The 72089-nt window shown below is 39.4% G+C and overlaps 1 non-coding gene and 2 pseudogenes across 1 annotated transcript; all 3 read left to right on the top strand.

Moving 5' to 3' along the window:
- Positions 1–23846: 23846 nt before the first annotated feature.
- Positions 23847–24334, top strand: LOC106973739 (60S ribosomal protein L27a-like; annotated as a pseudogene).
- Positions 24335–35834: 11500 nt separating this feature from the next.
- Positions 35835–36190, top strand: LOC128311055 (40S ribosomal protein S21-like; annotated as a pseudogene).
- Positions 36191–42017: 5827 nt separating this feature from the next.
- Positions 42018–42148, top strand: LOC113602915 (small nucleolar RNA SNORA18). Its single transcript, XR_003424443.1, has one exon. It is a non-coding gene; the product is annotated as a small nucleolar RNA SNORA18 (small nucleolar RNA).
- Positions 42149–72089: the final 29941 nt, after the last annotated feature.

Raw genomic sequence — 72089 nt, forward strand, 5'->3', positions numbered from 1 at the left:
CAGGGGAGGGGCAGAGAGAGAGGGAGACACAGAATCTGAAGCAGGCTCCAGGCTCCAAGCTGTCAGCACAGAGCCCAACGTGGGGCTCAAACTCATGGACCGTGAGATCATGACCTGAGCCGAAGTCATATGCTTAACCAACTGAGCCACCCAGGTGCCACTTTTTAAAGTTTTCTTAACCTTGACTTTATGTAAACTCGAAATTAAAACCAATAAAATCCATTTTATGTTCATGGTCACTCTAACCTGGCTCTGTTCCTTCCCAACCACATGACCTTGACAAATCACTTAACCCATCTGAGGTTTCATTTGCTTACCTTTCAAATAGGATAAAAATCAAGCTAAGGTTTAAGGACAGTTTTAAAGCAAAAAGTGAGGCTATCAGACCTGTGTTTCTGAGCAACACTGGGAATGCTCTGAATTTTCCAGAACCTTGGTACATTAGTCTCTAGCACACTTGATTCCCATTGCACTGAAAAATGAGCCATGCTTTTCATTGCTTTGGTGCTTCTGCACCCCTCCATCTGAAATTCCCCAACTTCTATATCCCGGGTTGATCACTCCCTACTCTGTGTTTTCATGATCTTTCCACGGCTTATCTCACCATATTATAATTATTTATTTATGTCACTGGCTCTCTCAACTAGGCAGTTTGTTCCTTAGGGCAACAAGAATGTGTTATTCATCTCTATATCCTTAGCCCCCATCAGATTTCCTGGCATAAAATATTCATTCACTGAATAAATGAATGCACAACGATATGTAGTAAGTCTAGCTGAAACATGTAAGTTACAGGAAAACTAAGAATTATAATACTATATATCAAGTTTACTAATTACTGGTTTATCTCTGTTCAAACATCAGCAATTCTACTTGATGGCAGAAACTCCTAGAGTGAAATCTGCCTTTAACCAAATCCACTCGGTCTAAAGTTACCCTCTGCCTCTTATTCTTTCTTGCCCTTTGTTTATTTCCATCCCCAAAATAATCACAATTTATAACAATCACCTCTAGTTGTTGCTAGTTTTTCCCCACTGGAAGTTCTCAATGGCAGGGGTTTTCTCTGTCTTGCTCATTGCTGAAGCACAACTCATAACACACAGTAGGTACTCAAAAAAGTTTCTTCAGGAAATGAGTGAAACCAGCAAGTATGGAATAAACTTTTATAGAATCTCTGCATTTTGTCAGCTACTTGTATTACATTTTCAACATGATTAAGGGAAGTCATGATTCCAGCCTTGTTGGAGCCTAAAGGGGGGCCCATTAAATAGCACTCTTTTCCCCTTTCTTTTTTTTTTTTAAGTTTATTTATTTATTTTGAGAGATAGCACAAGACAGGGCAGGGCAGAGAGAAAGAGAGAGAGAGAATCCCAAGCAAGGATTGGGAGCTGGCAGCACGGAGCCCAATGCTGGGCTCCATCTCATGACAGTGAGATCATGACCTGAGCCAAGATCAGGAGTCAGATGCTTAACTTACTGAGCCAGCCAGGTGCCCCTTTTTCCCCTTTCTGAACCAGTTGAGCATTGAAACAAAAAAGTTGGTAGTTAGAAAATCAAAATTTTACTTTTATTAACAGTCAAGCTAAAATCAAAGAGTTTGGCAAATGAGTCCATGGTACTAAACCTCAGAACCCTATAAAGCCAAACCCTAATCTCTGGGCAGTCTCTGCTTCCCTTAAAAAAATATGGCACATGCTACAACATGGATGAACCTTGAGTACATTACTAAGGAAATAAGCCAGTTAAAAATTATAAATGGTATATGATTCCACTTATATTATGTACCTAAAATAGTCAAAAAACATAGAGACAGAATGTAGAATTGAGGTTGCCAGGGACTAGGGAGAAAAGTGAATGGGGAGTTATTAGAAAGGATGGAATTTTAGTTGTACAAGGTGAAAAGAGCTCTACAAATGGATGGTGATAATGACTGTATACCATTATGAATGCATTTAATATCATTGAACTGTACTCTTAAAAATGGCTAAGATGGTAAATTTTATGTTATATGTATTTTACCACACTTTCTTAAATGGGTGGGGGAGATAAAAAATTATATTATGGCAGAGAAGAGCAGAGGAAAACAGTTTCCCCACAGACAACTCAATCCTAAGAGCAAGTGTGGAAGGGTTTGGGTCCCAAATGCACAGCTTCTTTGTCCACACTCACTGATAAGAGACAACACTCCATCTCCCTCAGGCAGAGGGAAGGAGGAAGAGGTCAGTAAACAAAAATGGTTCCCAGTTCCTCCTGTGGAGGAAAATAACAGGAGTGAAGGAGACGTTTCCCCTCACCCGTCCCCAACTAGCCTGCACTGCAAATACACCTATTTTCAGACTCTCTCTGTCAAGGTTCTGAATATAGCCACATGCACAAAGTCCACTTGGTCAACGTTAATGATTAGAAGAGAGAGCAGATAACATCACTGTCATCCACGAAATAACCAGAGGCCCAGGCAACCTAGTTAATTTAGTCATTTTCTATCAGTTTGGAGATCCACGATACTACTGGCCAGTAATATAACTTAGAAAAAATAATAATAATACTTTCTAACACCTTTCATGGGTCCAGCTTTGATCACATGACTTAATCTACAACCTCCCAGCAACTCTGTGCCCTGATTTGGCCCAAAGCACTCCCGCCCACTGAGCTGCCAGGGAGAGTAAGATCCTTGCCTTTGTCAGTTGAAGCCACATAGGATATTCTTAAATATTCAAGATCCTTTCTATTGAAATCATTCTTTTCCTGGATGGTCAGTGGGCCTAAGGAAGTCTCCGGAAGCAGTGGTCTCTGGATGGCAAAGCTAGACAGTGTAAGGCAGGTGAAGAGCAAGGAAGAGACCCTTAACTTCATCAAAAATACTTCTCCAGGATGCCAAAAAGGAGAAACTCTGAAAGGCATTTTCCCCAGATCTCTCAGGCTACTGGGAGCAGATCTGTGGAGGGGTTAAAGAGAATTTATCACTTGGCCAAAACAGAGAGAAAAACACAAATATAAATGTTTGAAGATTTGGTCTTTTCAGGTGCCTGCCTTTTGAGCTCAAAGAGGAAAAAGTAAAGGGTTGGAGGGGGGAGGCCCTTAAAACTACTAAGTAATTTTTTTTTTCTGCTTTGCTTTTCCCCTGTGTAGAGCAAACTCTTATGTTACATCCCAACCTGGAATAAATCTTCTGGGCTGAATGATAAATCAGGGATTGTAATGGAAATCACTATTGACCTTTAAAAGGGCACTGTCTTTATATTTTCACACTGTGCTATTTGAAATGTCGACTCAGAATCGGGAAAATAATATGCCATCGATTTCTCTCCATACCTCTTACAACAGAGTTTGAGATTGACCTGGAAAGCATCGGTATGGGTTTTCTCATTATGGTTTCAACATCATCAGAAATGGTGATTAATGATTCAGTCCTGGGAACAGCATTGTTAGACCTTGTAATTACTTTGTGAATCGTGTCCAAACGGCAACTAGTTTACCCTGTCTGCCACCCCCAAGAAGTGGGTGCATTTTCACCCTCATGTGGTAAAACCCTGTGGTTCTTGATTACAAACCCATGCAGGATGGAGATACTATTTCCTCATATTATTATTTATCTTGTTTATTGTCTTCCCCTTGTCCAATTATTCCTTTTTTATTTTTCCTTCCTTTTCCTCCTATACCAGGGCTCTCTAGCAATTGGTTAGTTGTAGTTTTTCATTCTTCATTCTTTTTATTTCTAATTTCTCTCTTTATTTATCCTCTAATTTCATAATCTCTTTAATTCACTGGTCTTTTTCATACCTCCTATTTCTTTTTCTGACTGACTTATCCATTCCATCTCTCATTCACTTTAGAAGAACCTTTTAAAAACCATCTAGATTCTCTTAGCCTTGCCAATTTTGACAGAGAGTATGGTATGTCTTCCCTCACCTGCCTTAATCTTCGCATGTCCTGGCCCATGCAGAGTGGCTGAACAGCCCACAGCTGTCCTGTGCAGGCAGCTCTCCCAGCAAACTGCTGTAGAGAGATGGCTGTAGACTTTCATTTAAACATGGAAGCTGATGAGCATGACCTCTCTTCATTTTAAAAGTAGCTAGACAGAAATGATGAATATTTTTCTGTTAAAACATTTTTAAATAGCTTCTAGTTGATGTAGCTCATCTGAGCTGCTCTGAGGTGTCTGTTGTAGCTATTCTGCAGAAGCAGGAGGAACTTCCACTCAAAATTTTTTTTGGATGTCAAGACTGATGATGCCATACTTATGCCAAAAGACTATGGAAAGGTTTATTATTTATGTAATTGAGGCTTTTCTGGGGAGGATGGGGCAGCCCCCCCCTCCCCCCCGCAACTAGGTCCAAAATAGCTTGAGAACACAAGGAAAGTAGGTTTGGTTGGGTTAGATGTTGTGGAGAGGGCCAGAGTGAGGGTTCCCACATGCTGGCTGGGGCTGGCATGCTTTCAATATCCCACCAGTGCCAAGGGAGAGAGCTTCCTGGCTTTCTTATCAGGTTGGCCAGATATGGGGCAGAGAAGGAGAGGAAGAAATGAAGCTTAAAAGCCATCAACAGTTGAGCATCAGAAAATGGCGCCAGACTCCTTGAAAGATCTTTGACCAAGACAACTAAAAGTAGCCTGACAGTCTGAGACCTAAACCACAAGTGGAGAAAGCCAGAGAGAGAGAGAAAGAGAGTTCTTCATAGAATTTCTGGGGCTTGGAAAACAGAAATGTCACACACACAGGGTGAGCTCATTCACACAATCTCTTTGGCCAAAGGACACACAGGAACCTAAAGTCTTACCCAAGTTAAAAAGTGAAGAAGAAAAGCTCACCCTGCATTTAGATGAAGTACTTGGCCACACAGAAGACATGATTTGAACTTCACAAAAAATGTTCCCTTTGCCCAAACATCTTCTGTCTCGTGGACGCCCTAGAGTCAGATACACTCAATCAGCCCTCCATTAAATTCAGGGGTCAAAGACTCCCTTAACACTCACAGAGTTGGGGCTGCTCCCTGCTATGGGGACCTCACATCATGAGGAATCATGAAAAGTGTCTCAGAAAGAGGGTATCAGGAAGGGCCTGCTCTAGAAGTTGGGCCTGTGTTCATTGATTTGGGGGAGGGCTCAAGAAGGTGAATTGGGACCTTTCAGAAAGTAGGGAGATTTAATGATTATTTTTATCTAATGGACAAGAGGAAAGCAGCAAGGCTTGAGTAGTCATTGAAGAAGAAAGAGTTGTCACTCCTGTTAGCCAGGAGAGGGGGTTGTTTGGTCATTTTTGCAGTTGCATGGTGTCTGTTTTTATCCTGGTTCAAGCATAATTATGGACTTGTCTTGTTTTTATCTTATTCCAGCATATCCATGAGAGTCCTCATCTGATGTTGATAGTCTCTGAAACTACTTATGGTCACCAAGGGAGTGGCATGACCTAACTGGTGGCAAGTAAGCCAGCTACTAGCTATCAGCTGTGGGTGATCAACTTTGCCTGGGTCTGAGGAAGCCCCAGACTGAGTGACTGGGACACAGGGCTTTCAGTACTAAAATGGAGACAGTCACCAGCAAACAGGGACACATTGGTCACCCTAGCTATCAGGGCTGACGTTTTGTTTCTCTGGCCTTCATCCATTTTGATAACATAACCTGTGAATTACGTAATTTACACTTTTTGATTGACTCATTTGTCTACATATGAGGAAATGCTTTGGAGACAAAGTCACAGCTGTATCATCTACTATCCACATGGCCTTAAACAAATTATTCAATGTCTCTGAATCTGTTTCCACTGCTCTAAAATAAGATCGGTAGGCTTGAGATAACGACATCTTCACCAATGTCTTGCACATCATGGGCCGCCACTGATGTTTCTCCTCTTTCCGCCTCCACCCCTACCCCATTCCATATCAGCAATGTGCCATTTCATGCAATGGCCTTGGATTAACAATTATATCTTGATAACCTTATTTGCATAGCTCTTAGCATGGTTCCAGGTGCCTATAAACACTTAAAAAAATATTTTAATAGTATTATCACTGTTCCTTTTTCTTTTCTACAGTACCTCCACCTGTTTCTTATGCTTCTCAATTCCCTTTTCCTGCAGGAAACTTAGACCTGTAAGTAATGAAAATAATAACAAACTCTGAATTGCTGGAACACTTTATAGTTTACAAAATGCATTTCATGAAAACAAACAAAAACCACACACAAAAAAATCTGGGAGGCAAGTATTATTACTCTCTTGTTCACAGATTAGCAAACTGAGGCTTGCAAAAGCCATATGCCTGATTCAAGATTACATGGCTAGTAAAGAAATAGAACCAGCCTTCTGAGTCTCCCCTGTGCCCTAAAACAACTTTCCCCAGGGGTTCAAAACCTGGACACCAAAGCATCCCCATTCCTCGCAAAGCAGAGACCCTGGATAGGGCCTTTGGACCAGATGTGGCTATTGAGGTAAGCAGCTGTCATCTGTAATTTCCTGTGCTGTCCCCTGAGTCCACAGCTTAATTTCACTTTAAATCCAGCATGGCTCCTGCCAGACCCATGAGACAAGTCCATTTGAAGTGGAACCATTGAAATCTGATTCAGAGCTTTCTGCTGAGTCTTCCTCTGACTATCAATTCAGCTTCAGCTTGGCAGCTGGGCTCAGCTGGGGCTGGATAATTCCAATTCCCTTTGACTTGCCATTCCCTTCCTTATTGCCCCAAGAAGAAATGCGAAATGGACTCACAATTGTCGCACTTTGGAATCCTTTAAGTGCCACAGCATAAGCAGAAAGTACAAAATAGGGTTTGGTATTTAACTCAGATAAGTCTGGAGTTCTTCCGTGGAAAAAAGCATTTGCAGTATGCAGATGGAGGGTGTGGGCCTGGGAGGGGACCCAGGAATGCAAGATTAAGAGCCTTGAGTCCTACTAGCTGAAGGTGTGTGAACACAGGATACCTTTTCAGGGTATTCAAAGCCAGTGGGACTTGCGGTGAGGCAGAAAGAGGCTAAGGTTTGGGGTCAGCTGACCCAGGTTCAAATACCAGTTCCCATGCTCCTCACTCAGTCTCTCCAAGTTTGTGCTCTTCTTTGTAACAAGAAAACAATAATGCCTGCCCAGCTTTTCTCTTTAGGGTGGTCCTGGGCTAACAGACATAAAAGCACTTTAGAAACTGGAAATCACTAGACAAGCATAGGCTATTAATATTACAGTGCAGCTGTCTAAAGTGTGCAATGCATTTTCCAGACAGAGGTTCACTATGCATTCCAATTCTCTTTAGTCTTTGTTTTTCCTTCCAGTTCCTTTGATCTCCCTACACAAGCTCAAAGTAGCCAAAGAACAGGTCTGCATTTGTTTCAAAATTCACACAGTAATTCAAGCCAATATGTGGTATTCCAACCCAAAAAGTCCCAGAAAGCTTAAGTGACTGAAAGGAGGGGAAGACACTTTTCACTCAAAATATGCTTTTTGGTTTTCATTCCTCTAATCTATTAGGAAATTTTATATTTTGATTCAGAGGAGAAAAAAAAACAGGAAAATAAGAGAACTTGAGCACTGGAAAGGAAAATTACATCTCACACACTTAAGGATGCCTGAAAAGAGATTACATTTATAAAGTTAATTGGTAATGTAAAGTAGGAGTTGTGAATACACAGCCATAGAGAAATAAAATCATTAGAGTTCCACGTCTTTGCAAATCTTTGCTAAGCAGAGATGAATTTGCTTATCAAAACTCAAGTCACAATTCTAGTAGATTCTTATCTTTTCCTAGGAAAAGAGTCAGAAAATACGACTCACCTGTTCTTTACATCTTAATAATATTTCTCTTTCAGGGTTACTGGACGGGTTATGGGAGGCGGATGGACTAAATGGGTAAGGGGCATTAAGGAATCTACCCCTGAAATCATTGTTGTACTATATGCTAACTTGGATGTAAATTTTAAAAAAAATAAAATAATAATAATAATATTTCTCCTTCACCCACATAGGGGTGAATATGTTTTCTAGGAACAGACTATACTGTTTACAAGCAATCCACAAAGGACTGGGACTCAGAAAGTCCAGAAATATCTTTCTCTGTGTGTGTGTTGTCCTTCCAACCTGGCCCTGCTTCTGTTCACAGTAGCCCCCTGTTATATGTTTCCAGCAGAATCCTTATGTTTCAAGTCTTGCCATTTCAACAAGATGATTGATAAGTTGAGCCTATCTGGGAACAGGTGACAGGCAGGACATGTGCATACATACCAACCACATCGCATGAAATCCTCCTACAACACCAACCAGCCCACAGACAATGGAATTTGGATTTGGCGGTTGAATCTTGGACTCATTCCAGAAGATTAAGTTCAGGAAATACCAAAGGTCCTCCCCACTATTGCTTCACTTTCAAGGCTATGCCTCAGCGTGAAGGGGGTGCAGTGTAGGCAAGCTTCCAATGCTGGGTGTCAGAAACTGGAAACTTTCCTAATTGGCCACAAGATGGCCTCACTGTTCAGACCCCACCCCCCCACCCCCATTATATGTTTAGGTTGCCGTTTTAGTCCTCAGAGCAGGCACCAAGGTGTAATTTTTTTGTTCCTTCTTTTTTAATTATTATTATTCTCAAGTTAGTTAACATACTGTATAGTCTTGGCTTAAGGAGTAGAACCCAGTGATTCACCACTTACATATGACACCCAGTGTTAATCCCAACAGGTGTCCACAGAGGTGTATTTTAAAGATTGCCATCTAAATCATTTTGGAAGTGACAGCTTTTCTGTTGTTGTCTAGATTTCTCATCTAGCTAACAAATCCCAATGTGGGTGTAGAGTCTGGAGGGGAAGAAAAGAGAATATTGTGCATTTTTAACTCTGCAGAAAAGCCAAAATCTTTTCTGTTCAGCATTATATACTTGTGTTGAATTTCCCTGGTATCTCAATGCATAACGATGGATCCACTACTTAATAATTATATTCCCATATTTTTAAAATATTTATATACTGAAGACTAAACACATCATAAATTGCTTTTGCAAAAGGTCATAACTACCTTCTATCAAGTATATCATTTTTTTTTAATATTTCTTTTGTGGAAGATGTTCCCTTCTAGGTCTCCCCATGTGGTACACCAGGGTTTGGGTAAAATTTCACACCATGTGCCATGGGCCAAGGAATAAGCCTAATTGGATAAAGAAAAAATTCCGAGGCCAGGGTCAGCATGACAAGGGCCCATCATTGCCCCCCTCGCCCCATGAGAGGCCTGCCAGGGCTGCTGGAGTCAGCTCCTATTCCTTCTTCTATGACGAGCATGAGAGAGCAGCCATTATCAGCTTGCCAAGCCATCTGGTCTGGAGTGCCAGCTATTTATAGGAGTTATCTTACAATGTCAACGTCCCAGCCCCTGTAGACTCTGGTGCCTCAAGGATATTTCAGTTCAGTCTTTCCCAGGGCAGGGAGAGGAAGCTCAAGTTCCATGAGAAGGTGAGCTTGGCACTGCCCCTCCAACTGGGAGAAGAGCAAGGCCCCGGACCCTAGGTAGCCTCTGGCCCAGAAAGCCCAGGTTTATTAATCTGCCAGAGTTGCCCAAACAAAATACTACAGTCTGTGTGGCGCTAACAAGAGAAATGTATGTCTCACAGTTTTTCAACTGTGGAGTTTTCAACACAGTTTTTCAACTGGAAGTCCAAGATCAAGGTGTTGGCAGGTTTTGTTTCTCCTAGGCCTGCCTCCTTAGCTTGCAGGTGGTGGCCTTCTCACTAGGTCATTAAGTCCTCAATGTGGTCGTTTCTCTGTGCACCTACACTTCCGCTGTGTCCTCCTCTTTTTATAAGGACATCAGTCCTATTGGATTAGGGCCCCACCTTATGAGTTCATTTAACCTTAATTATCTCCTTCTGGCCTTATCTCCCAATACTGTCACATTAGGAGTTAGGGCTTCAACCTGTGACCCTTGGTGGGGGATACAATTTAGTCCATAATGCCAAGTAAGCACACAGGGTTATTTGGGATGATCCTGCTCCTTGTATAATACTGAGTCAACTGATTAAGCAAAATGTGGTCTGACAAAATGGTTTTAATTCCCATTTCTTTGATTACTAGTGAAATTACATGCCTTTTCACATACTTATTGATCAGTTGCATTCCTTCTATGATCTATTTCTGCACTTTGCTCATTTTTTTCTTTACTCTTTAGTATATACTCTTTGTCAAATATTTTTATACAGAATGCCTTTTACTCCATTAAGTTTATTATGTGTTTTCTATTAATTGGATATGTTGATGACATATTTTGCATTAATATAAAAAATATTTGTTGGTTATTTCTCCAATATCCACCTACACCCCTTTCCTGTAGCCTCCTAATACTTGTCAGAGGATCCAAGTTGTTCCAGAAAAGCTGACTCTACTCCCCACTCCAGGTGAGGCAGAGAACTTGACCAAGCCAACCAGCACAAGCCATGCCCCATGACTGGTACAGGCCTGGGATGTGACCTAAATCAGTCTAATCAAGATGAATCTCAAAGGCCTTGCTCTAAATGCTAACACAAAGTATCCCTTATTTCTTGCCAAACAAGAACACTGAAACACACAACCTCAGGAGCTGCTGTCAACCATCTTGGGGAATCTGTTTAGGATGAAGCTTACAGCCAAAGAAAGCAGACCAGAAAAGAGATCAACTGAGTGTATTTGGTATATTGTTCAACCACCATATCAAGCCTCACCTGAAGGAAGCCTGCCTTAGGGTTTTTTAATTCCATGAACCCAGGCATATATATTCACTTGTACACACTGGAATAGCCATTCTGTTGTATGTGACTGGCCATCCATTCCTATTAGTTGGTTATCCTTTATAACTGGTCAGTACCCATGCTGCACTGGTTGTTAAATATTTTTAATATCATCCTTATATGTGCCAATAATTGTCTTTTATTATTAAATTGGTTTGAGTAAGATTTGATTTTGTTTAATGTGTTAGCTAGGGTTTGTCTAGTATAGCAGCTAGTGCTGCCTTAACCAGTATATAGGGAAAGGTCTTTCTTTGAATATCAGTTTGCTAATTAGAATTCTGTACTGGAGCACCTGGGTGGCTCAGTCAGTTGAGCATTCCACTCTTGATTTTGGCTCTCAGGGCATGATCCCAAGGTTGTGAGATCAAACCCCACATCAGGCTCTGTGCTGAGTGTGGAGCCTGCTTACGATTCTCTCTCTCTCCCTCTGCCCCTCTCCCCTACTTGTGCTTTCTCTCTCTCTAAAATAAAAATAAATAAAAATGTTTAAAAAGAATTCTGTACTCTCTTTTTTATATAAATCAAATCCTTAATGCATTGCTATTTTCCCATTCAGTTTCTTTAAAGAAGAGAATTTTAAGTTGTGCATAAAGCAGTATGCGTGAAGATTTCTTCTAGACTTTTGTATCTTTTTCCCAAATTTTATAATTGTCTCATCCTCACCTAACTTAATTTTTTAGTGACTCACTTGTACTGGGTTCTTCCAATACATTCAATTTAGCTTTCACAGGAACAATTCTTTGTCCATACTCATATTTCATCAGTGTACATAAATATTTAATTAGATTACATAAGTACAGTTGACATAAACTGGATTGAAAGCCTATTACTATCAGAGCAAAATTGCAAGAACACACCAGAGCAAACTGGTCATAAGCATTCATTCTCTGTGGACATCAGTCAGTGCATTTTACAGAGGAAATGATAAATTTTTCTTACTTGATGAATTGATTAAGTGGAGATAGATCAACTGGATGCAACTGAGTTCAATTTCCTTACTATTTCATTTCAAAGTTTTCCATATATTTGCATATAAAACTGCTCTGTGCTTTGATATTTTCATTGTTTACATATCAGGTCATAGTGGTAATGTGCTAGCTTTATAGAATAAATTTGATGATATCATTTAGATCTATATAATTTATAGAACATAAGAATTATGTGTGCCTTCGGATACCTAGGTGGTTCAGTTGGTTGGGTGTCTGACTCTTGATCTTGGCTCAGGTCATGATCTCACAAGCATAGGATTGAGCCCTGCATCAGGCTCTGTGCTGACAAAATGGAGCCTACTTGGAATTCTATCTCTCTCCTTCTCTGTCTGCCCTTCCCCTGTTCATGCTCCCTCTCTCTCAAAATAAATTATGTGTTTCCCGAAGGAATTCATGAATAAAATGGTCAAATTTGAGAATCTCTTTTGGAGGTATTCTTTTATAATTTCTTCCAGGATTGTTATTCTAATCAGATTTTCCACTTCTTGAATCAGTTTTAGAAATGTGTTTTCTCAAAAAACCATCTACTTCATTAGGGAGATTTCCAAACATATTAGCATAGAGTCAGGTATAACATTCTCCTTTTAACTCTTAATTATGGAAAATGTTAAGCATACATAAAGGGAGGAAAACCGGGTATAATGAACCCCCGTGTACCCATTACCCAGTTTAAACCATAATCAACATTTTTGCCAATATTCTTTCACCTATTCCCCTACCACTGTTTTAAATGCAGCACTGTATTTTAAAACAAATCCCAGATTTCCCATCATCCCAGCTATATAAATTTGTGTGATTCTTCTTACAGAAAGGAACTTTTTTATTTTATTTTTTTTAATTTTGTTAATGTTTATTTATTTTTCAGACAGAGACAGAGTGAGAGCAGGGGAGGGGCAGAGAGTAGGGAGACACAGAATCTGAAGCGGGCTCCAGGCTCTGAGCTGTTTAGCACAGAGCCTGATGCAGGGCCCAAACTCATGACCCGTGAGATCATGCCCTGAGCTAACGTCGGACGCATAACCCACTGAGCCACCCAGATGCCCCAAAAGGAATTTCTTTATATAAAATTTTAACCTCTTCTATGTCTACCATTTTATGTCATTTCTCATTTTTATATATTTTTCTCTTTTCTTCTCTATTTTCCCAAGGTTTTCTTAAAGATATTGGTGTTCCTGTGAATTGGCTCTCAGATTAATGCATCAATTTTACAGTGTTTCTGTTTTCTAATTCAAAGATGTCTATGAATAGTTTATTTAACTATTTATTTAATAGTTTCATTCTTCCTACTCCTTTCCTTACATTGGTTCAATTTGTCTTTCTTAGACTGAATGCTTGCTTTGTTGGATAATGAGGTCCCTTGAGAATATCAGTTTGCTTTTGAATACAACTTTGGCCTCATCCTTCATGGTGTTATCGTTTTCCACACATTCTATCTAAATAGTCTATAATTGTGGTTTTTAAGGTCTATCTTAAATCATGAGTTATTTGAGTAGTTTCTTCTCGTTTTCCCATTCTAAGTGTAGGTGAGTTTATTATTTAAAATGCATAGATTAATTTTGTAACATTTGTTTCCTCTCACCCACCTCCATGTTTTAGTGTTTACTGCTATATCACTTATTGTAATAACACTACATTCCCAGAAAATTTCTTATTTTTAAATTTTATATATATGTATATATATATTTATCCATTTTAAAGAATTTTAACACATTCAGCTTTGTAAGTATCTATAATTAGTTAATTAGTTAGGCTTTAATAAATTTTGGCACTCTTCACCAACTCTGTAATAACTTTCATTCTAACACATGTCCTGGTCATCCGGTCATTTGGACTACATCTTTAAGACACTTCTCGTCAAAACACCACAGTAAGTATACATTTTGAGGTCCTCTCCTCTGCTCTTTTCCGTAATAGATGAAATATAGAAGAAAATAAAAGTCATAGTTTTCGTGAACTAGATTTAACATGGTGATCATTTCACAACACATACAAATATTGAGTCATGGCATACACCTGAAGGTAATATAATGTTATATGTCAATTATATCTCCATAAAAAAACTTTTTTAATTAAAAAAAAAAAGTCACGGCCATGTTCAAAAACAAATGAATGTATGTATGTCCAGAACTGGAACAGAAATCCAAATCAGTAAATGGGCCGCCTGGGCCCCAGGTCAGAAGCAATCAGAGGTGGCCAGAAATTCAGCTTCCATGGGGTGAGAGTCCAGATGATATTGATAATATTAATAAGTAGCACAGCACAGGCAGCAACCAGAGAAAATGGATGCGACAACCAATTAGAACAAACTATGGCTGGAAATAAACAATAGGGCCACTCCAGAGCTTACTTACTGCTCACTACCTTACAAACAAGAATAATAATACCCTACAGGAGGCTGAGCCCTCATGGCTTGAGACCCAGGGGTAAAGGTGAGGCTCCCCAGCTCAAGAAAGGAGTCTGGAAACAGCTACTAAGATAGCTGCCTGTGAACATGGCAGTTTGCAAGTTTGGGAAGGCAAGCCTCAGTCTCTCCACTTGGCTTCCAGGCAAGTCATTGATGGGCTCAGTGACTGTATCTGTGATTCCCCGACATCACTGTGGGGCAAGGGCACCAAAGAGCTCATATAAGACCTGGGGACTCCACAGACCAGGTGGAAACAAACCTCAAAACTGTAAGAATGGTGGGGAATCAGAGAGAAAACAGAAAGAATAATAAAGAAACAAAATCTTCCATTCAAGAAGGGCCTGCAAACTAAAATCCAGACAGAACAACAAGAAAAAAACTAATGTTAAGAAATTTAACCAACTATAAGTAATGTAAATGAAAAGTGCAGCGTAGAGAGTATACTCAATAATATTGTAATAGCATCCTCCAGCCATACCTACACAGTACAAGTAAGGTCATACTCTGCATTTTGAACCAGGGTACAGACAGTTGAAGACTGATAAAACATGTTTTGAGAATTATTTTTTTTAATGTTTACTTAGTTATTTTTGAAAGAGAGAGAGCACACATGAGCAGAGGAAGGGAAGAGAGGGGGAGAGAGAGAGAATCCATGCTGTCAGTGTAGACCCCGATGCAGGGCTCAAACTCAGAAACCATGAGATCATGTCCTGAGCCGAAATCAAGAGCCAGATGCTTAATCGATGGAGCCACCCAGGTGCCCTGAGAATTATTTTTAGGTAAAAAATACTTGCTCTGTTTCAGGCCACACTGTATTTCTCAATGCATTCCCATTAGCTGTTCAGTAAATGGAAATTCTCCCAGATCTGCCAATACATTGAGAGTTTATTCTAGTTTTTCAAAAATGTATTGCCTTTTTTTTTTTTAAAAGATATACCAGCAGCTTCTTGCCAGGTACCATTTCCAATTTCGATATAAGCCAACCCAAGCTTAATTGAAAGCATACTTACTTGTCTAGCCTTCCACCCCAGAAGTTATCTCAAAGAAAAATGCCAAATTTCTCTTAGCAACTCACACAGGAGCCTAGATTACTCACTTACGTTCACTGAAAATGGCTATTTAATTAGCATGTTTAACTAGGACTTGACCACCTTTATAAAAATGAACCAATTGTTAATGTAATCTTGACCATCAGAGATAGGATAGAGAATGTGGAGAACGATACCTATTTTTTTTTTCTCTGTTCAGGCATCATAGATAGACCCACATATACATTTATATATATAACTGGTGCTTGTTCAGGGTACAGTGACCCATGTGTAATATGACTTAAAATCATGTCATACAAGGAACAATGAATAGAACTAAAGATGTTCATCCTAAAGAAGAAAGGATTTGGTGGCAGGCTTCAGAGAGAATAGAAATATAATGGTCTTCCAATATTTGAAGGCTGACATGTAGAAGGGAAAATGGCCTTGTTCTAAAAGGCAAAAATAAAGAAAGAACCAGAATCAATAGATGAAAACTTTAAGAAAGCAAATCATGGTTGTGGACTTCTTTATAGTGCTGGGCCCAATTTAGAACAGACTGTCACCAGAGATGACTTCATGCAGAAAAAATTATTCATGGGAATTTTAATAGAGGAGATTCAAGAATCCACAGGGCCATTCATCTAGAAGATGTTTACTGTCCTTTCCAATCCTAAAATGTAATGATACAGGGAAAGATGATGGAGAAAACTATGAAGACGTGATGAATGAATGTACTATGAGATCTTGGGTTGGATCCTGGCCAGAAAAAGAACATTCATGAGAAAGCTGGCAAATTACTGTAAGGCTTGTGGAATAGTTAATAGTACTGTATCAATGTTAATTTCCTGATTTTGATCATTACACTACAGTTATATAAGACGTTAACATGAGGGGAAGCTGGGGAAAGATATATGGGAGCTTTCAGCACTATTTTTGCAACTTCTCTGTAGTTGTAACATTATTTCAAAGTAAAACCTTTTAAAAAATTAAACAGCAATATTGGGGTACCTCCAACTTTGGCTCAGGTCATGATCTCATGGTTCATGGTTTCAAGCTCTGCATCAGGCTGTCTGCTGTCAGCACAGAGCCCACTTTGGATCTTCTGTCCCCCTCTCTCTCTGAGCCTCTCCAATGCTCTTGCTCTCTCTTGCTCTCTCTCTCTCTCTCTCTCTCTCTCTCAAAAATAAATAAACATTTTTTTAATTAAACAAAAATATCAAAAGCTTCCAAGGGAAAAAGTGTCCATAATACCAAAGTTCTAGGGCATAGTCTGTCGCTCACCTATCCCTTGGGGCTGGCTCCCTGGAATCCATCAAGCAAGCTAATTCAATTGTGTACAAACCAAAAATGGTGTTATTTTTCTCTAATCACTCCCTCCCAAAATGCTCTATCAAATCACCTTTCTCCCCAGCCCTGGACAACATCTCCGGCATATCTTGTACTCAGAGATTTTTAAGTTACTTTCAAGAGTTAAAACTCATTAAAAAGTCCTACTTAAAACTTCAATCCCATACCCTATTCAGAGTCCCTCAGCACCACCACCCCCCCCCCCCTGCCCCGAGCTCTACCCCAACCTATGGCAGGGAGACCACAGCCCTACAGTGGTCCTATTGTCTGTTTTTCTTCCATCCCCTTCATTCTCCCCTCAGCCACCGATTCTGATTTTGCCAGGGTCAAGGCAGAGAGCAGGAGAATTAGAGGAAAAGAAGCAAATATATCTCTCATGGTAGGTGCTGTTAAAATATGGTAGACCATGGCCTTGATGTAAGAGGGGCCCATATGCTTGCTCTCTCCAATGGGATGCATTTGTCAGCTTTCAAAGGCTCCCTGTAGAAACCACTTGGTTGAAAAACCCCCTAAAAGCAAGTGTACTCTCCCACTTCTCACAGAAGTTTCTCACATGCTTCTCAGCTCCTGCCCAGAAATACACCATGCAGCAGCTTATTCCTGGGGTCCCTTCGCCCCACAAGTAACCCTCCTGGTCGAAGGCCAGCTATCTTCCATCATGGCCCTTGGGAGACACATATGCTCAGCATTACAAATTCTGGTAGCGCAGACAGCTCTCACTGTTACCCTCCTCACTTGCTTAGAATACTATCATTGGTCCAACAAGCCTCCCACATTCCACAGTCATCAGGCAGGAAGCAAGCATCAGTTGCCATTAACTTATGTCCCTAAAATGTCCAGAAGACACATACCCACTTCTCCATGAATTTTCTCACCCTGCTCTATTCCAATCATGGGGCACTGATAGAGCCTCCAATTTTCTTGAGGGCTCCCCTCATAAGAAGAGAAAGGGAAATTCCACAACACTGTCCACTACCTCCAGAAACTCCTTTTAATTCCCGTTCTCCCGCAGCAGCTGGAGGTGTATGATGAAGGTTGATACCAATTTTGCTGTTTTTTCATACTTTCTGCCTGAATATATCTAGTGCTAGCATCCCATTCATAAACGTGGGGATACTTATCACCTTTCATTCTAAGCTTTGGGACTTCAGATGAAATTTCAAGACACCATGAAAAGTCCCATTCAATATCCTGCTGCACATAAACACACCATGACGCCTTCCCTATGAACCGTCAGTCCTTTTTCGAGGCTATCTGCAGCATGCACAGTTGGAAACAGAGAAGCTGTGATTTTTGGCAGAGTCCTGTGTCTGGGCTGCTGAGATAAAACTTTTATAAAGATTCAAACCACAGACTTTTGCAATAGTTACACAATCACTTCCGGCCCACCCTCATGCTAAATGCATTCCAGAAAACTGAACATTCCTTAGGCGGCTATTATACAACTGTAGTAGAAAGGGTTGTAATTTGATATGTAGGACTATCCTTTGGGGGCTGAAAATATATCAGATGAGAAGGAAAGATGTAATTAGGACAAGATGGCTTCTCTACCATTCTGCAGAGAAGGGATTAAATCATTCTAAATCATTCCAAGGACATTTTATGGAAACCATAAGGAAGCCAGTTGGGGCCCAATAATATTCATTCATTCGCTAATTCATTCCCTTGTTCATTCGCTGAGTTTCTGCTATGCTTCAGGCTCTGAGTTGGGGTTGGTTTTGTCACAATGCATAAGATTTGGTCCTCGCCCTCAAGAAGCTAAAAAAAAAAAAAAAATTCTCCATGTTTGAGCAAGCTGCCAAAAGAAGTGGGGAGATTCCCAATGGATCACTCACATGCATATCTTTTTTTTTAATGTTTATTTTTGAGAGAAAGAGTGAGACAGAGCATGAGCAGGGGAGGGCCACAGAGAGGGAGACACAGAATTGGAAGCAGGCTCCAGGCTCTGAGCCTGACATGGGGCTTGAACCCATGAACCATGAGAAGATGACCTGAGCCGAAGTCAGATGCCTAACCAACTGAGCCACCCAGGCACCCCTCAAATGCATATCTTGGATGACACTGAAGAGGGATGATTCAAGACTGAGGAGGGGAAGAAAAGAAACAGTGGAACAGCTGAGCCTTCCAGTCCCTTCAACCCTTCCAAACCCGAAGTTCTATTTATGCGTGGTAAGGCACAGAACAGACATGATGTCCTGCTGGCAATTTCCATAAAATAGAATGAGTGAGGAAACTGACTTGGTTGCAGAAATTAATTTCAGACACATAATAGGACCAAAAGTGTACAGAGTCCAATGTGAAAGATGTGTTCCTCAAAACACAGAGGACAATCAGTATTAGGATTTCCATCAAGGAGATTTAGTCTGGCAGAGGAATTCAGGCAGCTAGAGAGTAATGGAAATATTTAGAAATGGTCTATATGCACTTTCACTGAAATGCAGAACCAAGGAACAAAGATTTATGATTGTTATTGTCCAACAATGTTAAATGGGACTTTTCCTGCCTCTACACTGTGACTAGGGCAAGCGTGCTTAAATAAAATGCTGACTACACCAAGACATCCACTTCCAGCCTATGCTTAGGAAAGAGTACCAGCAAAGTTGTCAGTCCAGTGGTTTTAGAAAAGTATACCATTGTCTTCCCAAACTATGTGGGAGAAGCTTTAAGAAATGCAGTGGGAGAGAATGAAGGTAGAGATTCCCTGCCAAGGGAAGGACACAGTCTCACCTCCTACTTACCCCATGTTTACCAAGAAGCAGACTCAGGGAGAAAATCTGGGGGAGAGTATATTAGTTTTCTATTGTTACCATAACAAATTACTCAAAATTGGTGGCTTACAACACAAACTTATTATCTTATAGTCTATAAGGCAGAAGTCTATTAGAAGTCTCAGTGACTAAAACAAAGTTAGCAGCAAGCTCATATTTTGGAGGATCTAGGGAATAATCCATTTCCTGCTCACTTAGGCTACTGGCAAAATTTAGTTCCCTGTAGTTGTAGAATTTGGGTCTTCATTTTCTTGCTGGCTATACCTGAGAGTCATTCCCAGCTTCCAGAAGTCACCACATTCCTTGGCTTATGGCTCTCTTCCTCCATCTTCAAGCTAGCAATGATGAAGAGTGTCCCTCTAGTGTCACAACTCTCTGCCCTTCTTCTGTAGTCACATCTCTCTCCCTGACTACAGCTGGGATAGGTTCTCCACTTACAAGGACTCATGTAGTTGGGTGATTAGATTGGGCCTACCTGGATTACATGGGATAATCCCCCCATCTCAAGGTCCATGACCTCAATCACATCTGCGAAGTCCTTTTTGCCATGTAAAGTAACACATTCCACTGGAAGCCCTAGTCAGAGCAATCAGACAACAAAAAGAAATAAAAAGCTTCTAAATTGGCAAGGAAGAAGTAAAACTTTCACTGTTTGCAAATGAAATGATACTATACATAGAATACCCTGAAGACTCCACCAAAATAACACTAAAACTAATAAATGAATTCAGTAAGGTCACAGGATACAAAATCAATATGTAGAAATCCATTGCATTTGTATACACTAAAAACAAAGTAGCTGAAAGAGAAATTAAGAAAACAATCCCATTTACAATTACACCAAAAATAAGAAAATACCTAGGAATAGACTTAACCAAGGAAGTAAAAGACCTGTACCCTGAAAACTATAAAACATTGATGAAAGAAGTTGAGCAACACAAACAAATAAAAAGATATTCTATGCTCATGGATGGGAGAACAAATATTGTTAAACTGTCCATCCTACCCAAAGCAATCTACAGATTTAATGCAATCCCTATCAAAATACCAATGGCATTTTTCACAGAACTAGAACAATCCTAAAATTTGTATGAAGCCACAAAAGACCCCAAATAGCCAAAGCAGTTTTGAAAAAGAAGGACAAAACTGGAGGTATCACAATCCCAGATTTCAAGATATACTACAAAGCTGTAGTAATCAAAACAGTATGGTACTGGCACAAAAAGTTGACACACAGACCAGCAGAACAGATTACAGAGCCCAGAAGAAAAACCATAATTATATGGTCAATTAATCTTCAACAAATGAGACAAGAATATGCAACAGGAAAAAGACAGTCTCTTCAACATATGGTCCTGGGAAAACTGGACAGCTACATGCAAAACACTGAAACAGTGTTTCTTACATACACAAAAATAAACTCAAAAGGGATTAAGGACCTAAATGTGAGACCTATAGGCATAAAAATCTAGAAGACAGCACAAGTAGTAATTTCTCTGACACCAGCCACAGCAACATTTTTCTAGATAGGTCTCCTGAGGCAAGAGAAACAAAAGCAAAAATAAACTATTGGGACTATATTAAAATAAAAAGCTTCTGCACAGGGGCACCTGGGTGGCTAAGTTGGTTAAGTATTTTGACTCTTGATTTCAGCTCAGGTCATGATCTCACGGGTTCATGAGTTCGAGCCCTACACTTCAGTGCAGAGCCTGCTTGGGATTCTCTCTCTTTCTCTTTCTTGCTCTATCTGCCCCTTCACCACTTGTGCTATCTATCTTTCAAAATAAATAAATAAACTTTAAAAAATGCTTCTGCACATCAAAGGAAATAATCAACAAAACTAAAATATAACCTACTGAATAGGAGAAGATATTTGCAAATGACATCTCTGATAAAGGGTTAGTATAAAAAATAAATAAAGAATTTATACAACTCAATATGAAAAAAAACAATCCAATTAAAAATGGGCAGAAGACATGAAAAGACATCTCTCCAAAGAAAACATACAGTTGGGCAACAGACACATGAATAGATACTCAACATCACTCCTCCTCATAGAAATGCAAATCAAAACCACAATTAAGGGGTGCCTGGGTGGTTTAGTTGGTTAAGCATCCAACTCTTGATTTCAGCTCAAGTCATGATTCCAGGGTTTTGGGATGGAGCCCAGCATAGGGCTCCGCACTAAGTATGGAGCCTGCTTAAGATTCTCTCCTTCTCTCCCTCTATCCCTCTCCCTGGCAAGCTCGCTCTCTCTCTCTCTCTCAAAATACATACATACATACAAATTTAAAAACCACAATGAGATATCACCTCACACCTGTCAGAATGCTTAAAATCAAAAATTCAAGAAACAAGTGCTGGCAAGGATATGGAAAAAAAGGAACCTTCATGCACTGCTGGTGGGAATATAAATTGGTGTAGCCACTGTGGAAAACAGCATGGATGTTCCTCAAAAAATTAAAAATAGAACTACCCTATGATCCAGTAATCACACTACTGAGTATTTACCCAAAGAATATGAAAACACTAGTTTGAAAAGACACATGCACCTCTATGTTTATTGCAGCATTATTTACAATAGCCAAGATATGGAAGCAGGGGTGCCTGGGTGGCTCAGTCAGTTAAGTGTCTGGCTTTGCTCAGGTCATGATCTCACAGTTTGTGAGTTTGAGCCCCACATTGGGCTCTGTGCTGACAGCTCAGAACCTGGATCCTGCTTCAGATGCTGTGTCTCCCTCTCTCTCTCTGCCCCTCCCCTGTGCTCACTCTTGCTCTCTCTCTCTCAAAAGTAAATAAAAACATTTTTAAAAAATTTTAAATAGCCAAGATATGGAAGCAGCATGAGTGTCCATCAATAAATGAATGAATAAAAATGATGTGGTATATATATACAATAAAATATTACATGAATAGGAAAAGGATGAATAGGAAAGACTAAAATCTTTCCATCTATAACAATATGGATGGATCTAGAGAGTATCATGTTAAGCAAAATAAAGCAGTCAGAAAAAGACAAATACTATATGATTTCTCTCCTATGTGGAATTTAAGAACCAAAACAAACGAACAAAGGAAAAAAAGAAACAATCCAAAAAACAGACTCTTAACTATAGAGAACAAACTGATGGTTACCAGAGGGGAGGTGAGTGGGGGATGGGTGAAATAGGTGATGGGGATTAAAGGATACACTTGTCATGATGAGCACTGAGTAATGTATAGAATTGTTGAATCACTTATACACTGTATGTTAGGCAACTTGACAATAAATTATATTAAATAAATAAACAAACATTGAAAAAAAAATTTAAATAATTAAATCATTTCACATAAAAATCCATATCACTAGCCTCTGTTGAATAAATCATATTTCATCATTGGCAAAAAAAAAAGAATTGTTCATTCACTACATTAAAACACTGCATGTTAACTATAATTTTAACTAAAATTAAAAATATACATAATAAAATGTTTGACTAAAAAATTATAGTATAATAACTTTATATGGTAATAGATGGTAACCATAATTATTATAGTGAGCATTTTGTAATGTACATAATTGTTGAATCGCTATGTTATACATTTGAAACCAATGTAGTATTGTATGTCAACTATACTTCAATTAAAAGAAATTTAAAAAATGGGTGCCTGACTGGCTCAGTCAGTGCAGCATGCAACTCTTGATCTCAGGGGTTGTAAATTCGAACTCCACATTGGGTGTAGAGATTACTTAAAAATAATATTTTTTTTAAGTAAAAAAATAAAAATAATGCTGCTATGGAAAAATACATACATACATACATACATACATACATACATACATACATAATAAAGTAACAGATTCACAGGTTCCAGGGATTAAGGCGTGCACATCTACGGGGACAAGGGGGGGCGGTCATTTTCTGACTATCACAGAGAGTTTGACCTGTGTTCCCTGGAGTTTGGGAAGCACAGAGAATGGTGCCTGATTCTCACCTAGAAAAGTCCAAAGAGAAGAGGCTGGCTGGAGCAGTGTGTTATAGACAGCAAAGTGGGAATACTGCATTTCCAAAGTTTAGAGAGTCACCATGTCTCTGTGGGCCAAATGGATGCTATAAAGGATAACCAGGTCAGAGATCTCTTGAAAGGACCCCACCCAAGAACACTCCCTGCCAAAGTCCAGGCCATCCCAGCAGAAAGAGGCTACAAGGTATGAACTGCTGGAGTAGGATTGAGGGGCGTATCAAAAAATGGCAGCAAGGGAGTGACTCAGCAAATGGTGCAATGCCAGAGGTCTCCAACAGAGAGTTCCCAAAGAACCCACAAAAGCTCCCTATTTGAAAATGGTCCGTTTTGGGGTGTTTGCTATGCAGAGGGTTTTCACAAACTAGCACCACTAGGTTTCAAAAAAATACCCCTCTTTCCCCTGCCTAACCCCGGAGCATCTAGCAAATAAAGGCAAGAGGTGGAAAGAGTAAGAAGAAAAAACAGATATTGCCTCCCCACCCCACCTCCCTTGGGAAAACATTTCAAGTATCTTGGAGAACATGCAAGGAGAAGCTTTCAATTAGATATGTGACTGCTCTTTCTTCTGGGCTATGCACATGCCATCCAGACTGAGGAAGAGCTGGAAACTTTGGGGCCATGTGAGCTGGAGCCTGGTGAGCCAGGGCCACGGTACCTTGGCAAACACCAGAAGCACCCAGAAGGCCAGGGGAATTCTGGTGACATGCATCACCACAAATATCACCCAGTTTACTCTGGAAAAGTTGGTATGAAGCATTATAACTTAAAGAGGAACCAGAGTTTCTGCCCAACTGTCAACGCTGATAAAGTGTGGACCTTGGCAATGAGCAGACACAGGTAAATGCTACCCCCCCCCCAAAAAAAAACTGGAATTGTTCCTATCATTGATGTGATGCAATGGGGCTACTACAAAGTTTGGGGGAAGGGAAAGCTCCCAAAACAGCCTGCTATCATGAAGGCCAAATTCTTCAGTAGAAGAGCTAAAGAGAAGATTAAGGGTATTGGGGGAGCCTGCGTCCTGGTAGCTTGAAGTCACGTGGAAGGAGGTTCATTAAATGCTAACAAGTGCTCTGGGGTACCTGGGTGGCTCAGCTGGTTAAGCATCCAACTTCAGCTCAGGTCATGATCTCATGGTTTGTGGGTTCGAGCCCCATGTCAGGCTCTGTACTGTCAGTTCAGAGCCTGGATATTGAAGCCTGCTTGGGATTCTGTGTCTCCTTCTCTTGTGGCCCCTCCCCTGCTCACGCTCTGTCTCTCTCTCAAAAATAAATAAACATTAAAAAAATATTTTTAAAAAAACAAAATAAATGTTTAAAATGCTAACAAGTGCTCTTCTAAAAACAATTTAAAAATTAAAAAATCAGATATGTGACAAGTCTTGATTTAAACTGGGCTGGAATTGTTAATGGCTCAAATTGTTCTAATCTCCAGTGTCTAGAAAAACAAAAGCCTTAGACACCATCCCGGAGCTTGGCATGGAGGTTAGTTAAGGTTTTATTTAAAGGCAGTGGTGAGAAAGAATAAAGTGGTTTCCTCTTTGCACAGCACAGCCACTACATTCAATATACAGATCACATTTGTGGGGCACCATCTAGAGTTCCTTAAGAACCAGAATGCTGCCCAACAGATTTACCTGCTCAACAAACACATAAAGAGAACCACCCAGGGAAAACAATCTCTGAGAGGCTGGAGCAGACTTTGAATGATAAGATTCTGCCCAGAGACTTAACCTGTGCAGTGGCACCAAGACTCCCTGGGACAGTGAGCTCTATCTGTGCTTTGTTTTGTTCAATGCCAGGCATGAGCTGGGATTTGACAAGTGAGTCCGGTTTTATGTGAGGAAAGGAGGGAAATCATCCCAGGAGGGAAGCATTAGGCTAGAAGGGGCTATACACCGAATGTTCGTGTCACCCCAGAATTTATATGTTGAAACCTAATCCTCAATGTGATGGTATCTAGAGGTGATTAGGTCATGAGGGTGGAGCCCTCCTGAATGATTAGTGCCCTTATAAAGAGACTCTAGAAAGCTCCCTTGCCCCTTCCAACATGTGAGGACACATCTATGAATTGGGAAGCAGGACTTCAGCAGAATCTTAATCTTCAGAACTGAATCTGTAGGTTCTTTAATCTTAGTCTGCCTAACCTCCAGAACTCTGAGAAAAGAATTTGTTGTTGATAAGCCACACAGTCTATCACATTCTGTTTTGGCAGACCAAATGGATAAAGAAGGGAAGCAAAGGCTTAATAGGTGGGAATAGGGCAGTTGCAAAGAAACCAGAAGGACTTGGCTAGAGCAAAAGGTGAACATTGCAGCAGCAGGAGAAAGAGTGTTACCTAAGTAGGGCAGAGTCATTAAAGTTGGAAAAAGAGGGGCACCTGGGTGGCTCAGTCTGTTAAGCATCCCACTTTGGCTCAAATCATGATCTCACAGTTCTTGAGTTCCAGCCCCTTATCAAGCTGAGTTCGGGCCCCACGCTGGGCTATCTGCTGTCCACAGAGTCCACTTCAGATCCTCTGTCACGTCCCCTCTTTGCCCTTCCCCCACTTGCATGCTATCTCTCTCAAAAATAAATAAACTTTTTTTTTTAGTTGGAAAAAGAAGTTTGGGCTTGCTACAATGTATTACAGAGAACCATTAGAGTTTCTGAAACTAAGCATTGGCACATAAATGTGCTCTTTTTATTTTAAATGAAGATAAACAAAATGGAGAAGAATGAGGTTGAGAACCCCAGCTAGAAATCCATTGCGAAATTCCTATGGTGACTCTACTTTTTGAACAGAAGTTACAACCTGTGATCTGACAAGTTAGGAGTGAACATAGATCAACAAAATAGAATACCTGAATTAAGGATGTTCCAGAAAGTCTTTAGTTATTGCCATTGCCAGGCATGTGGCAATGAGGTGGCATGATTTTTTAACCCCTCCTTGTTTGTTGGAACATGTTGTAAGACAAGATCTCCCCGATCCTTCTGAAATTGGTCAATTTGGGGGCAAGCAGGAAATTATTTAGCAACAGTTGCACCATTATGAGATTTCATTCTTTCCCAGAGCTATGTTTTAGTTAGACTTCTATTTACAACGAATTCATCTCGAACAACCAACACAAAAAAAAAAAAAAAAAAAAGTTACTCTGAACATGAATCAATTTGTTGGCTACCTCCCTGAAGCTAAATTTCCCGAAAAGTACCACACTCCACAGTCAGGTTTCCTGGGTGCCAGCCAAACTGAAGGTATTAATACTTCTTAGAAAGGACAGTATAATTCTTCTGTGGGAAAATGTTTCACACACACACACACACACACACCATTTAACAATACAACTATCATAAAACCTTAGCTCTATCTGTCCTGATTTCCTTACTCAACTTCCACTCCCACTAACTTCTCAGCATGCCAGAGCGCTAGGACCTCAGGGGGTTTAACACTGAGCTCAGCTCAAATGTCTGGAGTAATAACTTTCTAAGTTTTGAAGCAACAAAAGAAACTACAAATGAAATGATCAATAATTACATCATTAAAAAATTCAAAAGTTGTGCTAAACAAAAACTATACTGGAAAGACATACAGTATAGACATAAATAATATTTACGGTAGTTAAAGAAGGAAAGGGTTAAAATCTACATTAAAATGAGCTTGTAAAAATTGTTAAGAATATTATTCAGGCTCTCTGGACATATGAGAATATATGAAATAACCAGACAATCTGCATAAAAAATAGAAATTATAACTAGTAATCACAAATATGAGGAAATGTGCAATCACTCTAATAGTCAAAGAAATACTTATTAAAATGATAACAAGACACCATTTTATACCAATTTGATTTCAAAATCAAATACTCAGGAATGGTGAGGTGGTGTACTTACACCTGCATAGAATAAATGGGTATGATAATGCTTTTTCAAAGAAGAGTTAACATAGTAAAGAGCTATTAAAATGTTATGTACCTTGATTCAGAAATCCTATTTCCATGGATTTATTCTGAGGAAATAATCCAAAAGTATTTTCTAAACTTGCATATAGATTTCCATAGCAATATTACAATATCAAAACAAAACAAAGCAAAAAAACCTGGGTCTGTGTGCCTTACAGTTTAGAAATGGTGAATAAACAGTATTCTGCCTAATTAATGGAACAAAAGAATCCTAAAAAGAGGGGCACCTGGGTGGCTCAGTCGGTTGAGCATCCAACTTAGGCTCAGGTCATGATCTCACGGTGCCTGAGTTCGAGCCCTGCGTCAGGGCTCTGTGCTGACAGCTCAGAGTCTGGAGCCTGCTTCAGATTCTGTGTCTCCCTCTTTCTCTCTCCTCCCCCGCTCATGCTCTGTCTCTCTCTTCTCAAAAATAAATAAACGTTAAAAAAAATTTTTTTAAGAATCCTAAAAAGAAATGAAAAATGAGAACAGATGGATTTTCAGTGAGTAGGAATGTGAGAGTATTGGGTTTTTACTTTCATTTTAAGTTCTGTTGATGTTGTTATAACAATGTTTGTATAAATTCTTTCTTTTTTTTAAGTTTTATTTATTTATTTTGAGAGAGAGTCAGAGAGAAAGACAGAGAGAGACCGAGCATGAGTGGGGGAGGGGCAGAGAGGAGGAGAGAGAGAGAATCCCAAACAGGTTCCACGTTGTCAGTGCAGAGCCCAACGCAGGGCTGGAATGCATGAACTGTGAGATCATAATTTGAGCTGGAAATCAGGAGTCGGACACTTGACCAACTGAGCCACCCAGGCACCCCGGTTAAATTCTTTCTTAATCAGTGAGCTAGTACTCATAATAAAGAACCTTCATTTTTTTCTTTCCTTTTTCCTTTTTCTGTAACACTGGCAATTCATAACAATCATAAGGAATCCTCAGTTTACACTGTAAATGCTCCATGCAATTCTATCAAGTAATTTGTCCTCAGATTTCTACTCTCCAGACCAGCCTATTTGGAGCTTCCTCTGAGGCTTTGTTTTTTTGTTTTGTTTTGTTTTGTTTTATTATTATCTGTCAATTTATTTCATTTTGCTTTGGGAAACTATCACCCTGAAGTAGCCTGTCTGTATTTTACTTCTAAACACAATGAGAAAGACATCTGTGAAAAGTAGAGATATTTTCCTGGAATCATCAACACTTTACTTACACAATTCATTACTTTTTAGACTGAAGGGGACATTCTGAACCAAGTCCAAAGAACATGATACACAGTAAGTTAATAGGTCCCATAACATATAAAGCTGCTTTAAAAGGCATTCCTTGCAAATGAAATCAAAAGTACTAAACCACAGTTTGTTTTGTGAATCACGGTCTAAAAGTAGCTCAGAATTTCTCAAGAAAGTTGTGCCATCTAAAACCAAATCATCTTAATCCTAACAGAATTTATTCAACCAATAAAGAGAGGTAGCATCCTTGGGAAATTCAACAGACTTAACCAAAAATATCTTTGCAAGCACCTCTATATACTTAATATTGAAAAGAAATAGTAGAGCTGAGGTTTTTATAGGAGAACACTAAATGTCTTGAATTAGAGTTTCTAGAAGCCTAAGACAGAATTACAGTCCTCTTACTTGCATACGTTTTGAGAAATTCATGCAAGACATTACATTTTAAAAATCTATTTACATCTCAAAGTCTTATTAGTTTCATACTAGTTCATACAATATCATGAGAGTTACCACTAATTTTATCATATTACTGATTCTTTCTCATCAACAAAATGGCCTCTTGGTCAGTAAGAACCCAGGTCCATTTCATAAGCACCATGTTTCCATAAGGGAATTTGGACTAGAACAGTGGTTCTCAATCTTTGCTATATATTAGAATCAGCTGGGGCCCTTTAAAAAATATATAAGGTTTCACCAAAAACCTATTAATTCTGAGGGAGGGGCTGGGAACTAGCATCAAACTTTATAAAAGCTTCCTATGAAATTCTAATGATCATCCAGAGGTGTGAGTCACTGTAATAAAGTGATATTTCTATCCTTTCTCCTCTTACCTTGCTGACTCATCCCCAAGTGGGGAATTTACCTGCCTTGGGAGTGTTTAGAGTATAACATACATTGCTTCATGTCCCTCTGTTGGTTGGAATTACTGTTTTAAAAAGCAGCATACCATTTCTTACAAAGTCAAACATATACTTACTATGTGATCCAACAATCACACTCCTGGAAATGTACTCAAGAAAACAAAAATGTAAGTCCACACAAATACCTATAGAAAAATGTGTACAGCAGCATTATTCATAATAGCCAAAGACTGGAAACCCAAATGTCCAGCAACCGGTGAATGGATAAACAAAATGTGATCCGTGCAATATAATATGACTCAACAATAAGAAGAAACAAACTAATACGTGCAACAACATGGATGCTATATACTGTACAATTCCATTTATATAACATTCTCAAAGCAAAACAACAGGGACAGAAATCTGATCAGGATTGCTAGGGTCCGCAGATAAGGCTGAAAATGAAAGGAGATTAACTACAAAGGCATAGAAGGGAACCTCTTGCAGTAAAGGAAATAGTCTATATCTTGATTTTGATGGTGGTTATATGATTCTATATATTTACCCAAATTCATCCAACTATACATTGAAAATCATTAATCTTGCTGTATTTATATTTACTTTCAATTTTTTAAAAAAAGTACACAACTTAAAGGGCTTTTCCTTTTTCTGCTCACACTATTGGTGTTCACAGAGTGTGAAGCAGCAATTCTGGGTATGTGAGTTGCTCTAAACACTCAAACTCTCTCTCAGGTGAATTAACCCAAGTTCTAGAACTTGGGGAAAGGAAGCCCAACAGTGGATCCAACTGCATTTTCCAATCCACTTTACAATAACAATGCTGGTATGTCCATCTCCTGAATGACCCCTAAATCACTTCTTAAATAGTTCTAAAAGGAATGAGTGAGGAGGTTAAATTAATCATCATGCCAGCTGCACCCTGATGGCCATATGCATTAGGAAATCTTGTAAGATCAATACTACACTAGATTAGGACAACTGAAATAAAACATGGAAGATGGAGGAAGATAGGAGGCCTTTAACTTCAGTACTTTTATGAGTGTTGACCATTGTGGGCTACAACACATTATATTTTGGCTGGCATTTACAGACACAAGGCAATTTTCACTGGCCTTAGTAAGAAGTTTTTTCTGGCAGACTTAGATCCAAGCAGGTTGACTGAATCAAACATCAGCATTGCAGAAAAAAGTATTTTCATACCATGTAAGACATACAAAACTTTGTTGTACAAGATTATTATGTATTGGTGGAATAATTTTTGCTCTCTATAACCTGTTTCTTAGAAAGGATAGCAGACTAAGGCTCAAAATTACAAAAGACAGTTAAGTGTACATAGGCCATAGACAGCTGGCCTTTTAATTGTAGCATCTGGGCATTAATAGGTGACAACAGATCAGTAGACCCAGGTTCTATTCCTATCCATCTTGTTTTGATCTTTTACAGATGTAGGACCAAGGAAGGAACTGAGTATAAATCTCTTGAAGTCATTTGGCTTGTCCACTATAATTTGTTAATGTACATAAGTCCATTATGGCTTTTTTATTTTAAAGACTCAAATTTTGGCTTCAAATACAAACAAGTGAGAAGTATTTTAGTAGATAAATAAAAAGAACTAGAATGCAGTGCATGAACTTTTTCAAAATCTGTTTTAATAACCTATAAGAGACATTTTGGGTAAAATTTGAATATGGACTGAATATTAGGTGATATTAGGAAATTCACTCCTTTTCTTTGGTGTGATAATGCTATTGTGGTTCTGTTAAGAGACTATCCTTATTTTTATGTGATATATGATGAAAAATTAGGGACAAAGTGTCCTGATTTCCATAATTTGTTTTTAGGCAGTACGTAAAATTACATATTTTTCATGTTTATATATTTATATATATATATTCATAAATGTATACATTTGTAAACACAAAAATATGTAAATATATTTACGCACATACATACATACAGATAAAATAAATACAATTAAATAATATTGTTGAATGTAGGTATATGAGTGAACATTATACCTCTCTTTCAACTTTTCTTTAGATCTAAAAATTTTCATATTAAAAATATAGAGAATGTATGGGGCGCCTGGGTGGCTCAGTCAGTTAAGCATCCGACTTCGGCTCAGGTTGTGATCTCACGGTCCGTGAGTTCGAGCCCCGCATCGGGCTCTGTGCTGACAGCTCAGAACCTGGAGCCTGCTTCTGATTCTGTGTCTCCCTCTCTCTCTGACCCTCCCCCATTCATGCTCTGTCTCTCTCTGTCTCAAAAATAAATGTTAAAAAAAAATTTTTTAATAGAATAAAATAAAATAAAATAAATAAATAAAAATATAGAGAATGTAAGTATTCATACTATAGGGGATATGTCATCTTCTTGGCTTAAGGAAGAGAAACAATTCAATGAAATTGTAAATCAAAGGTTAAAAATAATTTAAACACAACAATGTTAAGATACTTTATATATGGAACTATACACTTAAAAATGGTTAAGATAGTTAATTTTATGTGTACTTTACCACACTTGTTTTTCATTTTTCTGATTAAATTTTAAAATGAAGAAAATAATAATTTAAAAGGCCTCTTCCTGGCACACTGTCTCTGGGAATCAGTTTTGCCCAGGAAATAAGAGAAGAAATGCATTGATTTTAAAGGACAGGCATCAGTTTTCCTAGCAGAGTGTGAACAGAGGGGAAAACACAAAAAATAAAAGACCAGTGGTTGGTCAGGTTACACTCTAGAGGAAGAAAGAGAATTCCTTAGGAGAAAGGGAAAGGCCCTAGAGAAAAACCTTAATGGATATAAAAGGAAAATAAGAAATCTTCAAAGCCAAGCTAGAACACCTAAAAAAAAAAAAAAAAAGATATGTATTCTAATCTAACTGCCCATTAAAATTATACTATAAAATGAGAAGATGAATTAACACTAGAAGAGAGAGGATGCCTGGGGTACAAAGAAACCTTATAGAGGAAGGGCCAAGGTATGGGAGAGAAGCTTGAAATGAATTGTGTCCAAAATTACATATGTTGAGGTCCTAACCCCCAATATCTCAGGATGTGACTTTATTTGGAAATAGGGTCCTTGCAGATGCAATTTGTGAAAGTAACATTAGGTCACATTAGATTAGGGTGGAACCCTAATCCAATATGGCCAGTGTCATATTTGGACAAAAAACACAAAGACACAGAGAGAAGATAATGTGAAGAGACACAGGGAGAAGACCTCCATCTACAAGCCAGAGACAGAGAGCTGGAATGGCTCCTTCTCTCACAGCCTCAGAAGGAACCAGCCCTGACAACACTCTGACTTCAGTGAACTCCTAGCCTCCAGAAGTGTGAGAGAATACATTTCTGTTGTTTAAGCCACAGCAGTTCATTATAGAATATGTAGGCAGATTGGAGAGGGAAGATGGAGACTGGCAGGGCAGAATTCTTGAAACCCATTAAGTTTCAAGATGACACAGCTATTTTAGGCATGCCTGGGTGGTTCAGTAGGTTAAGCATCCAACTTTGGCTCAGGTCATGATCTTACAGTTTGTGAGTTCGAGCCCTGCATCAGGCTCTGTGCTGACAGCTTTAATTAAAAAAAAAAAAAAAAATTGTTTTTTAATTAAAAAAAAAAAAAGAAAAAGAATGACATGTCTATTTTAAGAAGAGACACAAGTATTGCTTATATCCCGAGGAAACAAGCCGAGGAGTTTTATAGTTAGGACTTTAAGAGGCAGAAAAAAATGAGACATGCTAAGGGTGAGCCAGGCAAGACAATCATATATTAAGTCCAGGCCTGGACAGATGCTAGTCTCATGGAAGAATATTTCATAGACAGAATTCTATACTTTAACAAGTTGAAGGCAGATGCATGTCACCAATGAATGTTTCAGGCAAAGCAGAACTCCTGGATTTCATCTCTCTCATTATGAAGAAAAGCCACAGTGAAAAATCTAGGGGAATGTGTTAGGAAGAGATGACTGGCTCGGCAGGAGGGGTTAAAAGGTAAAAAGACAGTCAAAGAAGGAAGTGGTTTTTTCCTCTGGAGTATCAGAAGTTAGTCAAACCCAGAAAAAAGTCAAAAACAGACAAAGCAAGGTCCAAGATAGAACCTACTCTAGAACTATTCATTTTCAGTGGGCCCCTAGGAACACATCAGAGACATTAGCAAGAGTTTCAAGTCAAGGATCGGCTGAAGGAGGCAAAACATATGCCTAGGCTAGTAGTCAGCAAACTTTTCCTGTAAAGGGCCAGCTAGCAAATATTTTAGTCTTTGTAGGTCATGCAGTCTTAGTTGCCACTACTCAACTCTGCCTTAGCATGTCCAAGAAGCCATAAGCAATACAGAAATGAATGAACATGGCTGTACCGCAATAAAATTTTATATGTGGACATCAAAATTGGATTTCATGTAATTTTCATGTGTCACAAAATGTTATCCTTTTGCTTTTTTCAACCACCTAAAATGTAAAAAAAAAAAAATTATACTTATTAATGAATGGAATAAATTAATTATGTTTAAATATAAATGTAAATTTGTATTTTACCATATAAAAAACAGGCAGCCGGTTTGGATTCTGCCCAGGTGCCATAGTTTGCAGACCCCTAGCCAAGGCAATTCCAAAGCAAGAGCCCAAGGCAACAGCCATTGTAGTAAAGGACTAGAAGTGCCTCTCATTGAAAAAAGTGGAGGTAATGTCCTACAAAACCCACATTCAGTTCTACCCTAGTGAAACAGAGATGCAGGCCTCAAAAGGCAAATGGGACTAAGCAGGTTTTGAATATGCTGAAGGATACATCAAATAATTGTCTGGGCATGTCACCTTTGCAAATTTCTAAATTTTACAAAAGCTATTCTCTGAGACAGGATGCATTATGCATAGATAAATTTTCCCCAAGATGCAGTAAACACAGGGCATGGTGGCATAGTTAATCCATAATTAATCTCTTGAGGAACATTTTCCTGAGTTTCTATTTATTGGTCATGGTCTCCAAGCAACTGGCACAGACTGACTATATCCTGGTGAGGCTAAGACTAGGATGGTCTCTTTACACATGTGTGTTTCCACTATCTCCATCCTTCCTTCAAATACTACTGAACGGCTGGTCAGGAACCCATCAAGCTTGGGGTTCAGGGAAGATCATTTTGCTTGTAATAACTACTTAAGAGATAAGAGATTTGACTATGTTTTAAATTTTTGACAATTATATTTATGCAACCCACTCATATTTTAGACTTCTTAAAAAGTGGGACTTTTGAAAGACTTTAGGTTGAATTAATTCAGTTTCAGTATCCTGAGAGAGTACATCAGTCATTATGAACTAGGTTATTACACAGAAACAAACAATTCCAAAACACAATTTTGATAACAATGACAATTCATTTTTCAGTCCACACTACATGTCTATTATAAGTCAGCAAGGGGATTCTGCTTATAATAAACCAGAGACCTCATCTGTTGCATGTTCCTTCTCAACCCAATACTTTCACACGTGCCAGGGAAGAAGTATAGAGCTAAGCAAAGTGCACACTGGCTCATAAATTTTCCACCAGGAGGTAACACATCATTTCAACTCACGTTTCACTGGTCAGTGTGAGTCATATGACAAGGCCTAATTTCAAAGGCAGTAGTGAAGTAAAATCCAATCACAGGCCTACTTAGTTTGCCGTGCTGATAACTCTCACAGTGAACAATATCCATTCCAGTGGGAAATGCCAAAGCTGCCAATAGTAAAGAACTTGATTCTACCCAGAGTCTGAGTGAGACCTCTCTGAAACTGAACAGAATGACAAGTTAGTAAGAGCTCTAATTTCTTTGTGCTTAAATTTATATAAAGGAAAGAAAATTTAGTTATTAGACTTTTGATCTGGGGGCTGTTTTTATATTGCTGACATTATATTATTTGGAAATTTTATGTTGTCATCTGTGCTCATTTCTGATATTCTCTAACATAGCTGGGCATAAATTGAAATAAGAAATAGAATGGGGACTCATTTTCAGGCAAGAATGCAGAGCAGCTGTGCTGATCATTTAATTTGTGCTCCTCTTCTGTCCCATTTCAGAGCCTTCTCACAGCAAAAGAAAATCCACATGATTCTCAGGGAAGTTGTGGCTAGAATTAGAAGTCTGCTCTTAAGAAGGAAGAAGCAAGACCATCTGGAGAAACTGACCATCTCCTCTACCAAGGAAATTTGCCACACTGCCCATGGAAAACCCTAAGAATTAATAAAAGGTCAAAAAGCTGAGGACTATCAAGGAAAGGTATTACTCCCTGGGGTGAGTTGTCCTAAAGTTGAGTCTTGGAGGGATGATATTGGAAAACCTGATTGTTGCCATGGATCCAGGCTGCAGTTCCCAGTTGAGCTTTACCAATGATAAAACTGATTTTTTTTTTATCTCCATCAAACTATTGCACTTAGTTCTCAAATGGCTTGAAAGTTGGAAGAATAAAAGATGTGATTAAAACCAGAACAGATACTTAGAAAACCTTCAACCAGAACACTTCTTTCAAATATGTCTTACTTTTCTTTCTGCACCCACTCTCGTGGCAGTGGCAGCAGGTGCGCCCTTGACATGCAGACCTATGCACACAAGCTCATGGACCTGTACCGGCCACGGAAATGCTCCACCAGCAACCACCATCATCACTGCCAAGGACCACATGTCCAGCCAGATGAATGTAGTCACAGGGTTACAGGCAGGTTCAACCATCAGTTTAAAACCTACACTACATGTGGGGCCATTAGTAGGATGGGTGAGTCCGATGACTCTATCCTCTGACTGGCCAAGGTTGATAGCATTGTTTCCTGGAGAAGATCACGGACGTGGAGTATTTGTCATAAATAAATGGCAACACCCCCGTAATATATGTATATATAACCTTAGAATCTGAAAATGTAAAACAGATAAAAGTGGAATTATTTTAGTGAAAGAGGAGAAAATGAAGCTATGAAGCCCATCTACTCAGGTGCCCCTCACTTTCTGTGGGGCCTCTGAGTGCTCCTCAGAGCACAGCTTGAAAACCTCTGCCTTAAAAAAAGAAAGAAAAGACAAGATGAAAAGAAAAGAAAAAAAAAGAAGAAAAGAAAAGAAGAGAAAAGAAGAGAAAAGAAAATCACTGCCTTAAAAAATTAGAATCACCAGCCACTTGATACAGAGGATGAACTGGCCATTTTTAATTATGCTGTGACCACCAGAGGAGCGTAATCTCTACATTACTCCATAAAAAACATTCTGATCTCTCCTTTCAAAGTATCCACAAAAATGAGGACTCTCCTTATCCTCACTGACCATACTGGGTACACTCTCCTGAAGTTTAATATATAAAAAAATCGACTAGGATTCCTGTCTTCAATACAGATTCCTGGGCCCCACTCACAGAGATATCATTCCCTGTTTCTAGGGAGGCTCTTAAGAAACTACTTTCAACAACATCCAAGTACATCTGGGTCAGGTGTCCTGAGGACTACACTTTAAGAAACACAGACTCAAGATGGAAAATGTGAAAAGGAAAATGATTGGAAAACATATTAAAAGCATCCATCGCCCTTCAATGAAGGGCCTTCAATGACAAATGAAGACATTTGAACTTTATTCAATTAATTTCAGGCAGCTATTGAAGTTATTTGAGCAGCAGAGAGACATGATAAAAGATGAACTTTAAGAAAGTTAGTATGGAAGGGGCACCTGGGTGGCTCAGTCAGTTAAGCATTCGACTTCGGCTCAGGTCATGATCTCACAGTTTGTGAGTTCAAGCCCTGTGTTGGGCTCTGTGCAGACAGCTCAGAGCCTGGATCCTGCTTCAGATTCTGTGTCTACCTCTCTCTCTGCCCCTCCCCCATTTGTGCTCTCTCAAAAACAAATAAATGTAAAAAAAAGAAAAAAAAAGAGAACGTATGAAAGCAGGATGTGAAATCAGCAGAAATGGGAAAAATATGTTAAAAGGTTATTTATTGTAAGGGTCTAAGAAAGGCATAAGGAGTTTCTGTATGTGAACAATTACAGTAAGAATTAAGACAAGGGAACAGATAATAGTCCAAGTTATGGACTGAATGTGCCCGCAAATTCAGACATTGAAGCCTACCCCCTGATGGTATTGGGAGAGGAAGAATTAAGTGTTAGATGAGATTATGAGGGTAAGGGCCCTCGTGATGGGATTAGTGCCTCTATAAGAAGAGACACCAGGGGGCGCCTGGGTGGCTCAGTCAATTAAGAGGTTAAGCATTGGACTTTGGCTCAGATCATGATCTCGTGGTGGTTCGTGAGTTCAAGCCGGGCTCTATGCTGACCACTTGGAGCCTGGAGACTGCTTCAGATTCTGTGTCTACCTCTCTCTCTACCTCTCCCCCACTTGCGCTGTCTCTCTCTTTCTCTCAAAAATAAACAAACATAAAAAAAAAAGAGAGAGAGAGACACCAGAAAGCTTGCTCTCTCTTTCTTTCTGCCATGTAAGGATATAGGGAGAAGGTGGCCATCTGCAAGCCAGGAAGAGAGCCTTCATCAGGACCTGACCATCCATGCTGGCATCTTGATCTTTGACTTTCCAGCCTCCAGAACCATTAGAAATGAATTTCTGTTTTTTAAGCCATCCAATCTATGGTATTTTGGTATGGAAGCCTGAGTTGACTGACAGTCTACAAAGAATCAATGTGACTTGGCAGGTACAAATTGGAAATCAAGAGAAAAATGGATTCAAATATGAGACTAGGTTTCCCAACTAACTGGAAAGCAAGACGGTTGTTCCTTTAACCGAAGGGAAAGATTGAGCTTCCCTTTGGGGAAACGCTGGGCCTGTGCTGGTCATTGTGCTTGCCCTGATGAGGGGCTTGCAAAAGGGGTAAAAGGCAGCCCTTGGGGACCACATAACCCCTCCAATCATAACTGGTTAAACTTGTGTTAACATCTGATCCAGACGCAGCCAACCTATAGTGTCATCAGGGACCTATGAGCAGCCCTGCCTCTAAAACCTGAGCACAACCAATCAAATACTTATCTTGGGAATCTGGAGAGAAATACACTCGCAAGGAAATAAGGCTGTTAAATGTAGGTGACCCTGAAAGGATGCCAAGAACGGTCATCAACTTGAGAAGAACCACAAAGCATAAGTAAAATGAAGAAGCGAAAGCCATGAGACGGAGAGAAAACTTACGCCAGCAGTTACAACAGAAGGAAGCAAAACACACAGAAAGTGAGTCCTGTGAAGACTGAATCACTAGAGTAGAAATCTCCCAACAGCTACAGCTGAGGCCCTTCACAGGGTGTTTGGGATTCCTTTCTTGTTCAGCACATAGTAAGCACTCAAGAAACAGGTGCTTTGAAAATTTAAAACAAAAGCCATTCAAGTCTTGTTCCATCCTCCTGTCCCTGCTCTTCTTGAAGCCTTGATATTTGTTTTCACCAGGTTCTCATGTGCATTCTCCTCACAACATACCCCTCATTGCTTGGCAACTTGAATGGAAATTTGTTCACACCATGACAAGAGTGTGGCTGAAGCAGAAATATACTGGATTTAGGGTCTTTCAAGAAAATTGAGGGGTAGGGGATAAAACTGAAATACAGAACTGAATGAAGCTCAGGACAGAGGGCAAAGCAAATGTGGATTTGAAGGTGATGCCTCTGAAAGCATTATATTAAGACTAGATAGCTTGACAAAGCAGATCACATAAAGAAGAGAGACAAGAAAAGTCCTGAGGAAATCCCTCACTTAGACGAGAAAAGTCAGAGGAGGCAAAAGAAACAGAATCCATACTTTCAGAGGTCTCCGCCTGTTTTGCATCAGGCAAAATATGATCATCTACATTGACCATTTGAATAGGGCTGCTTTTATCCTGCTTTTAAAGCCATGTTTAGTGAGAGACCTCTTTCCCTTGGCTTCATGTTTTCATGTAGAGGCACTATAGCAAGAGATAGCAGTCCTGGCTTCTTGCTCACCCCCTTACACCTTCCCAAGAGAGGAGGAATGACTTACCTAAATTGATGAACAGGTAACAGGCACAGCTATAAAGTAGACTTAGTGAGGCACTCTGAGTAAATTCGATTGGGAATGACATATTAGCAAACCCGTTGGGCTCTCAGAAGTAGCCACATTCTCTAGTCTCCATTCTTCAGTGATCACCCTAATGAGATCTCTGTCTTTTGGACCCAGGTGCCAATCTCTCTATTGGTTCTGAAATTTGGACAGGGCAAGAAAATATTTTACTTTAATTTTCACCCTGTTGCAGACTCGTTACCCAGGAAGCAGACTCTGAGACAAAAGTTAGCATGCAGGAAGTTGGTTGGGGAATGCTCTCAGAATCCACACCTGTAGAGTAAGGGAAAGAAACAGGCTTCCAGGACAAGTTAGATTGCAATGCTTCATAGGGCTGCCAAATTTAGTAAATAAACACACAGGATGCCTAGTTAGAATTTCAGATAAACAGCAAAAAGAATTTTAGTAGCAATGTGTCCCATGCAGTATTTAGGACATACTGATTCTAAAAAAGTGTTGTTTATCTAAAATTCAAAGTTAACTGGGCATTTGTATTTATTTTATCTGGCAATCCTAAAGCCTCAGCCACCCAGCAGGGAGCTCGGAAGCTGAGAAAGCCCTTTCACCGTGATCTGAGCCGGACAAGGAAGCTGGGATTTTACATCCCCACACAGGCCAGTCATTGGATGCAGCTGCTCCTGGGAAGGAAGCAGAAGCTTGAGCAAGGTGGTTCTTTTCAGCCACGAGCAATTCCTGAAAGGGTCGGAAGCTGAAGAGTGTCAGCCCACCATCATCCCAGCATCTGGGGGGATAAATCCTTCAGCCCTAAGAGCGGACCTGGATGGTACAATACAGCTAACATGACTCTCTCCTCCCCAAAACCCTCTAACAATGATACATTATTTATTTAGTCCCTTCTCGGTTGGCAGTAGTGTGCTAGGGCCCTGGAGGCACTTCTTTTATTGAAAACTGTCAGTTGATGAAAAGAAAGAGAAGCCAATCTAAATATTTGGTGAATGAGTTCTCAATTCTTTATGTTGAGATTCTCATACTTTTCCTTGGTCTTTTGAGATGGATAGGCCCTGTCACAGTTTTTCTTTCAAAGATAGTTTTTTGAAGACACATATGCTATACCCACCCCAAACAGAAAATTTATAATAAGCTAGGAAAAAAACATACTTCCTTAATTTGAAAAGGGGTTTCCACCAAAAACCTAAAACAATTCTTATTCTTTTTTTTTTCACCTCTATTTTTTCATTTAACCCTTTATTATGGAAATTCAAACATATACAGACAGAAAGAATAGATTAATGAGCTCAGTGTGTCTATCACTCATCTTCAACAATTACCAACATTTTGCCAATTTCCAAGTATCATTCTGAAAAGTAAAATAACTGTAAACTATTCTGTAGAGTAAAATACCACGTCTCCATAAAAGTCAGGAACAAGATATAATGAAACCTCCTTTTACAGTCAATACTTTTGCCCTCAAGTTACTGGTCAATACAAAAAGATCAGGAAAAAGAAATAAATATGAATTATTTATACATAATTAATAAATAGATATATACCCAGAAAATCCAAGGCAATCACATATTTCTAGACTAATTAAATTTTCAGAAAGGTAGAAATAAGATTAACCTATAAAAATCTATAGCCTTTCTATAATTAGCAACAACTAATTTAAAAATGTAATAGAGAAGAGAGTTATAATTCATTTCCAATGAAACCTTGAATTACCTAAAAAAAAACCTTAAAAGTATGAAATTTATTGAAGACAACCATATAATTTTAATGAAAGCCATAAAAGATATTCCTAGATAAAAAGATTCAATATTATACAGATATTAAAGCTCCCTAAGTTAAATAATACATGTGATACGATGTTAATCAAAATTCCAACAGGGTATTTTATAGAATTGGCAAGCTAATTCTGAAGTTCATCTATGAGATGTGCCAAAAAAAATCAAGATTCTTAAGAAAAAGAACAAGAAAAAGGACTTATGTTACCAGATATCAAAATGTACCATAAAGTCACAATATTCGAAATAATGTGGTACTGTGCAAAATAGGCAAATAGATCAATAGAACAGAATTAAAAGCCCAGAAGAAGTCATACATATATATGATCTTAGTATATGATAAATGAGGCATTTAAAACCAGTCAGGAAATGACTGAGTGTTTAATAAATAGTGTTAGGAGGAGTTATCTATTTGGAAAAAATTAAAATTAAATGCTTTCCTCATAGTATGCTTTAAAATAAATTCCAGTTGTTTTTAAAATGTAAATTTTTTGAAAGGATAAAAAATGGGTAAATATATTATAATCTTGGGGGAAGAAAGCTATCTTGATAAAACATAAAACCCAGATACATTATGGTATGACAGAGGACATATAAAGAAGGTCACTTAACTATTGAGAAGAAACTGATGGTTACCAGAGGGGAGGTGGTGGAGGGACGGGTGAATGGGTGATGGAGATTAAGAGCATACTTATCATGATGAGCACTGGGTGATGTATGGAATTATTGAGTCACTATATTCTACACCTAAAACTAATGTAACACTATATGTTAACCATACTGGAATTTAAATAAAATGTCAGAAAGGAAGTAAATTATGTCAGACAATATTTGCAACTGATATGACAAAATTTTATACCTCATTTTTTACGATGCATACATATACATCTCATTTTATCTTAATTATCTAAACATAGATTAATATTTTATATAAACATATATTTATATAAAGAACCTATCAGTCAATAAGAAACAACCCAGTAGATAGTTGAGGTCTATCCCCATGGGTTAGACCTATAGACTCACATTGTTGAAAATGCCTCATAGAGTAACTATGTGGTTTTGCTTTACTCACAGACCCATTTGTTACATCTGTGGGAAAGAACTACAAGACAGAGTTGCTAAATGTATGAAAGACCAAATGATTAAATACTTTGACCTTAGCTATTGGCATATCCCACAGTCTATTCTTGGGTGTGATAGCTGGGAAGGAATATGATTTGAACTCATTTATGTTTGCCAGGTGTCTGAAATAGAGAACTAGGCAGATCCATGTACTCTAAACATGGCCCTAAAGAAAATCACTTGAAGAAATTAGATCTCAAAGATGCTAGGTGGGGAAATGTTTGAAGTATGTCATCAGTAATGTCCATATTCAAGTGGAGATAAAGAATTGTAGACTGAATGCAGGACAACTATGAATTAAGCATAGGTTCTTTTTTTTTAATGTTTATTTATTTATTTTGACAGAGAGACAGAGAACACTATGAATCGGGGAGGATCAGAGACAGAGAGAGAAAGAGAGAGAGAGAATCCCAAGCAGATTCCATGCTATCAGCACAGAGCCCAATGTGGGGCTGGATCTCATGAACCGTGAGATCATGATCTGAGCCAAAATCAAGGGTCAGAGCTTAACCAAGTGGGTGGAGCTTAACCACCCAGATGGCCCAACCATAGTTTCTTTTCAAAAGACCTATCTGGAAGATAAACCCTGACTCAAGCTTTAGAGGAACTACCAAGAACTTCATGGGCAGTGGAAGGAATCACAACATGTAAAATTCCTTAAACAAAAAATGTATTGATTTTAGATAATTTTGTCTAATGTTACACATAATTTTGAAAAACGGTTTACACTGTAGAAAAAGGAAAAACAGTAGAAATCTTCCATCCAGTTAAAAATAACCCAACTGCAGGGCACATGGGTGGCTCAGGTGGTTAGTGACTAACTTTGGCTCAGGGTCATGGTTCATGAGTTCAAGCCCCACCTTGGGATCTGTGCTGACAGCTCAGAGCCTGGAGCCTGCTTCAGATTCTGTGTCTCCCTTTCCCTCTCTGTCTCTCTTCCACTTACACTCTGTCTCTGTCTCTCTTAAAAAATAAACATTAAAAACAATTTTTAAAAAATAACCCAACTGCTTCAGCGAATGGTGTTGGGAAAACTGGACAACAACGTGCAGAATGAACCTGGACCACTTTCTTACACCATACACAAAAATAAACTCAAAATGGATGAAAGACCTAAACATAAGACAGGAAGCCATCAAAATCCTAGAGGAGAAAACAGGCAACAACATTTTTGCCCTCGGCCACAGCAATTTCTTACTTGGCATGTCTCCAGAGGCAAGGGAAACAAGCAAAAATGAACTATTGGGACTTCATCAAGATAAAAAGTTTGTGAACAGCAAAGGAAACAATCAGCAAAACTAAAAGGCAACTGACAGAATGGGAGAAGATACTTGCAAATGACATGTCACATAAAGGGCTAGTATCCAAAATCTATAAAGAACTTATCAAACTCAACACCCAAAAAACAAATAATCCAGTGAAGAAATGGACAAAAGACATGAACAGACACTTCTCCAAAGAAGACATCCAGATGGCTAACAGACACATGAAGAAAGTACTCAACATCACTCATCGTCAGGGAAATGCACATCAAAAGCACAATGAGACACCACCTCACACCCGACAGAATGGCTACAATTAACACCTCAGGCAACAATAGATGTTGGTGAGGATGTGGACAAAGAGGAACCCTTTTGCACTGCTGGTGGGAATGCAAACTGGTGCAGCCACTCTGGAAAACAGTATGGAGGTTCCTCAAAAAATTAAAAATAGAACTACCCTACAACCCAGCAATTGCACTACTAGGTATTTATCCCAAGGATACAGGAATGCTGATTCGAAGGGGCACATGTACCCCAATGTTTACAGCAGCACTATCAACAATAGCCAAAATATGGAGAGAGCCCAAATGTCCATCAACAGATGAATGGATAAAGAAGATATGGTATAGGGGCGCCTGGGTGGTGCAGTCGGTTAAGTGTCCCATCAGCCAGGTTACGATCTCGTGGTCCATGAGTTCGAGCCCCGCGTCGGGCTCTGGGCTGATGGCTCAGAGCCTGGAGCCTGTTTCCAATTCTGTGTCTCCCTCTCTCTCTGCCCCTCCCCCGTTCATGCTCTGTCTCTCTCTGTCCCAAAAATAAACGTTGAAAAAAAGAAAAAAAAATTTTTTTAAATAAATAAATAAAATAAAAAAGAAGATATGGTATATATATACAATGGAATATTATTCAGTGATCAAAAAGAATGAAAATTTTGCCATCTGCAACAATGTGGAACTAGAGCGTATTATGCTAAGTGAAATAAGTCTGTCAGAGAAAGACAAATACCATAGGATTTCACTCATATGTGGAATTTAAGATACAAAACAGATGGGGCATCTGGGTGGCTCAGTCTGATCTCTTAAGTGTCTGACTCTTGATCTCGGCTCAGGTCATGATCTCACAGTTTGTGAGTTTGAGCCCCCCATCCGGCTCTGTGCTGATGGCCTGGAGCCTGCTTGGGATTCTGTCTCTCCTTTTCTCTGCCCCTCCCCAACTTGTGCATGCATGCTCTCCCTCTCTCTCTCTCTCTCTCTTTCTCTCTCTCTCAAAATAAATAAACATTAAAAAAAGTTTTTTAAAAGGATACAAAGCAGATGAATATAGGGGGATCTGGGTGGCTCAGTTGGTTAAGTGTGCAACTTCAGCTCAGGTCATGATCTCACAGTTTGTAGGTTCGAGATCTATGTCCGGCTCCGTGCTGACAGCTCAGAGCCTGGAGCCTGCTTCAGATTCTGTTTCCCTCTCTCTCTGCCCCTCCCCACCTCTCAAAAATAAATAAACATTGAAAAAAAAACAGATGAACATAAGGGAAGGGAAGCAAAAATAATATAAAAAGGGCATTATAAAAAGGGTAAAGAGCATTAAGGAAGACACTTGTTGGGATGAGTACTGGGTGTTATAGGTAAGTGAGGAATCACTAAATTCTATTTCTGAAATTATTATTACACTATATGTTAACTAACTTGGATTTAAATCTTAAAAAAATAAATAAAGTTTAGTTAATAAATAAATAAATAAATAATAAAAATAACCCACCTGATGGGGCACCTGGCTCAGTCGGTTAAGCGTCCGACTTCGGCTCAGGTCATGATTTCACAGTTCATGAATTCAAGCCCTGCGTCAGGCTCTGAACTCACAGGACAAAGCCTGCTTGGATCCTCTGTAACCCTCTCTATCTGCCCCCCTCCCACTCACACACACTCTCTCTCTCAAAAATAAACAAAAATAAAATGTTGAGATACAAATCAAGTTAATAAAACGATGAGACATCAATTTTTGACCATCACCCTAAGTCAGAAAATGCCAAGGGCCTGCAATTTTACCCTACCTGCAAGCTAACAAGTTAGCTTACCAAAGCGTTATACACATTTTGACAGAAGACTATAAAACACCCTAAAAACAAAAAAGTGCTCTGGTGAGCGAATACATGTATAAAATCTGGTTGGTGCTTATGTTCCTAATTGAAAACAATTAATTTGCATTCTGGCATATACATCAGTCTCTTAGAAGTTTGGTTAGTATGAGTCAATTGCCAAGTATATGATCAACTCTGAATATTGATTAACTGACACAGTAAAATCCTTGAACTTGCAAGTCTGGGAACAGAGTCAGGACCCATAGTGATTACACCAAGGTATGGTCAACCTGCTGAACAGTCAGTCCTTCCCAAAGACATCTATCTCTCTGGCCCCTTGCACATCTTCATTAAACCAAAACATTTTCACCTGTTCCTCCCTTGAGATCATTTTCATCCCCTACGATTATCAGTCAATTCCAGTTTGTTAGTACCTGTTAAAAAGTATCATCCAAACTTGAACATACTATTATAGATACAATCTCAACAATACAGAATATATCATACATACTGGACCCTATTTTTGCATGAATGTACCCTAAATATGAACTTTTTCTCCAGCTGTTGTACTTGTAGAACCCTATCACATTTGTATTTAACTCACTAATCCCCAAGTCTTCTTCACAGGTGGAAGGAAGCAGATGAGAGCTTGTGCTGTGAAATCAAACTTCCTAAGTTTGAATTCTTGCTCTGCCATGTGCTGAGTGTAATGCTGGGAAAGTTATGAATGTCTCTAAACCTTAATTTTCCTACCTGTAAAATAAGAGTGATAATAAGAATACTTAATTCCAAGGGTTGTTGTGAGAGGATTAGGTAAGTTACCTCAGGAGAAATACTTGGTACAATTTAGGCTATTTATTTCCCATGCATCCCACTGGATAGACATCATTTTATTTAATTCCCACAGGAATGCTATGGTGTTTACATTACTGCATCCATTTTATAGATGGGTAATCTTGAGGTTCATTGAGTTTAAGTATTAGGTCAAATAGGTGCTAAGTAGCAGAGCCAGGGTTGTAATAAGACCTGCCTGACTCCAAAGACCAAGTTCTGTTTCTTGCACAATTTAGGGGCATTCTTCCCCTTCCTGTATTTCTACATTTTTTAGGCTTTCACACACTATAAAAAGGAGGTTAAGAGTACAGGCTTCCAAGGCAGACTGCCTTGTTGGATGATCTTGAACAAGTTAATCTTTATATGATCTGAGACAAGTTACTTAACTTCTCCAAGCTTTAGTTTCCCCATCTGTAAAATAAAGATTTTAATAGCAATACCTACCTCAGAGATTTCAGGAATAATTAAATGAGATACCATATAACACAATGCCAACCCATTGGCTATTATGTAACAGATGTTAGCTGTACTATTCCCACTCCAATTCACCTTGCTGTTTCCAGCCAAGTCTACTTAAGAAACCTTCTAGAGTGTTCCCAGGGATCTGCATCAAATTTACAAAATATCTCTGAACTTTCCTAAATACATACTTTCCTATATCTAAGATATGTCAGATTACATCTAGAGTTTTTTTCCTCAGTTCTATGAACTCTGGATTATAGGATTGAAAAGATGGAGAAATAAAGGGCATCATAACCCATAAAATGCATTAGATCCAGGAATAACAGAAAGCTGACCAGCTATGACTCATCAAGGGTAAGTTCCATCAGTTCCTACTGCTATACCACAATTCACTTCCCATAGTGCTCAGCCCTATATATTTATCTCTTGCAACTCAGTTTTGAGGGCATTTGATTACAAAATGTTCTTTTGTATATCAACCCAGCTGCCAGGAGCTCCCCCTGGCACCACACTCAACAAAATTCGTTCAAATAACTAAGCTTTCCATATTTCAAGGCTGAAGGAAAAGGAGCTCGTAAGTTTTGTGGGATAGTTATTACTGTCCCCATTTTAGTGGGGCTTCTCAAGGCCATTATTTTGTATTTGTATTTGTAGTTTACCGACAATCACAGAGCTGTTTAGGGGTGGAAATCTTCCACAATGCCACTCCAGATAGAAATAGCCCATGGGCTGTAACAGCAACGCCTCCAAACTGGTCCTCATGCTACCCACCTCAGTTTTACAGTATCTTCTTGTCTCCTAAATTTTACTCTTTTTAATCAATGCACTTTTTGCTACCTAAATAAATTTAGAAAATACTAGTCTAAACAGTAATAGGTGTGAAATTACAGGCTTTAGACACCACGTATATATTATGCATAGGTTGTTTCAAGTGCTATTTCAAGTAGGTAGATGTAGCTTATTCCGTGATTCATTGTTTTCTGAAATTAGTAGCTGTGCACATACAGGTATCTGTGGGATTGTATTCAGAGATTTTATTAAGTCTTCTCTCCATAGAGACAACTGAAGAATCTTAAGGTGGATTTGCAATTTAAAAGAAGCCATTAGCTAACGCCAGGTACTGTGAAACTCCATTTTGTGCAGGAAGACACACAACCTAAGAACATTATAAATAGGAATCTAGAGTAAGCCCAAATTTTCAGTACAGAGAAGGATGGAAAGGAAAATTTATTCTCAGTGGCCTTCATGGGACCTAGACTTCCATGTGAATCACAGACTGAATAAACTTGGGTTTTTCCATTTGAGAAGACCTTACTCTTCTAAATGCACTTTCTATAAAAAGTATGCATTGAACAATAGACATTAAAGGTATCAGGAAAGCCTTTTTTATTAATCATACTTATTTTTAATTTAGATCCTTTTTTTCTCCAAAATAATAAACATTACATTTACCAAAAACATAAGAGGGTAAACTGTCTTTAATGAACAATTATCAGATGGTGAAAATCAATTATTATATGGGCTCCATGCAAAATATTATAAAAGATGCATAAGGGCAGATGCTGTCCCTGAAACACCTAAATAAGCACATTTCCATAAACACATATGGTGTAGGAGCTCTCATACACATACCTCAATGTTTGTACCAAGTTAAATAATTCAAGATGGTGTAACCAGCTTACAGAAATGTGATAAAAACACTTCCAATAAATTGGATTCTTGCCATGACAAATAACCTAAGCAAAAGAAACAACACCAATAAAACCCACTGAGACAAGAGAAGGTGGAGAATGTCCCCAAACTGAAAGGTTCAGTATTTGTTGGCAACAACTCAAATTCCAAGATGTTACTAACCTATACCTTCTGTTTCCACCAACAAATATATCTTAAAGAAACAACATAAATTGTCACGTATAAATGGTTACTGGCCTTCAAACAGTATTTGTCACTATATGACTCAACCTCAGCCAGCACTATCGCCAACACCAAGAGCTTTGTGAAACTTCCTTTGCAGAATTTCCTTAGAGACTGACCACTCACCTCACAAGAACATGTGTTCCTTTACTTTTTAATCACTCCCAGGCTTTCATGAGGTGAATTGCCTAAATGATTAGGAAGGCTTTGGAGAGTCAAGGACAAACATCTCCAAATGAAAATATTGCTTTGTTAGAAATGTACATTTTTTTAAAGTTTAGTTATTTTTTTTAGTAATCTCTACACCCTATGAGAGGCTCAAACTTACAACCGCGAGATTGAATCACATGCTCTTCCAACTGAGCCAGCCAAGACGTGTACATTTTTAACAGGAGACAGGCAGCATTCTGATAAGCCTTTAGAGGGAAAGAAGTGGGGGGGGGGTGGGGGGGGTGGGAGTGGGGGTAGGGAGAGGAGCCCACTGGAGGAAAAATTGGGAATGGGAAGAAGACCTAACAATTGTAAGCATTTATGCGCCAAATGTGGAAGCACCCAAAAATATAAATCAATTAATCACAAACAGAGAATGAGAAAGAAATTGTGGTGTTATTTACTCTACTTCCCTTTCAGGGATTCAAAGCAGGTATCAATGTACTAAAAGTTGTATGGATACACTGCAGGAAAGGAACTTATTTAACTTGGTTTAACATATCCTTTCTCAAACTGACTTGATTGCAAATCCCCTTCTCCATGTAGCAACCTTCAACATCCCAATTCTACAGGATGCGTTTTGGGAATACAGTAGCCTAAGACAGCTGCAAGGTGGTCCCCAGTGATTCTCACCTTCTGGCACTCCCATCTTTGAGTAGTCTCCTCCCACATTTAATAGAGTCAACTTGTATAATGAAAATGATATTGCAGAAATGATAGAGCATAACTTTTGAGGCTGGGCCATTAAAGACATTGCAGCCTTCACCTTGCATTCACTTGGATTGCTCACTCTGGGAAAAACCATCCATCATGTCATGAGGACACACAAGCTGCCTGTGGAGAGGCCCACATGTGGAGGAACTGAGCACCATGTGAGCAAGCCATCTTGGAAGTGAATCCTGCAGTCCCAGTCAAGACCTCAAATGACTCCAGCCCCAACTGACAACTTGACTGCAACCACAGGAGGGACCCTGACCCAGAAGCACCCAGCCAAGCCAGTCCTGAATTTCAAACCACAGAGACTATAAGATATCATAAATAATTTTTGCTGTTTAAGCCACTAAGTTTGGGGATAACTTGTTATGCAGCAATAGATAACTAGTACAGGGAGTATTAACATAAAGCATTTGGTATCAATCATTTTGGTTTGTCATTTAATCAGCATGAAGCTGTAGTGTGGAATATGTTTGTACATTATTCTACCTCTCTAGACATAGTTAATTGCTTAAGGATAGACTCATACCTAAAGCCAAGCCAATCAGAGTCATTCCTTAGGATTTCTGTAACTGAAGCTGAACAAAGAGATTTATTCTCTGGTAGTAAGGCCAAAAGATATGAGACTCAGGAGCTGCCAGTGGCCATATTTCATGCTGTGTAGAGACAGCTTTTCTAAGAGAAAGAATTCGGCAACACAGAGTGAAGTGGCGTTGAGAGATTGAGAAAAAATTACCCACAAGCATTTTGGTCCCTAGTTCCAGTGACCACTGATATTACCTGCCCCTCACCCTTCTCATTGTGAGCCTTCCAGTAAATTCCCTTTTTGCCTAAGTTGATTTAAGTTGATTTTCTAAACTATGCCTCCAAAAGAATCTTTTTTTTTTCCAGAATCTTTCCAAGAATCTTGACTGATATTCCCACATAACTTCATGCTTTACTAACACAGCACTGGTAACACTGGGCTGTAATTGCTATTGCTTATCTACCTTCCTGTCCACAGAGAGTGATGTTCAAGTTCACAGCATTCTGCCCTTCTCTAGAAGCTGCACTCAAAAGACAGGGTAGGAATCTGACAATCACGTCTGTATCTCATAATCTTGGGCCCTGAACCGGAGTTGATTCACTCAGGGTGGACCAATCAGATTCTCCCTCTAGGAATTTGGAACTGCTACCCACAGAGACTGGACATAGAAACCCCTTCACACTAGCAAGAGTACTCTCAGAGGAGGTGGTTAACCAGCAGGTAAAGTGCCCCAAGCAGCCTTAGTCCCCATCTCTTCTGTGAATTCTCTATGAACCTCTAGTATTCTTCCAACAAGCTTACAAAGTCATTTGGCTTCCTAAAGTCAAAAGAAACTTCATGAATACATGCCCTCACCTACTGTAGTCTCCATGTGAGCAGGCACCACTTGTTCACTATCGTATCTCCAAAGCCAGCACAGCCCTACTACACAGTCGGAACTCACTAAATACTGTATTTCATGAATGACTAAATCTCACTGAACTCAGTGGGAGATGTTCTTCTTCCCACCTAGATGGGTAAATATTGTTTTTACTCTCCTGTCTTCAAGGCCCTGAACTCCTCTGTCCTGGCCTTGGTTCCCCTGTGCTGTCAGCTATAGGGACCAATGAGTAGTTTGTAGGCAGTACATCACATCCCTGATCAAGGATGCATTTTAGATACTAGAGATCCCAGACCTCCCATAATACAAGAAGCTTTACCTTTACTTCATCCCCAGGGTCACCAGTCCTATCATCCTGTTTTTACTGTCCATCTCATCTATGCTAAGCTAGAAACATTCTGACCAGATGGTTTCCATGGCCAAAGCTGGTTTTATCCTGACAATGTCATGGTTCCAGCAGGCTCTGATTCTTAGGTCTTATTATTCCTCTGGTCTTTGCTTGTTAGCATCACCTCATTGCTTTGGATGGGAAACAATGAGTTTCAGGGAAATTTCCACCTTTAATAGAACCATCTCTCTGAGAACAGATCTTGTATATGAATAGAAAAAGAAGAGTTGGTGGGGAATGGAAAAGAACATGGGGATTATAAATCAAGTTCAGGAACTTCCAATTACAAGAAGAACCTAAGAAGTTGTGGCTAACAGAGGAAAAAGAAGCAAAGTCAATTGTTGAATTGACTACCTAAAATTCATTCTCCATTTTCTCCTGTTTCTAAAAGAACCCAGAGTTTCCTCTTGGGAGCTGCTGCTCCTCTGTGCTTAGCTATGGATGGAATTGATACCTCTTTAGCTCCAGATCCAAAAAGCCTGAGCCAATCACCTCTTACCTCAGTGATCTATCATCATGTGGCATTTCTCTGTCACAGCAACTGATGAGCACATAACCTAAACTGCTATAATCAGAATGAAGCCCAGCATTTTCTTTGGTATTTGGAGGAGAAAATCTATCTTTCTCTGACATGAAAGAAATATGTACACCCAGAAGCTGTTGGCAGCCATCCTGCACCCCTGAGGGCAGGCAAACTTTGGGTAAAGCTGGCACCATGAAAGGTGGAGTTGAAAATGAAAATGAACTGGGGAAGAGGTGGCTGGCTGGCTCAGTCAGTTGAGCATTCGATTCTTGATCTCAGGGTCCTGAAGTAGGGGCTCCACGCTGGGGGTAGAGTTTACTTAAAAAAAAAGAAAAGAAAAGAAAACTAAAGAAAAAAAAAAAAAAAGAAAGAAAATAAGCTGTCCTGGGTGACATCTTTGAGCTCCTAGCTCAAATTAAACTGGAAGCCCATTCTACCTCTGGACTTTGAGTTTTGTAAGCCAATAAACTCTAAGAGGTTACAGTTTGAGTTCAGTTTTCTGATACTTAAACTCTAAAAAGTATGAACATGAGGGCTAACTAGCAATCACCACATGCTAAGTTCTGGGCAGAACCATAAAGATGGTCTTCTACTAAAGAAAGAATTTTTTTTTCACAGTCTCTCAGCCCTGCTCCTCAGTAGGTAAAAACCCACTGGTTTTAAAAGGGTGGACTTAGAACCCCAGAGTTGACAGAAATTCATAGAATAGCTGAAATGCGTATAATAACTCTAAAGCTTAACAGCAAAAAAATGCCTTGTAATTCGGGCTATATTTAAAGTTGCCACATCTAGTATGCTTTATTTAAAGCAATAAAAATTTACTAGCTGAATTTACTTCCAAATTTAATTGCTGGGAACTAACAGAGGCTACTACCTTCTACTGAACTATAGAGAATTTAGGAGTATCTTGGGTATGTCCAGTTTGGGGAAGGGAGTTTTTGAGGAGTAAAAAAAAAAAAAAAAGAATTTCAGCACTATAGGAAAATAAACAAAGTCATTTGTTTTCCTGAAATCCCAGCAAGCTGGAAGCAAGGTAGAATGCGTGTGTCCTTCTAGTGAACTCTCTCCCACAGACCTGCATTTGATCCCTCTCTGGGTATGTTCCACTTTCCCTGCATCACAGCCTTTGATAAAGTTGGCCTCATGAAAGGTTGTACCTAGTGACCACTTGAGGAGAATGATGCTGCATCAGGCTGTGCAGAGACTGGGCAAGGCTCTCAGAACCCAGGCAGGCCTTTTATCCATCCAGCCCTGGTTCCATTCCCTTCACCAGTGCCCTCCAGCTCATCTTTCCATTCTCTGCTGGGACCTTGATCCAAATAGTATCTGTGATTTCCCCCTTATTTCCAACTTCTTCTTTTCTCCTGACTCTTCCATTTAATCTATAAACATGCTCAAATTGCTCCCCTCCAAAGGAAAGAAAAGAGAGGAGGGGGAAAAGGGAGGGAGAAAAATAGAAAAGATAATCCTCCTAGGGGCGCTTGGGTGGCTCAATGGGTTAAGCATCTGACTCTTGATTTTGGCTCAGGCCATGATCTCGTGGTTCATGAGTCTGAGCTCTGAGTCAGGCTCAGTGCTGACATCATGGAGCCTGCTTGGGACTCTCTCTCTCCCTCTCTCTCTCTGCCCCTCCTCTCCTCGTGCCTTTCCCCCACCTCCAAAATAAATAAATAAACTTTAATATATATTTAAAAAGAAAAGACCCTCCCATACAGATTGAATAGTGCCCCCCCGCCCCCGCAAATTCATGTCTACCTAGAACCTCTACCTAGAACCTCAGAATGTGACCTTATTTGGAAACAGGGTCTTTGCAGATGTAATTAGTTAAATTAAGACGAGGTCATACTGGATCAGAGGAAGCCCTAATCTAATAACTAGTATACTTATAAGAGAAAACAGAGGCCCAGAGGATACACACAGGGAGAATATCATGTGAGACACAGGCAAAAATTGGAGGGATGCTCAAGGAATGTCAAAGATTGCCAGCAACCACTGGAAGCTAGGAAGAAGCGAGAAAGGATCCTCCTCTAGAGCCTTCAGAGAAAGTGTGGCCCCACCAACACCTTGATTTCAGGCTTCTAGCCTCCAGAACTACATGAATAAATTTCTGTTGTTTGAAGACACCCAGTTTGTGGTAATTTGTTATGGTACCCCTAGGAAACCAATACACTTACCATTTGCTTATTTTTCTTCTTGCTCATCTGAATTTTCTAATTTTTCTACAATCAACATGGATTATTTGGACAACAAAAGCTTAAAAATTGATCCTGCACCCCCTTGCTCCTTCCCTTCCCTCAAGGTTGTCTATCTCACTGTCTCTATTTGCTCTCCTCTCAAACACTTCTCAATCTACCCACTGCTCTGGCTTCTGCCCCCACCAGCCCAATGAAACTGCCCCCAGCAAAGTCTCCATGCTGCTAAATCCCCCAATTTTTAACTTTCTTATTGGCTATCTCTGACACACCTGTCAAATATTCTTGCCTTCTTAAAAAGCTCTCCCTCAAATACAAATCAAAACCACACTGAGATACCACCTCACACCAGTCAGAGTGGCTAAAGTGAACAAATCAGGAGACCATAGATGTTGGAGAGGATGTGGAAAAATGGGAACCCTCTTGCACTGTTGGTGGGAATGCAAACTGGTGCAGCCACTCTGGAAAACAGTGTGGAGGTTCCTCACAAAATTAAAAATAGACCTACCCTATGACCCAGCAATAGCACTGCTAGGAATTTACCCAAGAGATACAGGAGTGCTTGATGCATAGGGGCACTTGTACTCCAATGTTTATAGCAGCACTTTCAACAATAGCCAAATTATGGAAAGCGCCTAAATGTCCATCAACTGATGAATGGATAAAGAAATTGTGGTTTATATACACAATGGAATACTACTTGGCAATGAGAAAGAATGAAATATGGCCTTTTGTAACAACGTGGATGGAACTGGAGAGTATTATGCTAAGTGAAATAAATCATACAAAGAAAGACAGATACCATATATTTTCACTCTTTTGTGGATACTGAGAAACTTAACAGAAGACCATGGGGGAGGGGAAGGAAAAAAAAAAGAGAGGGAGAGAACCAAATCATAAGAGACTCTTAAAAACGGAGAATAAACTGAGTGTTAATGGGAGTGGGAGGGAGGGGAGGGTGGGTGATGGGCACTGAGGAGGGAACCTGTTGGGAGGAGCACTGGGTGTTGTATGGAAACCAATTTGACAATAAATTTCGTATTAAAAAAAAAAAAGCTCTCCCTCTTGGGGACCTGGGTGGCTCAGTCTGTACTGCATCCAACTTCCCCTCAGGTCATGATCTCACAGTTTGTGAGTTCAAGCCCCACATGGGGCTCTCTGCTTTCAGCACAGAGCCTGCTTCAGATCCTCAGTCTCTCTGCCCCTCTCCCACTTGTGCACATGCACATGCATGCTCTCTCTCTCTCTCTCTGTCTGTCATAAATAAATAAACTTTTAAAAAAAAGCTCTCCTTCTAACAATACACATCATGGAGTGTTTACAGCAATTAAGAACTATTGGCTATATATATATATATATATATATACACACACATATATATCACAGCAGACATGGGTGGATTATGAAACCTAATGTTCAGTGAGAAAAGTAAGAAATGAAAAGAGATCTCTAACACATTATTTACATAAACTAAAAATATATACACAAAGTATCAATATACATTTTTTCAAAAAAATTAGAATGGTTCCCCTGTGGTGATGGGGACAAAAGGAATAAATAGAGCAAGGTCTTACTCAGACCAATTAACTGTTCACAGTGTGCCATGAACTGGAGAGTACAGTTAGTTCAACCCTTTATACCTGGGCTCACCTCCCCTACCTCCCAAGAATAATCCATCTCTTCTCGGGGCTTTCATGATGTCACACTCACCTGGTTTTTTTCTTCCCTTTTTACTTTTGTTCCCATAAATATTGTAGCTCCTCAGGATTCCTTACGGTTCCTTCTGTTCTTGCTCAGTCTCCCTGGATGATACTACCCACAATTAGGCCTTCATATATCATCAAAGGATGATGACTCTCATATCGATATTTCTAAATTCAGGTCCATAAATCTAACCTACTTATGTACCAGGAATACACATTCAATGAATTTACCAGAGCTAGAATGAGCTTCATGATCAAAATGTAGCAGCTGAGATTAAAGCCTAGAGTCAACCTTACACAGGTTAAGAGTATGATATGATGCAAAGCACAAAAAGTAAGGCTCTCTTTTCATTTTTTCACCTGGATTTTTATTGCTTACTATCAGGCAAACAGGTAGACACTGCAATCATTTAACCTAAACAGTAGCTGTGATAACAGATAAATCCTAAGATCTCAGAGTCGTATTATAATAAAGGTTATTTCTCACGCACATCACAGATCAACGCAAGTGTAACTGGTAGGGCAGTTACCCCCTACCAGTGATCTAGGGACTGGGTTCCTTCTTGTGACTTCACCACCTTCAACATATAGCACCCAAAGTCAATCTGGGAGGATGTCTCTATACAAGCCATGCAGAAGACAAAACTAGTATTGAGAATGGTCTCTGGGAGATTTTTGCTGAATAGGCCTGCAAGTGATGGTCATCACCTCTGCCCTCATTCCACTGGGCAAAACTCAACATATGACCACATTTCACTACAGAGAAGACTGGAAAATATGGTCCAGGTATGTGCCCAGAAAGAAGAGGAAATAATTCAGGCAGCACATAGCAATCTCTTTCACAGTGCTTTTCCTACATTATCTCACTTAATCTATCTACAGCCTCTTTATTATCTCGATTTTACCAGTGAGAATATCAAGTCATAAAGTAAAGTTAACGGGGAGGCCCAAACACTCAATACCCTGAAGCATTTTTTCCTGGCCAGGCTTACCAATCAGGAAGCTAATCAGAGCTTCAAGATCTGATTGACAAAATAAATCCACTTAAGTCAGCAACATGTTGCTAAAATCCTTAAAGATGGCATGAACTTCATTCAGTTAGGAAATAGTAGACAGTCCAAGAGTCACAATTACCAAGCTGTTTTTCTCTTTCTCTTTTCAGAGTTTAGAGTTTGAACACAGTGATATACAGATGACCGGTATAGAATTCTCTTCTTGTGTAATAGTGGCTGTGTGCTGTGTTTTGATGGTCTTGGTTTAGAGACATATTCCTTACTCATTATGTTCAGGTACCTTCCCTTCCAGACCTACTGATGAAAGATAAATGATTCACCTAGCCAGCTGAGAGCTGACATCTAAGCATTGTTCAATGCACTGAATTCCAATAAGCAGTTCTAAATTCTTTGAAATAATGCACTTGATTTACAACCTCTTTTTAATTCCAGTAATGCTAAACCTAATGAAGTTCTTTACCTCCCTCTTAAAGTCTGATCACTGCATTCACATAGGTTACATTATTCATAATTCCTCACACAAGACTTTCTGCCAATAATCCATTGTGAGAATAGGCCACGATGACCTTGTAGAGAAAAAAAAAATGTTGTATTTGTTTATTCTGTTCTCATGATGAGACACTGGAGTTAGTGGACATCTGGAGGAGTTGAAAGTAGTCTGCCAAAAGAAAATAATTTCAATTTTCAAACTTGACACAAGCCATGTTACCCTTATCTCTCAGAGTCATGTTTTATAAACCTCAAAAAATAGGGTTAAAGCTATCCCACAGAGGAAAGGAGACACTCCCTGTCCTTCTGGAAAACAGAGGGGCTCTTTTGCAGTTAACAAAGTACGAGGAATCTCAATGAAATTTCCCCTTGGGGCCTACAGTGTAAACACTGACATAAGACAGTTGTCTCATTCAACTTTATGTTTCCATAATACTGCATGCTTAAGAAGTGCATGAGTATTAAAAAATATTGAATTGTTTTAATGCTATACCATTTCATCTTATAATATCAAAACTTTAGAACTCTGTATAAATTCAGTAGACTTATTCAGAATACTATTCCTTTATTATTGAGACAATAAAAATTGGATTGTGTTTTCACATTTTCAGGAATTTGATATAAGAAAAATATTAAAAACTGCAAGGAAATTATTTTATTTTTTTTTTAATTTTTTTTTTCAACGTTTATTTATTTTTGGGACAGAGAGAGACAGAGCATGAACGGGGGAGGGGCAGAGAGAGAGGGAGACACAGAATTGGAAACAGGCTCCAGGCTCTGAGCCATCAGCCCAGAGCCCGACGCGGGGCTCAAACTCACGGACCGCGAGATCGTGACCTGGCTGAAGTCGGATGCTTAACCGACTGCGCCACCCAGGCGCCCCAACAAGGAAATTATTTTAATAGAATTTCTTGCAATTGATTTTTATAGAATGAAAATGTTTCTACCCTCATTATTGAAACTTAAAAAACAATCAATGAACATAAGCCTTTGGAAATCAAAATGCTATTTAAATTTTGTGTTGGCAGACAGGTCTTAAGTTCTTAGAAAAACAAAAAATACTGAATCAACAGGTCTATTTAAGAAAAATACATCACCTGTTTTTCCCCTCTAAAAGGTTTCACATCTAGATGACTTCTTTGGCTTAAATTCTAATATTGTACTGATTTCCGCAGTCTGTAGGCTTCCTCTGACTCTCCCTTTATTTAAGCTTTCCAAATGTTACAGTTGGTTTAAAACACCAAAATCAAAACCACAAATACACACACACACACACACACACACACATTCTCTTTTCCAGAGCTCTCTGGAAATTTATTTTCTAGGAGATTGGCACTCTAATTTATTTTCAAAGAGATTGGCACCTCCAAGGGAATCTTTTCATTTTTCTCCCTATGTTTGGTTGTCCAGGAATGCCAAGCACTCCCTCATAGGTGATGTTGGACAGGCACGTCAGCCTGGCAGCAAGAACATGTTCTGGCTGAACAACTGCCATAAGACTGCCAAGAACAACAGCACCCCCATCTCCCTTCCCTCAGGGACTAAGTGAGCCTGAACCAGATTTTTCATCTAGACCAAGATCCAAACTTTTAGCCCAGAGCAAACCAATTGCTCCAGGCCAGGCACCGAGGAGTCTTCTGACCTGGATTGGCTCAGGATTTGGCAAGTTACCATCCACCAACCTACATTAACCTAAACCAGGGGCTGCCTCTGAATTAAACCAGCATCTACTCTTCCACCAATGACTTAATTAGCCTCTGATAAAATTAGAGACTCAGGTGGGTTGTAACTCCACTCTTCTAAATATACTCCCTACAGCAAAAGTATTTTATATGGTGCTATAATGGTGGATACACACCAACAACACCAAGAGTGAACCCTAATGTAAACTATGGACTTTGGATGATAATGACGTGTCCATGTGGGTTAATCAGTTGTAAAAAAATGTACCACTCTGGTGTTGGATGTTGATAATGCGGGAGACTGTGCATATGAGGAAGGAGGGAGGACAGCAGAAGGCAAGAGATGTATGCATTATCTGTACTTTCCACTCAATTATGCTATGAACCAAAAACTGCTTTAAAAAGTAAAGTCTAATAAGAGACTCTTAAATACAGAGAACAAATTGAGGGTTACTGGAAGGGTTGTGGGATGGGAATGAGCCAAATGGGTAAGGGGCATTAAAGAAGACACTTGTTGGGATAAGCTCTGGGTGTTATACCTAGGGGATGAATCATTGGAATCTACTCCTGAAGTCATTATTGCTAACTAACTTGGATGTAAATTAATTAATTAATTAATTAAAAAGTCTAGGGTGCCTGAGTAGCTCAGCTGGTTGAGCATCTGACTCTTGATTTCAGCTCAGGTCATGATCTCATGGTTTGTGAGATCGAGCCCCATGTTGGGCTCTGTGCTGACAACCTAGAGCCTACTTGGGATTTTCTTTCTGCCCCTCCCCACCTCTCAAAATAAATCAATAAACATTTTTAAAATTTTTAAAAATAAAACTGGTTCTTTAAAATAAATAGTCTATTAAAAAATAATAAATAAAAAATAAATAAATAAACTCCCTAAATATCCCATTGGTAACACATACTAGTATTTAATTGAGTGCTATTATATTGTAGTAATTGAAATTTTATCCTGGCTTTATTTGACATATTTTAAATCTTGATTTTCTACATGTGGATTACATGGATCAAAAATTTTAATCTAATAGTATAAAGTTTAGAAGTGTGATATAAGAATTTAATATAAGAAAAATATTAAAAAACTGAAAGGAAATTATTTTCATTTCCATTCAATTTCTTTATTCATTATTTCATTTCCATTCAATTTCTTGCAATTGAACCCCAAAAATAATATTATCAATGCCAACATGCACTGGAGTTGTTCTTTTTCTACTTTGATTTTTATAAGGGCATATGTTGACTTATTGCTGCCATTCTGTGATGTAATGATGGACAAATAAAGTGGGGAGAATATATAGGAAGATGGTGGGCATGACCATCTTCAGAAATTTATCATTTATCAGGATATTGGTACTAACCCCTCTTCTATTTTTTGTTTTTTACCCACAAAGAGGTATCTGCATTTATCACCAAAATAACTCCTGGGACATACACTATCAAATGGTTTCTATAAAGGTTCAATTTTATATCCTCAGCTTTGATTGTCCTTACATCAGCTATAATAATGCCAACAACATCAAAGATAATAATACGAACTTCCAATTAGAGAATGTTCACCATATACCACGCACTAGGTTAAATGCTTATGCTTTACCATGTTCCATATTAATAGCACCTCTACAGTATCTCCACTCTTAGAATCTGTAATTTACAGAGGAGGAAACAGGCTGAGTAGCTGACCCAAGTGACTCAGGGAAGCTGTGGAGCTGGTCTTGAACTAAGGCCCATCTGACTCTAAAATCCATGCTCTTAGCCACTTTTGTCTTCTTTCCGTTTGGCATATGCCCTCTTCATGGTGACCCTGCATCTATTGTACATTCTTCCTGTTGGAGAATTTCCCACATGATGAGTCCTACTCTCAAAGACAGAAATCAGAGACACGCTTTCTCAGTCTCTCTTGCAGCTAGGGTGCTGATGTGTCACACAGGCTCTACTAATCAGACACATCCATAGGAAAAGTCAACTTGCACAACAATAGGAGGAAACAGGCTGTGTACTGAGTCCATGTTTCTGGGAAAGGTGCAGGTGGAGTAGCCAACATCTGGAGGCAGCAGTGACATGTTCCAATGGAGGTGTCTACTGTAGAGAGCAGGAGAGAGCACTCTAACAGGGTCTTCAGTGGCTGACACTGTCCTGGAGTCTTCAGTGTAGCCACCACGTCATTTGTTTCTCGTCGTGAGGCCACCACGCCTGACACACCCTCTCAGAGTTTCTCTGAGCTATCAGACCTTAACAAAGAACGTTTCTGCTTAAACTAGCTAGTAAGTTCGGCTACATGGGACTAAGAACCCAACTGGCACAAACCCTTCAGAATTCAACAAATATTTCACAAGGAACTATTCTACAGTCTGTTTTGTTTTTTGCAAGCTGCATTCGATTGTATTATTAACCATTTATTTTGAATGCATACAGCTTTTTCTAAAGTGGATGGGTTCTCTAATAATTCATTGAAAGCAGCAGGACTAAACCTCCTCAGCTATGCAAAGCAGTCCACTGACTCTTTCACCAGCTGAGAGCCATTTCTTTCTTGAGTAGAAATCCCAAAAAACTTCAAACATGGTTTCTTTCCATTTGAAAGTATTTTCTCTCTTGGCTTTTTTCCTATTAATATGAATGTGATATATCTGGTTCTAGCTGTGAATTTGATCAACTTCTTATTCCACTGTCTTAGTTTTATTCCTAAAGCCAAGCTCTAAAACTTTTGCTCATTCTGGCCAGATATTTCATTCTTATAAAATATTATCCTGATCCTCCACCTCTGTTCTACTGATGGATTCATCACTGCACCTTAAATGACATTATATATAAATTGCAATCAAAATACTTTTAATCTGATTTTGCCTACTGGTTGCCACCTAATAAACAGTCTTCAGGGTTTACATGTGGTGTGCTTCTATCAGGAACCTGGCAAACAATATCGGTTGCCTACTGACAGCCAATTTCCCCTTATTTCTTACTCCTGGAGCCCCCAGCTTGTGAAGGCAAAAGGAATACATATGCCCCCAAAATGGTGGGTTCTTCCCCCAACCCCAGCTATGAACCCCAATGGTTTCCCTTTCCCTTTGCTGTAATTGATTTAGGGGTGGGCATGTGGTAGGCATATAAATCTGACCCATCAGACTGAGAGGAGGTCTAACTTTGGAACAACTTATTTCCTGATAAAATCTCCTTTCCGGGGAGCCTAGGTGGCTCAGTCAGGCAACCGACTCTTGATTTTGGCTCAGGTCATGATCTCAAAATTCATAGATCAAGCCCTGAGTCAAGCTCTGCACTAACAGTGCAACCTGCTAGGGATTCTCTGTCTCTCTCTCTCTCTCTCTCTCTCTCTCTCTCTCTCTCTCTCTGCCCCTCCCCCACCTGCACTCTCGCTCTCACTCTCTCTCTTGAAATAAATAAACTTAAAAAAAAATTTTTTTTTAATTAAAAAAAACTCCAGGGCGCCTGGATGGCTCAGTCGGTTAAGCGTCCGACTTCAGCTCAGGTCACGATCTCATGGTCTGTGAGTTCGAGCCCCAAGTCGGGCTCTGTGCTGACAGCTCAGAGCTTGGAGCCTGCTTCGGATCCTGTGTCTCCCTCTCTCTCTCTGCTCCTCCCCCATTCATGCTCTGTCTCTCTCTGTCTCAAAAATAAATAAACATTTTAAAAATAAATAAATAAATAATAAAAATTAAAAAAAATTTAAAAACCTCCTTCCTTCCTGTTTTGGATGTAGTAACGTGTGGACGTGATGTCAGGATTTGCAGCAGCCATTTTGTGACTTAAAAAAAAAAAACACACACATAAATCCATAAGGTCTTGAAAAACAAAAGAGAAGACAATCACAAGAATGTTGGAAACTAGAAAACTGATGGAGGAGGAGTAACAGCAGACTCAGGGGAGCTGAATTCTAAGCTGGCATCGAGGAAAGCTGAGAACTAACCTGATTAACACTTCAGAATCCTCAAAGGTCTTAGGAACTGGTAGGGTTGTCGAAAACTACCTCTGTGCTTTGAAGCCCAAATTTAACACGAAGACAGAGTTTGGGATAAAGAGGAACAGTAACCTTATTGCTTTGCAAACAAAGGAGGCAGCAGCAGGCTATGGCCTTCAAAACTTACAAGCCTGTCCAGAGGAAGGGGCCGGGGGGGTTTTAGGGAAATACAGGTTTGGACAGGAATAGTGTAAGTGCTGCCAACCCCATTAGTCATTTTCAGGGTGGTACCTGAAAGGCTGAGAAGGGAGAGGGTGACGTTTGAGGAAGAGAGCAAAACAGATACTTACTTTAAAATCGAGTTTTGCTGAAGCATTAGTGCAGCCATTTTGATTTTTGTTCAACTGTATGCTTTTAAGTAGTTTCAGTAATACCAGGGATCTCTAGAACTAGTGGTAGGAGAAGATGATAACATAAGGAGGCAGCAGGTAATCCCCAAAACCTTTACTCATATCATATAGCTAGGCCAATGTCCATTTTCCACACCAGCAGAATACTGATGCTTTATTCACTAGAAAAGATAAAATGGTGTTCTCTAGAGTTGAAGACAGTTGACATCATGGATACTATACTGAAATCAGATGTGTTAAATAACTGTGTTCACTGAAGACTGAATGCTGAGACCCTCAGCTCTCTTTCCTTATTTGGCTTCCAAAACATTGGCAACCAGATCTGAGTATCTAAGCAGCTCAAGGGGAAAGAGCTAAAGATAGTCACGAGAATAGAGAATGGTCACTCAGGACACATACACAGTGAGGCTTCCAAAGTGAACAAGATTTACCCATACTCTCAAAAGTGCAAATTGTCTTTTGGGTTCTCTGTCTTTTTTTTTTTTTTAACATTAGTTTATTTTTGAGAGACAGAGAAAGACAGAGCATGAACAGGGGAGGGGCAGAGAGAGAGAAACACAGAATCCAAAACAGGCTCCAGGCTCTGTCAGCACACAGCCTTACTCAGGGCTTGAACCCATGACTGTGAGATCATGACTTGATCTGAAGTCAGACACTTAACTGACTGAGCCACCCAGGTGCCCAGTGTTCTCACTCTTAATCAGAAGACAACCCAGGTTTTCCAATCATCTGAGAAAAACCTGTAGCATATACACTGAAAACCAAACAAACAGAAAGGAAGCAACTTTAAAGAAAGAGAACAGAGAGGAAAAGTTCAAAAAGACTCTACAATTCTGAGACAGGGGTGTCTGGCTACCTCCATCGTAGAGCATACGACTCTTGATCTCAGAGTTGTGAATTCAAGCCCCACACTGGATGTCGAGATTACTTAAAAAATAAAAAATCTTTTAAAAAAATAAAATAAAATAAAGTAAAATTCTTAGAAAAGAAAATGTTTTGGGGGTACCTGGGTGGGTCAATTGGTTAAGCATCCAACTCTTGATTTCAGCTCAGGTCATGATCTCCTGGTTCATGGGGTTGAGCTCCACATCAGGCTCTGTGCTGACAGCATGGAGCCTGCTTGGGATTTTCTGTCTCCCTGTCTCTCTGCTCTTCCCCTGTTCTCTCTCTTTATCTCTCTCAAAAAATAAACTTTAAAAAATTAAAAAAACAAAAAAAATATTTTGTTTCCACAAAACAGGAACTAAATGCTACTTTATTTGAAGCTTCCTCAAAAAGTTAAAGATAGAATTACCCTATGATCCAGCAATTGCACTACTGGGTATTTACCCAAAGGATACAAAAATATAGATTCAAAGGGATACATACACCCTGATGGTTATAGCAGCATTATCAACAATAGCCAGACTATGGAAAGAGCCCAAATGTCCATTGACTGATGAATGTAGGAAGAATATGTGGTGTATGTATGTATATATATGTACAATAGAATATATATATATATAATGGAATGTTACTCAGCCATCAAAAAGAATGAAATCATTTGCAATGATGTGGAAGGAGCTTGACTATATTATGCTAAGTGAAATAAGTCAGAGAAAGACAAATACCATATGATTCCACTCACGGTGGAATTTAGGAAACAAAACAGATGAACATATGGGAAGGGGGAAAAAAACGAGAGAGGGAAGCAAACCATAACGGCTCTTAATGATAGAGAACAAACTGAGGGTTGATGGAGGGGAGGTAGGTGGGGGATGGGCTGAATGGGTGATGGGTATTAAGGAGGGCACTTGTGATGAGCATTGGGTGTTATATGTAAGTGATGAATCTTAAATTCTATTCCTGAAACCCAACATTACTCTGTATGTTAGCTAACTAGAATTTAAATAAAAATTTGAAAAAGAAATAAAAAATAAACGATACTTAAAAAGTATAATCTGAGAGGTGCCTGGCTGGTTCAGTCAGTAGAGCATCTGACTCTCAATCTCTGGTCCTGAGTCCAAGCTCCTCATTACGCATAGAACTTACTTAAATAAATAAATAAATAAATAAACAAACAAACAAACACACACACACACAAACTGGAGCACCTAGGTGGCTCTGCTGGTTAAGCGTGCTGACAGCTCCGAGCCTGGAGCCTGCTTCAGATTCTTTGTCTCCCTCTCTCTCTGCCCCTCCCCTGCTCATGCTCTGCCCCTCTCTCTCTCTCAAAAATAAATAAACATTTAAACATTTTTAATAAATAAATAAATAAGCTAACTAAAACTATAATCTGAGTGTAAGAATGAGCAATTAAAAATTGTTAAATATGCTAACAGAATTAAAAACTCAAAATAAAGGTTGGAAGATAAATTTGTAGAAATCTCCCAAAATTAGAACAAAAAGACAAAGCTATGAGAAATTTTTTTTATTGTTTTCTTCATTTATTTTTGAGGGAGTGAGAGAGCCACAGAATGCAAGCGGGGAAGGGGCAGAGAGAGGGAGACACAGAATCTGAAGCAGGCTCCAGGCTCTGAGCCACCAGCAGTGAGCCCAATGCAGGGCTTGAACCCACAAATCACGAGATCATGACCTGAGCCAAAGAAAGATGCTTAACTGACTGAGCCACCCAGGAGCCCCTATGAGAAAAATTTTAATGTTTATTTTTGACAGAGAGAGAGAGAGAGACAGAGCATGAGCAGGGGGGGGGGCAGAGAGAGAGGGAGACACAGAATCTGAGGCAGGATCCAGGCTCTGAGCTGTCACCACAGAGCTTGACACAAGGCCCGAACTCACAAACCATGAGATTGTGACCTGAGTCAAAATCAGATGCTTAACTGACTGAGCCAGCCAGGTGCCCTGAGAAAATTTAAATTAGAGAACTAGCCCAAGAAGTCCAACATCCAGATAACGGGAGTTACAGAAGGCCAAAACAGAGAAAAGAAACAGAAGAAAATAATTAATTCAGAAAAATGTCCTAGAACTACAAGGCACCAATCACCAGATTGAAAGGACTCTCTAGAAGCCATATACCATGGACAAAAACAAAACCACTCATGAAAAAGTCACTGTAGACTTTCAAAACACTGAGGGTCAGAGAGATGATTCTAGCACCCACCTCCCATAGGAAAAAGGGATCACATATAAAATGTGAAGAATCAAAATGGCTTCAGATTTCCAACCAGCAATGCTGAAACCAAAACAACTGTAAAAGTCAGGGTTTGCCCAAGAAAACAGAAGCCACTCTTAGTACATAAATTGGAAGGGTTTTAACAGAAGGAATGAGAGGCTTATACAACTAAGGGTTGAGGGTATGAAGGTCAGCAAGAAGCCAGTCGAAGCAAGTGATTCATAGAACTTCACCTGCAAGCCACAGAGCACCTCAGCACTGTAAGGGGAGCCACTGCCTTTGGTCCCAGCTGCTGCACAAGGATCTGAGGGCCACCTTTAAGAACTGAGAGCGGTCCCCACTGACAGCCAGCAAGAAAATAGGGACTTCCATCCTACTGCTGCAAGGAAATGAATTCTGCCAACAACCTGAGGTAGTATGGAAACAGAGCTTTCCCCAGTCAAACCTCCAGATGAGATACAACCAATCGACACCTTGATTTCTGCCTTGCAATATCCTGGGCAGAGGAGCCAGTTAAAATGTGCTGAACCCCTGATCTGCAGAAACTGTGGCATAAGTAGGTGTTGTTTTAAGCTCCTACGTTTGTCACAGGACAGTAGAAAACATACCCACCAGGGCCTGCTGTCTGGGTGAGATGAAGAACTTCACTTCACCCCACAGAAGGGGTCAGCTTAGATTTCCTCTCAAGAACAGCGGAGAGGCCACAGAGAGCAAGAAAGCATCAGCCAGAGAGCTGCCTATCCCGACTATATTTCTGCGGATGTCCGTTACCTGATGCAAACCATACTTCTACCAGGTGTCCCAGCCGTGGCATAGCCTGTGCTTCCCAGAACTCACTCTTGATCCTGACCCCTGACCTCCCAGAAGGAGCTCATTGATTCTCTGAAGAACACTGGGGCTAAACTTGACTCAGAGATCAACTTAGCTTCTCTTTCAAGAGCCTGTGCCTACGGTTGTGCTTGCTACTCAGTCGTCAAGGATCCAAACAATGGTATTATCCAAGGATATATATATAAGTGGTAAAAGCATAAATCAAAGCAAGGAATAATTCCCAAAAAATCAGGATAGTGATTACCTCTTGAGGAAGAGAATGGAGAATATGATTAAAATAGAGCCACACGAGGGTGGCTCAGTGGGTTAAGCATTTGGCTCTCAGTTTTGGCTCAGGTCATGATCTCACAATTTGTGAGTTTGTTTCCCACATTGGGCTCTGTGCTGACAGCATGGAGCCTGCTTGGGATTCTCTGTCTCCCTCTCTCTCTGCCCCTCCCCCCTCTCAAAATAAATAAACAAACATTAAAAAAAAGAAAAAACCCATAAACAAACTCAAAAGACATAAAAAACTAGGAACAACAATTTATATTCCTACAAATAAGACTCATAACTTAATCGAAAATGGGCAAAGGAAATGAAGACAAAGTTCCCAGGAAAGGTATTCCGAATGGCTTTTAAACATAGAAAACTGTGCTCAATCTTCTCCATAGTAAGAGAAATGCAAATTAAAACCACCAGATTGTCAGATTAAAATTTTGATAAGACCATGTAGACGAAGGTTAGAAAAACAGATGCTCTCACATACTGCCAGTGGGAGTGTAAATGGGCTCAACCCCAATGGAGAACAATTTGACAATATCTATCAAAATCTAAAATGCATATTTTGGCAGGCACCATTAGTTGTAGACCCCAAAATCACTCCTCCATATTCCTCGTTGACAGAATCCAGTTGCTCAGGTGGCAATGTGCCAAGCTCCAAGTAATGAGTTTATTTATTGATTCATTCATACTTAAGCACTTACTGTGTACTAGGCACTGTTCTAGGCTCTGGGGATACAACAGTGAAGCAAGGAGACCAAATCCTAGTCTTCGTGGTAATCCTGCACCAACTAATGGAGATTCCAGAGCCAAATGGCAAATGCAATATTTCGATGTATATTTCAAATAAGAGGTGACTGGCTGTGTGATTTTCATCTAAACTGAGGCCGTTTTGAGAGTGAATAGAGTGCTAGTAATAAAAAACACACAGGGATAGCAAGTGTGAACTAGGATTGTTCCAGGAAAACTGAGAAATACGGTCATTCTAGCAATCCTGAGAAAAGGATGATACCACCACTGTCTCATTTGCTAATCTAAACAATGCCCGTCCATTCTAACATGACTGTCCCAGGAGTCCTCCAGTCCACTCTGGAGGAAAATTAGGACCCAAACCAGCTTTAGAGACATACAAATGACAGATAAATATGAAAAGATACTCAACCTCTTTAATAATGAGAAAATTGAAATTAAATCAACAGTAAGAAGCCTTGGCCTTCCAAGGCTCAAGGTTCAAAAAGAGTAAGGATGTGGTCAGAAGGCTTTCAAAACATGTGCCTTTGATTTAAATGTTAATACAATCTATAATTTTCTGGGCATATCTCCAGGCATAAAACTGACTAAAGCATTATTGGTAAGTTAAGGAAAAAAAGTATTATGCTAAAAAATTTCAATTCTTAAAAACAGCACAGAAGACTAGTATACTGAAAAAACTGATATTGTAATCACTACTCATTTCCTTTTGCCAGACAGTCAGTTTCCCGGCCTCCCTAGTGGCTAAAGAAACATAGGAAAACAACCTCCAGAGTGCTTCTAGGATGGCTTTCTTCCTGTTAAAAGGGACAAATTCAAAAGGAGCATTTGTTGGAACTGCCTCCTCCCTCATGCCCCAACCTTGAAAGTGGCTATGACACCTGGAGCTGCAACAGCTATCTTGTAACCATGAAGTGACAATCATGAAAACAGAAGTCAACGGGCATAGGGTTGGGGTGCCTGGGTGGCTCAGTCAGGTAAGCAGGTAAGCGTCCAACTTCAACTCAGGTCATGACCTCACAGTTCATGGGTTCAAGCCTCCTGTGGTGACAGCTCAGAGCCTGGAGACTGCTTCAAATTCTGTGTCTCCCTCTCTTTCTGCCCCTTCCCCACTCACACTCTGTCTCTGTCTCTCAAAATAAATAAACATTAAAAAAAAAAAGTTTTTTAATTTGCATAGTCTTGCCAAGAAGGAAGACCAGAGCAAAAAGAAGAATCCAGAGTTCTTGATGACCTTGGTGAGCCACTGAACCAATCTTCACATCACTTGGGATGAAAGAGAGACTTTTCCTCTGTATATCCTTTGGTACTTACTTAATTTCATATTTTGTGCATGAATTGCCTATGAAAGTTACCAGAATATGCTACCCAAAACATGCCACTTTGGCATAAGAATTATTTTGGAAAAATAATTTGGAAAACAGCAGGTTTGAGAAGGGAGCTCTGACCTCCTTTTTCCTTCCTAAAAGCAGGAGATAAAACTCCCCCGTGAAAGATATCCTTCCTACACCAAAAGGAAAGAAATATGTTTGTCACCAGAGATGAAGTGTCAAGGCTGACAGAATTCTGTACAGATTTTGTTAAAATAACTCTTATCTTCCTTTAGCCTCCCTATATATTTTGGTTCCTTGTCCACAATCACCTCTCTTTGTTTGGCCTGGTATATAAGCATTTAGTTTTTGCCACTTTTTTGAGCCTTCATTTCCCTATGGCAGGCCCCCATGCACAAGTAAAAGCTGTATGCTTTTCTCCTGTTAATCTGTTTTATGTAAGTTTAATTCTCGGGCCCAGTGGAGATCTTAAGAGAACAGTGGTAAAGTTTTGCCTTCCCAACACCTATTCAAATAAAATTTAAAGAGTGGGATCTTGGGGCGCCTGGGTGGCTCAGTCAGCTAAGTGTCCGACTTTGGCTCAGGTCACTATCTCCCAGTTTGTGGGTTCGAGCCCTGCGTCGGGCTCTGTGCTGATAGCTCAGAGCCTGGAGCCTGTTTCAGATTCTGTGTCTCCCTCTCTCTCTGGCCCACCCCGTTCATGCTCTATCTCTCTCTCTCTCTCAAAAATAAATAAGCGTTAAAAAAGAAAAAAAAAAAAAGACTGGGATCTTATCAATTCATAAATATTTAAACCAAAAATATTATTTGCCTGCATTGGATTGCTTTCTGGGGCTTTTTGTTGTTGTTGTTTTTGTTGTTTTATTTTTTTCAGTGGAAATGTAATGTTTAAAAATGCAATGCAAATAAGTAAATTACAGACAAAAAGGACTTTTAGGGGTGTCTGACTGGCTCAGAAGGGCATGCGACTCTTGATCTCAGCGTCATGAGTTGGAGCCCCATGTTGGGTGTAGAGATTACTCACATACATACATACATTCATAAACAAACTTTAAAAGAAAATAAAAGGACTTTCAATATCAACTCTCATAATATACTGATAAAGCTCAAAGTGGCAGAAATCATTATCAGGAGTCAATCTAAAATCTAAGTATCCCAACCTCTTTCACCTAATGTGTTGACAATGAATCCAAAGTATTGACTTGCTATGATTATAGAACAAAGTTTGACTTTCTTAGTTTTAGAAACCAGAAACCTGTCTGAATCCTTTCAGAATTGACTTATTATTTAGATTTCTTTTAAATATGCCAATGCTGATTTTAAGTGTTTTTTAAAAATCAATAGCCACACCTATAGTTTCAAAGACTAAACCTACAAAGCTTGTTGGTGTGTGATTCCTTCCTCTAAAATACCAGACATTCTCGTCTCCAGGCATCACCATTTGGGGAGAGTGTTGTGTGAAAATGGCTGTGATCTTTGTGGGTTCTGTCTGGTTATACCTCACTGGGACACCAGAGGGCGCACGGAAGGCCGGCACTTGTTTTTCTTTAAATCCTGAATCAAAATCCTTGCAGCGAACAACAAAAGACTGGGAACACAGGGGCCGGAAGACAAAGGGACAAGGGGAAAAGGCTGCACGCCCTGTTTTACTGACGTTTAAGTTTGCTTCCTCGTCCCTTCACCTCCCTGCCTTAAGAAAGTAAAACAATGTAAAATGCAAAATGAAATCAACTAACAAGGAAAATCAGAGTAGAATAGTCACTATAGTTCTAGGGAAGACCATCACAGGTGTGCATGTAAGCTATTTGCTTTCCTTGGTATTAGTAACTTAAAAAAGTTACTGTTTCTCTATGTTCAAGAATAATATATGCACGTAGTAGAAAACTTGGAAAATATAGAAAAGCCAAAAGAACAGGGATCATCAATATGTTCTAACCCAGATATAACTATTTTTAATATTTTCACGTATTTCTTTCCAGACTTCTTTCAATATTTCTAAATGCAGGGCGCCTGGCTGGCTCAGTCTGTGAAGCATGCTCTTGATCTCAGGTTTGTGAGTTTGAGCCCCACGTTGGGTGTAGAGATTACTTAAATAAATAAACTTAAAAAAAAATTTAATATTTATAAATGCACATAAAAATAGTACTCCACATACTATTTTGTGCTAGTTTTCCCCTCATTTATTGTACTATCAACTTCGTTTTTAACAATAAATTCTAATAACCTTCCTAATCACATGAGTCATTCACAAATAAAAGTTAGAAATTTCAAAAGTGCTACAGGCAGCTGTTTCCTAAGATGGCACTTCAATGCCAGACCTGAGTAGTGCATTTAAAGTAGGAATTTTTCTGTTGCTTTGCTTTTAGAAGAGGTAACAGGTAAAGACTAAAGTAAAGAAGTAGACACTATTTCACCCCACCCCAAATAAGCAGAATGGATTTGTCCTTCCAGCTG

Source organism: Acinonyx jubatus, chromosome B4 (assembly GCF_027475565.1).
Source record: "Acinonyx jubatus isolate Ajub_Pintada_27869175 chromosome B4, VMU_Ajub_asm_v1.0, whole genome shotgun sequence".
Taxonomy (NCBI): Eukaryota; Metazoa; Chordata; class Mammalia; order Carnivora; family Felidae; genus Acinonyx; species Acinonyx jubatus.